The sequence below is a fragment of the Protomyctophum bolini genome (assembly GCF_963924005.1).
Source record: "Protomyctophum bolini genome assembly, chromosome: 19".
Taxonomy (NCBI): Eukaryota; Metazoa; Chordata; class Actinopteri; order Myctophiformes; family Myctophidae; genus Protomyctophum; species Protomyctophum bolini.
The window spans coordinates 7,945,357-8,010,272 of NC_137880.1; the positions used below are offsets into that span (position 1 = coordinate 7,945,357).

A 64,916-nucleotide genomic window follows, 5' to 3' on the forward strand; every position below is an offset into this window, starting at 1 on the left:
TTGTTCTGACGAACAGCTTCATGCAGCGCTGTATATCCATAGATACATGGAGTGTTGACTGCTGCACCCCAGCTTAACAAAATGTCCACCAGCTCCGTATTGTTCCTCTCACATGCTGGGGAGAACAGACATCGTCTGGTAAAGATACAATAGCTTCTGTTGAAATAGGAAGTGATTTGATTGCTGAACTACTTGCAGAGGCTAATGTTTTCACAGTATGTAGAATGGGTACATTTCAAACGAAAATACAAATCAAAACTGCTACTTTGTGGACGAAACCATAATAAAGCATTAAGACTTGTTTACAACAGTGCAGAGAGGGTATAGGTACCCTCACAAAAACATGCAGTAATCCTGGTCTCTAAACTGCCTCCCCCTGGCCGGCCGGGGCGCCTGATGGAGGGGAAAGGAACTGGTTGGAATAACGTGTTCCTTCCACGCGTTACGTCCAACCAGGGAAACTCCCCCCTGTCAGGTGTAAAGGAGCAACTTGGACACTCAAGCATGAAGGAAGCATGAGTTAAGTCCGTTGCTCTCTTCAGGTTGGCGGAGGGTGTGTAGAGCCCAGGATCACAGTAGATGACTGACACAGGGGTGAAAAATGGGTTACAAAATCGTGGGATAAAAAATCAGTGCAGAGACGAAATGTCATGGGGGCCCGTACCTTACGTACTGGCAGGTGAAAACAAGCACCCAGATTAGCATTTCAATGCCCGATCTGCATGTGTACAAGGGGACACTAAATGAAAGTAAACAACAGCTTCCCTTGTTGATGGAAACTAAAGTAAACAACAGCTTCCCTTGTTGATGGAAACTAAACTAAACAACAGCCTCCCTTGTTGATGGAAACTAAAGTAAACAACAGCTTCCCTTGTTGATGGAAACTAAAGTAAACAACAGCTTCCCTTGTTGATGGAAACTAAACTAAACAACAGCTTCCCTTGTTGATGGAAACTAAAGTAAACAACAGCTTCCCTTGTTGATGGAAACTAAACTAAATTAAAGTAAACAACAGCTTCCCTTGTTGATGGAAACTAAACTAAATGAAAGTAAACAACAGCTTCCCTTGTTGATGGAAACTAAACTAAATTAAACTAAACAACAGCTTCCCTTGTTGATGGAAACTAAACTAAACAACAGCTTCCCTTGTTGATGGAAACTAAAGTAAACAACAGCTTCCCTTGTTGATGGAAACTAACCTAAATTTAAGTAAACAACAGCTTCCCTTGTTGATGGAAACTAAACTAAATGAAAGTAAACAACAGCTTCCCTTGTTGATGGAAACTAAACTAAATTAAACTAAACAACAGCTTCCCTTGTTGATGGAAACTAAAGTAAACAACAGCTTCCCTTGTTGATGGAAACTAAAGTAAACAACAGCTTCCCTTGTTGATGGAAACTAAAGTAAACAACAGCTTCCCTTGTTGATGGAAACTAAAGTAAACAACAGCTTCCCTTGTTGTTGGAAACTTAACTAAATTCAACTAAACAGCTTCCCTTGTTGATAGAAACTAAACTAAATTAAACTAAACAACAGCTCCCTTGTTGATGGAAACTAAACTAAACTATAACTGCACTCTGTCGAGTGCATACTTGCTTGTTGCACTAGTTGGCAAGCAGAGCGCGCAAGTACTTTCGACCGCTCCAAACTGTCAAATCTCAGTAATGACTACTTGTGCCTCATACGGCAGTGGTGCCAGAATGAAACAATGGTAATTGTTTTTATACACTTCAGAAACATAATGTTGTAATGAATACGTAAGTGACGACTTTGGATCGTGACGTATATGTCAATCAGTGCCTCCCAAGACTAAAACATATCGTCATTACGTCACCATCGGAAACCAATTACACTCTGGCATTGGGTCCTTTAATCCACATATTTCTTACGTCATCATTGAGAGCTATACATATATACTAGGTATATATGTATACATATATACTAGGTATATATGTATATGTAATTTGTAAATTGATTAGTGGTATACTGTGGTTACTTTGCGCCGTACGCACCGTCCCAGCTAACCTGCCACTTTTGATGCGTATGCACCGCCACAGCAAATTGTGCCTGATACGGCAGTGGTGCCAGATTACATACATGTATACACAGGAGCATTACCTTTAATCCTCCCAACACTAAAACATATCGTCATTACGTCACCATCGAAAACCAATTACACTCTGGCATTGGGTCCTTTAATCCACATATTTCTTACGTCATCATTGAGAGCTAGTTATACATATACACACCATGTAATCTGGTCCCAGCAAATCAGGCACAATTTGCTGGGACGGTGCATACGCATCAAAAGTGGCGGGTTGGCTGGGACGGTGCATACGAGTCCCGGGCGAAACTATTACTTGCGCACTCTGCATGCACAAGTAACAACAGCTTCCCTTGTTGATGGAAACTAAACTAAATGAAAGTAAACAACAGCTTCCCTTGTTGATGGAAACTAAAGTAAACAACAGCTTCCCTTGTTGATGGAAACTAAACTAAATGAAAGTAAACAACAGCTTCCCTTGTTGATAGAAACTAAACTAAACAACAGCTTCCCTTGTTGATGGATACTAAAGTAAACAACAGTATATGTTGTTTAGTTTAGTTTCCATCAACAAGGGAAGCTGTTGTTTAGTTTAGTTTCCATCAACAAGGGAAGCTGTTGTTTACTTTAGTTTCCATCAACAAGGGAAGCTGTTGTTTACTTTAGTTTCCATCAACAAGGGAAGCTGTTGTTTACTTTAGTTTCCATCAACAAGGGAAGCTGTTGTTTACTTTAGTTTCCATCAACAAGGGAAGCTGTTGTTTAGTTTAATTTAGTTTAGTTTCCATCAACAAGGGAAGCTGTTGTTTAGTTTAATTTAGTTTAGTTTCCATCAACAAGGGAAGCTGTTGTTTACTTTAATTTAGTTTAGTTTCCATCAACAAGGGAAGCTGTTGTTTACTTTAGTTTCCATCAACAAGGGAAGCTGTTGTTTAGTTTAGTTTCCATCAACAAGGGAAGCTGTTGTTTAGTTTAGTTTCCATCAACAAGGGAAGCTGTTGTTTACTTTAGTTTCCACCAACAAGGGAAGCTGTTGTTTAGTTTAGTTTCCATCAACAAGGGAAGCTGTTGTTTACTTTCATTTAGTTTAGTTTCCATCAACAAGGGAAGCTGTTGTTTACTTTAGTTTCCATCAACAAGGGAAGCTGTTGTTTACTTTCATTTAGTTTAGTTTCCATCAACAAGGGAAGCTGTTGTTACTTGTGCATGCAGAGCGCGCAAGTAATAGTTTCGCCCAGGACTCGTATGCACCGTCCCAGCCAACCCGCCACTTTTGATGCGTATGCACCGTCCCAGCAAATTGTGCCTGATTTGCTGGGACCAGATTACATGGTGTGTATATAACTAGCTCTCAATGATTACGTAAGAAATATGTGGATTAAAGGACCCAATGCCAGAGTGTAATTGGTTTTCGATGGTGACGTAATGACGATATGTTTTCGTTTTTGGAGGATTAAAGGTAATGCTCCTGTGTATACATGTATGTAATCTGGCACCACTGCCGTATCAGGCACAATTTGCTGGGACGGTGCATACGCATCAAAAGTGGCGGGTTGGCTGGGATGGTGCGTACGGCGCAAATTAACCACAGTATACCGCTAATCAACTTACAAATGACATAGTATATACAACTAGCTCTCAATGATGACGTAATAAAGATGTGGATTAAAGGACCCAATGCCAGAGTAATTGGTTTTCGATGGTGACGTAATGACGATATGTTTTAGTGTTGGGAGGATTAAAGGTAATGCTCTTATGTATACATGTATGTAATCATATATGTAATCTCATCTGGCACCACTGCCATATCAGGCACAAGTAGTCATTACGTAACATGCATAAAGTAGGTATAGGTAGCAAATAGTTAAACCTAATAATTCAACATTTCAAACGTTCCTTCACAGAGAAACTGAGATTCGACAGTTTGTAGCGGTCGAAAGTACTTGCACGCTCTGCTCTACAAGCAAGTATGCACTCGACAGAGTGCAGTTCTAGTTGTAATATGGCTAATTGGCAGTATAGAGGTCTCGGAAGGAGAGACAACCGGGTTCAATAAAGAACAGAATTGCGAACCACTGAATAGACATATAACACTGCTAATTTTATTATCAATGATTAACTGCAGCACAAACTGCAGTGTTTGTACCTTTATTGAGAGGAGTATCTTTATTTGTATTCACAATGTCAGTCTCAGCTCCTCTCTCCAGCAGCAGACGGACACAGCTTGCATGCTCCTTATTGACTGCTATCATCAACGCTGTCTGTTCTTTCTCTGTTTTCTTGTTCAACATGCCAGGCTGGGCTGGAAGAAACAAGACATGATTGTAGAACAGAGATAAGATAATAATAGTAACCCCCCAAATGATCAACCATGTCATTAGTCAAAGTGTTATTTATAGCAGGACAATAAGGAAACAAGTGTTTGTGTTATCACCTGTCAGCAGCACTCTGAGGCAGGCCTCCTGGCCATAGGCGGCTGCCTGGTGGATTGACAGCCAGCCAGGCTTACTGGACACCAGGTTGCATCCTGGGACGTTAACCAGCTTTCTGACTCTGCCGGCGTCACCAGTCTTTATCGCTTCCAACAGAGGATCTTTCACCCTAGAAAAACAATGTTAATGGCTTCTCAACTCACTCGATAAAGCTGTACCAAACCCCATCTTTGGTTAGGCTAGGTTAGGTCAATATGAACAAAATTAAGCCATATTCATTTGTCTGTCAGGCACCTACCGGTCAGCACGCTTTGTGGTCGGAGGATTTGGCGAACTGTAGTGAGCGGTGATTCTGTGAGTTAGTAGTAGGTTGGGCCTAGAGCTGGTGCTTTGATCGTGTGGCGTGCCTGGTTGAGCGCTGGGGCTCTGGAGGTATTGGCTGCTGCAGCTGCACTGAGAGACTTCTGGATTGGGCGGACATGGATTGTGTCTGGTATCGGTGGATGGAGTTGTATTGTGGTCTTCACTGAAGAGGCTGCGTTCGATGGCTATCTGGATCAGCTCCTCATCAGACAGGTTGGTGTAGACAGAATAGTCCTCAAACCCCAACGATGGACCAGAGGCTCCTGGCACAGAAAGGCCAGCCATCGCCATGCTGATGAGGGAGAATAACATTAACAAGACAACACAGAAATAAGGTGTGTTAAGCCCAACCACAAGGCCACGCCGAGGTACTTAACTCCAGAGTTAAAACATTTTCTATACATGAGTTATTTTGTTAAGAAAACGATGGGAAATCTAGTTGGCACAACAAGGACTCCAGGGACAAAATATTGTGATTGTGCGACCTACGGCTCAAGAGTAATAGGTCAAACTGTAGCCTACTGCATGCATGCGTTTTGCAATGACTCAAATCACAAAGGACATGCATAATTTCCTTTACATTTGGATAAAATCTTCTACCACACCATCCACGGCCAAGTTTGTAAATTGTTACAGCATCTTTATTCAACCAAGGCTCAAACAGAGGCCAGAGAACATCAGAATGCCTTTGAAGGAAAAGCATATAGCCTTCGGACGTCCGGCCTGGCGGAAACAATATTGTGGAGAAAGAAACAAGAAGTGGGGGGGAAGAATGCCCCAGTAGCCTGCCACAGTGCCACACAAGCCTCTGAGGACAGTCAACTGTCCTAAGCATGCATTACAACGAGCACTCACTCCTGTAGGTTTAGACATTACATTACAACATCGGAAAGATCAGATGCTTCCTCGCCTGAATAATTCATAATTAGAGTAAACATACTAACCAACCACAATATTGATTGTCTTTGGAATCATTGTAATATTCATAATTAACCACAGTGATAATGTTTAGTAACCATACTATTCACACAACTAACCACAGTATTAATGTTAGACGTTCTTACATTTTACGATGAAGGTTGTGGTTAATCGCTCTTCGCTGTCAGACTCGCAGACTCTCTCCCTTTCTCTTGCACTTTATACTTAGACCGTCACATGATTTCATATCACTTTATCCAATCCCATCGGACTCTATTCAAAACATCCCGACACTACATTTCAAAACATCCCATCGTAGGGATGCCAATGCCAAGCAACAACTGGTCCGGGCGGTCAGCTGCAGTGACCTTGGGGGGACATCAATTTTAAGAACACAAGTAAGTCAGTATGTATGCTGTCACTAAACTAAAAGTAGAGAGCATGTTATGTAGACAGATGCCAGGTCATTATTGACCTGGAGTCCTGTAGTGTTTCAATGCACGTGAGGGACTCGAGAAGTGAAGGGAGAATTGGGCGCTATACAGAAAGGAGGGCGTAGTTCAATGACCCTTCAAAAGACCTGGCCGTAACTTGCTCCTCGGCGTTATTGCCTGCCGTTCTGCCAAGCTGGAGATCGGCCGGGTTCGATCAGCTGGGTGTGCTAAATGGTACTATACTGTATATAGTAACAGTTAGCACATACTGTATAGTCAAGGTAAAGTCAACGCATGTCTAAAACCTTCAACCTTGACTTTAGTGTAAATGCCTAGCAGAAAGAAGGCAGGTTTTATGATTAGCTACCCGTATTTAAAAGTGCTGTCCATTTCTACTGTCATTACAATCCAGGCCACCCCAGGCTTTGATATCAGAGGAGTAGCATATATTACATTTATTTTCAGAGGCAGGTATACTGTATCTGTCGATCGTTGATCCTCACACAAAACATGTCTGAAACCAGGACAGTACATTCAGGGAGGCCATGAAATGCTTTTAACTGCCTGAGCTGATTTCACCATTCACACAGTTTTTATAAACACTTTTGTGTCACATTTTGTTGAGATGTAGAGTTGGTAACCCTTATAGATCTTTAACTCTTGAGAGCGTAAAATGAAACCAAATTAGACCCGTACATCTATTTGGTTAAATTTTACAATCACAAGTGTTAAATAATCAACGTTTGCCTGTTATCTCTCCTATCGTACCAAGTTACCAACATCAATACAGCATGGAATTGTGGACAAGATCTTATCCAATGACAACAAAATATTCTTTAGTTTTGGGTCTGAGTGGCTAAATCTCATCAAATGGTGGTCCGTGTCTCAAATGCCCAATAAATAATGGGCCTTGATACAAAAAGGGTTGAAAACCACTGTTATAGTGTTTTTTTAACATCAAGTGCAATGCTGTGACAGTAGCATAATAAGGTAGGTTGGATTCGGAATATTTTGTATGGTGGAACACTGGTTACTGGAAAGTTACGATGAAAGTTTGACAGAAATCATCATTTAGTATAAGGGAGACTTTATGTGAAAACATTACACAATGGTACATGTAGCTAAACATACATTCCATACAGAATGTCAGACATGTCAGAACCTATTTGTAATGAGAGGAAGACAAATAAATAAAAAGTACACTTTGGCCCAAATGGCAGGAATCAGTCAAAAGTAGATTCATTACAGCTCAGAATCAGTGCAAAATGTGGCATACTGTACAATATGTATTACAATTCCACAATATTTTATGTCTCATCATGTCTCATGAGTATACTAGACTCCCCCCCCCCCCACACACACACACATGTAATAATAATAATTATTATTATTATTATGAATTAATAACAACACTTACATTGATTCTCTTTTACAGGGTGTTAAATAACTAATTTACAATATGCCACCATGGATGTGTAAATAAATCCACATAAAACGACAGAGAATCAGAATCCTGCTTGAATTCACTGTAAACCACTGGTCATCCCATCGTCGAGATGCTCTCGTAATATAATGCTGATTTTCTACACTAGGACCTCTAATGCTGTATAAAACCAGCATAAAGGGCCTGTTAGGATAGAAAGTCAGCAGTACTAGAGGTCCTGGTAGGATATAAAACCAGCAGAACTTTAAAAATCTAAATTTCCGTACAGTAGGAGCTAGAACAGTGGTGAGAACAGCTACTGACAAACCGATGCCCCATATTTCCAAACCAATATGAAGCCCTAGTTCTGCAATTACAATTATATATATGTTTTAATCTCTGAATTGTTTCCACTTCCACGTTTTATCCCATACATTTCATTTTGATTTCCCAAGACGTTCCAGTGGGGCAGAGTTAGACAGTGGTTTAATCCATTGGTCTGTTTAAGTGTCCAGGTCCAGTGAACAGTCCACTTCATAGCAGAGGAACTTGACGAGTCTGGAAGGAAGATCTAAATCCCTGAGGAGCTTTAACCTGTCGGCACCAACCAGATGTCTGATCCTCAGTCTGCACAGCTGCATGAGAGGATGAGGAGGCACTGTAACACGCACACGCACGCACGCGCGAGCACACACACACACACACACACACACACACACACACACACAGTAGATTTGTAACTAGTTCGCGAAAAAGGCCAAGACCATCTCCAGCATCACATGGACCTATGTCTCTCTCAACTGTCCTACAGTATGTCTCTCCGACTCCAAGAAACTGTTTCATTGGAGACCAGATAATGAACGTATACCTGCTTGGATCTTGATTTCGGTCCAGAGTGGAGACGAGACCAGATGTTCCATCAGTCTGGAACACAGCCTGACGTGGCTGACGTAGTTTAACAGCAGAGAAATGAGAGGTCCCACCAAGTGACTGATGGACGGCTTGGACACAGCCTCGCAGAACTATACACAGGATAGAAAACAAACAACTAGACAGGATAGCAAACGCAGTGTAAGGCTAACAAGTCGATCTGTACTTGGCCCCTCCCTTTTTTCGTTCTACACCGAATCTCTTGGCTCTGTCATTTCTGCTCACAGCCTCTATGGTCACTATTATGGTGAGGATACTGTAGTTTCTTCCCATCTGCGAATCGGGTGTGCAAGCTGCAGGATGTCACTTCCATTGACAACTCCCCGATGGATTCTGTTCCAACTGGTGTCCTGGACAGTCGGCTGTCCTCCAGAAAAGCATTGCAGCTATAACTTGGTTTAATACTTAATAACATCTGAAGGTTCAGACCCTTCCTCACCCAAGAGTTTTCCCAGATCCTCCTGATTGGCCTCCTGGCTGCATGCTCACTGAAGCCCCTCTAAATGATCCGTAATGCCACAGCATGCCTGGCATTTCCCCCCCTTCCCTTTTCACGCCCGCAAGATATAGCAAGTTGACAAATGATAGGTTCATTGCTTACCTGGTGTGCTTGCTTCTTTGAGGCACCAGATTGTTCCCTCAGTACTTAACTATTTACCCTGTTGTGTGTTTTTCGTGCTTAGTTGCTTCTGCTAAATGCTTACATTGTAGTAAGTAATAGTTTGGTGGATTATCACTTTTGTCGTGACTATATATAAACGTAAGAGTGGTTTCACCTGGACATCACATTTCCAGTTCCTCCGCTCTTCACTGTGTGTCTGTGGGGGATGAGGCTTGCTGCCGTAAACGCAGGTGAAACAGGAGTGAGCGTTACAGCCGTGGTCCAGCAGCAGTTTGAGCATGGGGAGGTTGTGCATGCTAAGGAGCACCGCAGATGGACACGCAGAGGGCTGGGTGAAGATGGAGGCGTTCACGTCAGCTCCGTGCTTCAGGAGGAGGGACGCCATCTCTGAAGATTCTCTCCTGACGGCGACCAGCAGGGGGTTGAACAGGTCCAGGTTGGGGTTGGCTCCGGCCTCCAGCAGCATCTCAGCGGCCTCCAGGTTGCTGTTGTAGACGGAGAAGTAGAGCGCCGTGCTGCGTTTGTCCTCGTATATCTGGCGTCGCTCTTCAGAAAGCTTGCAGTCGGGGTCGAATCCCGCCTCCAGGAGAAGTTCCATGATGTCATTTCGGTTGCGCTCTGCGGCGATGTGCAGCGGACTAACGCCGCTTTTCATGATTCTGTTCCGGCTGGTGACGGGAATCAGCAGGGACACGATGCTGAAGGAACGACAAGTAGGCGTTAAAACACAGAGAGACTGGTGTTTTACATTACTGTAAAGCCACCTTTGTTGTAGAAGGTAAGGTTGATTGTAAACAGAGAAGTGGTTCTGACCGTGAGTGAGAATTCTGCACAGCCACATGGATGGGCAGAAGACCAGACTTGGAGCATATGTTGACATTTGCTTTGAGAGACAGGAGCACCTCCACGGTGGACACATGACCATTCTTACACACTTCATAGAGCGGCGTTGCACCGTCAGCTGCAGCGCCGTTAATATCAGCACCTGGACAGTGGACACACAATAGTCTGTCTATCTGCCTGTCTGTCCAACCTATGATATAACCTCTTGTACTGCTAGAAAACCAGTAGTAGGTCTACTACGGATCCTATATGTATATGATATCAAACCAGCAGTACTAGGGTGTCATGTACCTACCGTGTTTGAGAAGGAAGCGTAGTGTTTCTAATTTCCCACTCTGAGCAGCAGTGGACAGAGGAGTCATGCCGTATTTGCTGGTTGCGCCGATTTTGGCTCCGGCTTTGACCAACATCTCGCAGATCTCCACATTGTTCTGAGAAACGGCTGCGTGCAGCGGTGTAAAGCCCTGGATACATGGAGTGTTCACTGCTGCACCCCAGCTTAACAAAATGTCCACCAGCTCCATATTGTTCCTCTCACATGCTGCGGGGAACAGACATCGTCTGGTAAAAATACAATAGCTTCTGTTGAATTAGGACGTGATTTGATTGCTGAACTACTTGCAGAGGCTATAATGTTTTGAAAATACTGCCTTTCTTCAGAGACAAACATTTACTCAGAACTAAGTCAATATACTATAGTTTATCGTGTATTCCTTCAATAATGATACTTGTACTCAATGGTACACATATGGTTCTTGTTCTCATTCTACTTCACTCACACCTAAGACACACTTGTGTCCTGTGTCTTCTGTGACTGTGACTCCCATTGGAAATGCATTGAGGCGACCATGACACACAGAACACACAGGACACAAGTGTGTCTTGCGTGTGTCTAAGAACCTATATGTGTACCATTGACTTGTTGGCTGTATTGAGCACACAAACATTTACTAGGGGACATGGTAAGAAATCCAGCAGTGGACTATTAGGGGTCATGGCAGGAAAGAAAACCAGCAGGGTTCAATCAAGAACAGCATTGGGAACCACTGAATAGACATAACACTGGTAATTCCTGCATTGTGACAAACTGCAGCAAAAACTGCAGTGTTTGTACCTTTATTGAGAGGAGTATCTCGATTCTTATTCACAATTCCAAGATCGGCTCCTCTCTCCAGCAGCAGACGGACACAGCTTGCATGCTCCTTATTGACCGCTATCATCAACGCTGTCTGTTCCTTCTCTGTTTTCTTGTTCAACATGCCAGGCTGGGCTGGAAGAAACAAGACAAGATTGTCGAACAGAGAGAAGATCACCGCCAGAAGAACCATGTCTTCTCTCAAAGTGTTCTTTAGCAGGACAATAAGGAAACGTGTTTGTGTGTTACCTTACCTGTCAGCAGCACTCTGAGGCAGGCCTCCTGGCCATAGGCGGCTGCCTGGTGGATTGACAGCCAGCCAGGCTTACTGGACAACAGGTTGCATCCTGGAACGTTAACTAGCTTTCTGACTCTGACAGCATCACCAGTCTTTATCGCTTCCAACAGAGGATCCTCCACCCTAGAAAACAATGTCTCTGGTGTTTCAACTCACTCTGTGAGCAACAGTTATAATGTTTCCATTGCCACTGCAATACACCACATGTGACTGCCACTTGAAGATAAAGCTGTAAGCCTACCAAACCCCATCTTAGGTCAATAAAAACAAAATGACGTCATATTAATTTGTCTGTCAGGCACCTACCGGTCAGCACGCTTTGTGGTCGGAGGATTGGGCGAACTGTAGTGAGCGGTGATTCTGTGAGTTAGTAGGAGGTTTGGCCTAGAGCTGGTGGAGCTTTTGGCCCTAGAGCTGGTGCTGTGATTATGTTGGGCGCCTAGTTGAGTGCAGGTGCTCTGAAGGTATTGGCTGCTGCACTGAGAGACATCTGGATTGGGTGGACATGGAGTTTGTCTGGTGTCTGTGGATGGAGTTTTATTGTGGACTTCACTGCAGAGGCTGCGGTCGATGGCTATCTGGATCAGCTCCTCATCAGACAGGTTGGTGTAGACAGAATAGTCCTCCAACGATGGACCAGAGGTTCCTGGCACAGAAGGGCGAGCCATCGCCATGCTGATAAGGGAGAATAACATTAACAAGACAACACAGAAATAACCTGGGGTGTAACTTAAACCCAACCACGAGGCCATGACGAGGTACTTAAAACATTTGTCCATATATTAGTTTTTTTTGTTAAGAAATGGTGGAAAAATCTAGTTGGCACAACAGATAATTGTGCAGCCTACGGCTCAAGAATTATACAGTAGGTCAAAATGTTGCCTACTACATATATCCATCTGCAATGACTCAAATAAAATATCGCATAATCGCATAATTCCCTTTACAATCTGAGGGCAGTCAACTGTCCTAAGGCATGCATCAATTCTGTATAGGTTTAGACGTTACATTATAACATCCGAAAGATCAGATGCTTCCTCACCTAAATAATTCATAATAATTAGAGTAACCATACTACTTAACCACAATATTGATGTTATTGGAATCATTGTAATATAATTCATAACTAATCTCAGTATTAATAATATTAGACGTTCTTACATGTATGATGAAGGTTATAATCTCTCTCCTCTCTCTTTGTCAGACTCTGCAGACTGTCTCTCTTTCTTTTATAGTTTATTCTTAGACCGTCACATGATTTCATATCACTTTATATCCAATCCAATCCAATCCAAATCCTCTATTCAAAGCATCCCATCAAAACATCCCATCATAGGGTACCTATGCCAAGCAACAACTGGTCTGGTCAGCTGCATGCTAGTGACCTTGACATCAATTTTAAGAACACAATAAGTGTATGATGCCACTAAACTAAAAGTAGATATATAGCATGTTATGTATGACAGCTATGCCAGGTCATTATTGACATGGAATCAAGGGACTCGAGAAGTGGAGGGGGGGGGTATGTGTGTATATACTGTATATCCATTAGTATTGGGAATTATGATCATGAATTGAAAATTGATAACTGATTTAAGTGGTTAGTGGCTGATGATCTTAATTTCCCCTCAATGTCTGACATAACAATTTACATTTCGCTGATAAGAAAGAATATACAAAAGGCATATTATATTCCTTAATGAAGTATTTATTTGACCATTTGAGATACATGGGGCCAGGCAATGGCATCTTTGTATGAGGAATACATTGAAATGAAAAGTGCCTGTCACATCACATGCAAAAGCAGAGACGTTGCTGTGGCTATCAAGGTGGGGGGGGGTAGTTTAGGGGAGGTAGTTTAGGGGAGGTAGTTTAGAGACCAGGATTTCTGCATGTTTTTTGTGAGGGTACCTACCTAGGGGACACGGGGAGAACATGCAAACTCCACACAGAAAGGCCCTTTTGCCAACCCCACCTCGGGTATGGGCACTGATGACACGGAGGAGAGAACACGCCCCCAGCGCCCACAACGGGAATCGAAACCAGGACCTTCTAGCTGTGAGGCGACAGCACTACCGACTGTGCCACCATGGCCCTAATTTACATTACTAACCTTACTAACCCTAACTCTAACCCTAACCTAAACATAACCACAAGCACGGGAGAAGAGCATGTTCGCCAACCTTAATGCATGTTCGTTGTTCGCCAACCTTAATGCATGTTCGCCAACCTTAATGCATGTTCACCAACCTTAATACATGTTCACCAACCTTAATGCATGTTCGTTGTTCGCCAACCTTAATGCATGTTCGCCAACCTTAATGCATGTTCACCAACCTTAATACATGTTCACCAACCTTAATGCATGTTCGTTGTTCGCCAACCGTAATGCATGTTAGCCAACCTTAATGCATGTTCGTTGTTCGCCAACCGTAATGCATGTTAGCCAACCTTAATGCATGTTCGTTGTTCGCCAACCTTAATGCATGTTTGCCAACCTTAATGCATGTTCACCAACCTTAGTGCATGTTCGCCAAACTTAATGCATGTTCACCAACCTTAATGCATGTTCGCCAACTACCTTAATGCATGTTCACCAACCTTAATGCATGTTCACCAACCTTAATGCATGTTCGCCAACCTTAATGCATGTTCGCCAACCTTAATGCATGCTGAATTTGATTAATTTTTAACTGTTACGTTTATTTGAAGGTTTTATTTTTTACTACTAGGGGGAGATTTCCTGTTAAAATATGTGTTCCTGTTAAAATACGTGCAGCAGCATTTTGTACCAGCTGTAGGTGTGAATGTGAGTTCTGACTAATACCAACATGAAGGGCATATACTGGCCTAGCAGAAAGAAGGCACATTGTTATGCTTTATGTGCTGTCCATTATGACACCAAGGTTGTGTCCCAAATCTCATTTTTACTCATTAACATCCAGGCCATCCAGAATTTGATATCAGAGGCGTAGCATATTAATTTTATTTCAGAGGCAGATCGTTGATCCTCAAACCTTATGTACATTTTTTTTCTTATTAGCAGATTTATTCCATTGACCTGTACTTTCGTTGAACTGTACCCATTCTACAAACTGTTAATACAATTTCCAATCAATCAAACATGTCTGAGACCAGGGCAGTATTTTCATGGAGGCCATGAAATGCCCAAACTGCCCGCGCTGACTTCACCATTTTCTCCTCTGCCTCTTTCTTGACAATATAGATTTTATAAACACTTTGTGTCACGGTGACAAAAGGTGACCCTGTCACCTTCCATCCATCCATCCATCTTCAACCGCTTATCCGTAGTCGGGTCGCGGGGGCAACAGCTCCACCAGAGTGCTCCAGAGCAACATTAGCGACTTCCTCCTGGGGGATTCCGAGACGTTCCGAGGCCAGTGAGTCGATGTGTTTCCTCCAACTGCGCCTTGGTCTGCCCCGGGGTCTCCTCCCAGTGGGACGTGCGTCGAGGACCTCCCTAGGGAGGCGCCCGAGAGGCATCCTAACCAGATGCCCGAACAACCTCAGCTGGCTCCTTTCCTAGGCGCAGGAGCAGCGGTTCTACTCTGAGTCTCTTTCGTGTGACTGAACTTCTTACCCTATCTCTAAGGGAGATGCCAGCCACCTCTCTCGGCCACTTGTATTCGTGACTTTATTCTTTCGGTCATGCACACCACACTTCATGACCATAGGTGAGAGTAGGAACGAAGATTGCTCGGTAGACGGAGAGCTTTGCCTTCTGGCTCAACTCTCTTTCTGTCACCTTTTGAATGCTTATAGGTCAGTGGCTTTCAACCAGTGGTCTGGGGACCACCAGTGCTCCTTGAGGGGGTTCCAGGTGGTCCCCAGCTAAATGATTTAGAGTTGGTAACCAAATGGACCCTTATAGATCTTTAACTCTTGAGAGCGTGAAATGAAACCGAATGGACCCGTCAAGAGTTAAATTATTGTTAAACATCTGCATTACTGAATGTACAAGAATTAGAGAATGTTAGAATAATTGTTATTTTGATCAAGGTTTGCCTGTTATCTCTCCTTGTGGACAAAATGTTATCTACCGACAACAAAATGTGTACATTTTTGGGTCTAAGAGGCTAAGAGGCTGAGGGCTGTATTTTGCGTGTCTTAAGTACCAGGTCTTATTACCTAACTTGAGTAAACTAAAGACCTGGAGGCGTGATCAATGCCATTTGGCTATTCTGAGTGGCCAAAGAGCATTGGTCACGCCTCCAGGTCTTTAGTTTACTCAAGTTAGGTAATAAGACCTGGTACTTAAGACATGCATGAATCTCATCAAATGGTGGTGGTCAGTGGAACAAATACCATACTTGATACAGAAAGGGTTGAAAACCACTGTTATAGGTCAACATCAAGTACAATTCTGTGACATAATTAGCATAAGGAATATTTTGTATGGAACAGGAGACTTTGGAAATAATCTTTATGTGGAAAAAGCTGCAATGCTGTAGATTGGCACCCTTAAACAGAAGTAAACATTACACATAGTACATGTAGCTAAACACACATGCCATACAGAACCTCAGAACCTATTGTAATGAGAGGAAGACAAATAAATAAAGTACACTTTGGCCCCAATGTCAGAAATCAGTCAAAACCAGTCCAAACAAATAATGGCAACCATGTACAATACTACAGTAGATTCATTACAGCTCATTATAAGTGCAAAATGTGGCGTACTGTACAACATTTATTACAATTCCACAATGTTTTGGTTGTAAGGAGTTCGTATAGGAGATAAAACCAGCAGTACTAGAGGTCCTCGTAAGAGGTAAAACCAGCAGTGATAAAACCAGCACTAGAGGTCCTGGTAGGGCAGAAAACCAGCAGCATTCCCGTTAACCTAAATAAATAAAAAATGTATTTCGTTTGGTATTTTTCAGCTGTCGGCACCACCATGTGGCACCTTGACGTGACGTCAATTGTTTACAATCTGATAACCGAAAGTATACAAATAAAAAACTTAAACTAAGACTAACTAAAAAATTTATGAAAACGAACTAAAACTACTAGCAAAAAAACTAATGAAAACTAGCAAATCCACTCCAGAAACTAATGAAAACTTTGTTTTTATGTCAAAACGAACTAAAACTAAAATGGAAATCCCAAAACTATTACAACCTTGCTGCTTTGAAGACAGATCATATCACTGACACTACTACCACCCTAAAGTCTTTTCACTTGTTCTGCAATTAACCTTTGTTTAGTTTTTTTCCCCCTGACGTTCCAGTGGGCAGAGATCTTTGAGTGACCAGGGGTTTAATCCGTTGGTCTGTTTAAGTGTCCAGGTCCAGTGAACAGTCCACTTCATAGCAGAGAAACTTGATGAGTCTGGAAGGAAGATCTAAATCCCTGAGGAGCTTTAACCTGCCAGCACCAACCAGATGTCTGATCCTCAGTCTGCACAGCTGCATGAGAGGATGAGGAGGCACTGCAAACACAAGCACGCAGTTATTGGAGAAAATAATATACTCTCCAGCACCACACCTGATCTACAATCAGATCTGATTGTCTGTCTGTCTCTGCAACTGTCTGTCTCTGTTACACTGTCTGTTTCAATGGATAATAAATGTACCTGCTTTGATCTTGATTTCGGTGCAGAGTGGAGAAGAGACCAGATGTTCCATCAGTCTGGAACACAGCCTGACGTGGCTGACGTAGTTTAACAGCAGAGAAATGAGAGGTCCCACCAAGTGACTGATGGACGGCTTGGACACAGCCTCGCAGAACTACACACAGGATAGAAAACACACAACTAGACAGGATAGCAAACACACAACTAGACAGGGTAGAAAACACACAACTTAGACAGGGTAGAAAACACACAACTATAGACCGCCTGGAAACTATGCTGCTGCTGTCCCACTAAGCCCTCTGTTACCTCCCTACAGATCTCAGATTACAACTTCACAACCTTTTATTAAACATAGTCAATGCGGCTCTGCCTTCAATGACCTCAATACCCTCATACCTGGCTACCTCATCAAAGTGAGTGACACCCACAGCCACAACGTTACACCAGAGGGTAAATTGGGTAAACAGGTCTGATGGTTTGATCGGTATAGGTTTGATCGGAAGGTCCTTCTCACATTGAACCGTGCACGCACAGAATCAATATAACGATTCGTGTCGAGTCTCCGTGTACCACCGATGCACTGCGGGAACGGGCCAGCGCTGCTAGCAGCACTGTACAGCCAGCAGCAGCAAGAGGCAACGGCGTGTGCCTTGCAGAATATGCCATGCTGCCCCATGCCCACTAATACCTATCCAGTCCTGCTGATCCTTATCAGCACAGTTATTTGATATACTGAACCGCCAGCTTTTTCCTGGACACCGGCCCTTTTCCGACTGTGGCATCCCTGGGATGGCACTAAAAGTATTTCTCCCCATGCAGGCACTGGGCCAGAGCACTGTTTAAACAGCTCTGGCAAATCAGATCTGGTGGGTGGATTATGTGGGCCATAAATTGGCCGGACCAATTTTGATATATTGTTCACACTCAACCGTTGTTCTCACAATGGAAACAAACATTTGTTTTTGTCTTATATGAAGAGTGAGCTATAATAGAAATATAAGTCTCACCTGTAGACGGTGCCAGCTCTGCTCTTCACTATGTGTTTGTGTGGGATGAGGCTTGCTGCCGTAAACGCAGGTGAAACAGGAGCGAGCGTTACAGCCGTGGTCCAGCAGCAGTTTGAGCATGCGGAGGTGGTCCATGCTAAGGAGCACCGCAGAGGGAAACGCAGAGGGCTGGGTGGAGATGGAGGCGTTCACGTCAGCTCCGTGCTTCAGGAGGAGGGACGCCATCTCCATATAACCTCTCCTGATGGCAACCTGCAGGGGGTTGAACAGGTCCAGGTTGGGGTTGGCTCCGGCCTCCAGCAGCATCTCAGCGGCCTCCAGGTTGCTGTTGTAGACGGAGAAGTAGAGCGCCGTGCTGCGCTTGTCTTCGTACTTGTTATGTCGCTCTTCAGAAAGCTGGAAGTCGGGGTCGAATCCCGCCTCCAGGAGAAGTCCCATGATGTCATTGCAGTTGCGCTCTGCGGCGATGTGCAGCGGACTGATGCCGCTTTTCATGATTTTGTTCCAGCTGGTGACGGGAATCAGCAGGGACACGATGCTGAAGGAACGAAAAGTAGACGTTAAAACACAGGAACACAGAGCCTGGTGTCTTTCATTACTGTAAAGCAACTTCACTGTAGAAGGTTATTAGTGATTGATTGTAACCAGAGAAGTGTTCTGACCGGGAGTGAGAATTCTGCACAGCCACGTGGATGGGCAGAAGACCAGACTTGTGGGATCTGCTGACGACTGCTTTGAGAGACAGGAGCGCCTCCACGGTGGACACGTGACCATTCTTACACGCTTCATAGAGCGGCGTTGCACCGTCAGCCGCAGCGCCGTTAATATCAGCACCTGGACACACAATAGAGCACAATCTGTCCGTCTATCTGCGCCCGCCTGCCTGTCTGTCCCTCTGTCCAACAACCTATGATAAAACCTCAATCTAGTACTGCTATAGAAAACCATCAGTAGGCCTACTATGGGTCCTAGTAAAATATAAACCCAGCAACAGGCACAATGGCGCAGTCAGTAGCGCTGACAGCTATGTCCCCGGTTCCTGCCGGGTATGATGTGGACGCTGGGTGCGTGTTCCATTAGCACTAGGGTATCATGTGCCGAATACTGGACAATTCACCCCAGTGCTTGTCCGTTCTTTTCGTATTTTCCCCAGTGAGGGGGATAACTTGTAATATGCTATTGGCTGTTTGTATTCTTTTTGGAAAATATAAATTTATATTCCTATATGGAAAGGCTTTATCATTTTACTTATTATTGACCCTATAAACAATGTAGTATATGTAAGGTTTTGCCCACTCAAATGGTACCTCGTCAGATAATCCCCACCGCCTACAACAACTTCTGGGAACCGACTTCACTGCAGTAGCCTTTTCATAAATACTCAGGCCGTCTGCTGTCGTGAAAGTTTATAGTTAGAGATATTTAAAGTCCAGCTGCCGTCCAGCCTCTCCCACCCCTCACTGGGGGAAATTCCGGGAGGAAAAACAGAAAAGGGGTGAGTTGTCCTGTTACCCATGTGCCTACCGTGTTTGAGAAGGAAGCGTAGTGTTTCTAACGCTCCACTCTGAGCAGCAGTGGACAGAGGAGTCATTCCATAGTTGCTGGTTGCACTGATTTTGGCTCCGGCTTTAACCAACATCTCGCAGATCTCCACATTGTTCTGAGAAACAGCTGCATGCAGCGCTGTATACCCATGGATACATGGAGTGTTGACTGCTGCGCCGTACCTTAACAAAAGGGCCACCAGCTCTGCATTGTTCCTCGCACATGCTGGGGATAACATAGACATTGTTTTGGTAAACATATATATACAATTCTGTTGAGTTAGGATGTACAGTTTGTCTGGGATTTGGTGTTTCTACACTACTACTGTGTTTACTATTTTCTTAATATGCAGAGGTTAATGTTTTGAAAATACTTTTTTGCTCTTTTCTTTTTTAATGAGCAGCAGGTAGCATAAAAGGAGTATTCACTAGCAGCCCATTTCTTAACCCTGGTCCTCAAGTATACCCAACTGATTTATATATAGCCTACCAGCCACCAATGAATGGTTATAGAGGCACTATAGTGACTAGTGGCTCAGGAAGTAGAGGCTGCTACTTGGGAATTGGAAAGTTCCCAGTTCAAATACCTCCCTAGCTGCTTAGGCCAGTCAATCTAAACAAATAAAAGGGGTGTGGCCCAAAAGATGGTAATCGTAAAAGTAAAAGGTTTTTTATGATCCCCAGGGTCATCCAAATAACATATTAAAAATTGTGAATTACACATGCTACTATATCAATGACTAACTGCAGCACAAACTGTGGTGTTTTGTACCTTTATTGAGAGGAGTATCTTGATCCTCATTCACAATTTCAGGATCAGCTCCTCTCTCCAGCAGCAGAGAGACACAGCTTGCACTCTGATCGTTGACCGCTAACATCAACGCTGTCTGTTTCTTCGCTGTTTTCTCGTTCAACATCCCAGGCTGGGCTGGAAGAAACAAGACCCACTGAACTAAACAGAGAGAAGATAATAATAATAATAATTATTATTATTATTATTATTGTAATAATAATTATAATAATAATAATAATCATCCCCAACCATGTCTGCTGGCAAAGTGTTCTTCAGAAGGACAATAACAGGTAAATGAGCATTTGCGCCTGTCGTAGACATGCGCAGAGCAAGTTCAGTCAGGGAACCTCAGTCAGCGCGCCGGCCGTTAATTGGGCCACTGCAGCATCAGGCTCTCATCCACATGATTCACCCAGCCAATCACACGCTCACCCAATCTCATACCGGCTACTTTAACCGAAGGTTTGCATTCATCCTCCTGCTTGCTTGCTTGCTTGCTGCTGCTTTATTGTATACTATGCGCTGCTGTATACAAAGTGCTCACCCACCTCCACCCCAGCTACCACCTGTCGTTTTGGATCTACTGTTTTAGGTACGGGGGATTCGGAGTCCCTATGGTCGGGACTGATGCGCTTGACACGAGTACCTAAAAAGCAGATCCAATACATCGCCAAACCATAATAAATATATTGCATTGATTATCTTATATTCAATAAATATATATATTACATCCTCCTTGAGTTGTCTGACTGAACTGTGTGTTACCTGTCAGCAGCACTCTGAGACAGGCCTCCTGGCCATAGGCGGCTGCCTGGTGGATTGACAGCCAGCCAGGCTTACTGGACACCAGGTTGCATCCTGGGACGTTAACCAGCTTTCTGACTCTGTCGGCGTCACCAGTCTTTATCGCTTCCATCAGAGGATCTTTCACCCTAGAAAACAATACACCACATACACTGAAACACCCCATACTGTATCATTCTGCATAGGCGAGTGTTGGGTGTTGGCCATATTGTTTTGCGACGTAGCCTGAACCAATGAAATAACCATTAAATAGTAGCGTGTAGATCTCAACCAATAAAGGTCTTTGGGGACGCAAAACCTCACTCAAACAGAGACTGCGAGCGAATATAGGAGGGGTGGACGACGTCGCTGCACGACGCGTCACACTGACTCTTAAATGACTCGAGCATGGAATCTCTTGCTCTGGAGAATGGAGATCTTATGATTCTCAAATAGTTTTTTCTCTTCCTTTTTTGTATATTCTAATACAAATATTGATATTGTTACTTTGGATGGGTTAAATGCCGGGGACACATTTATGTTATTTATTTGGTCTGTGTTACTGGTGTTTCAACTCACTCTGTTTCTGGGGCAACATGTGTAATGTTTCCATTGGCACTGCAATATGCCACATGTGACTGTCGTGTTCACTTGAAGATACTCATACCAAACCCCTTCTTCGTTAAATTGTTAGGCTATAGGTTTTGTCAATAAGAACAAATTGACGTCATATTAATTTGTCTTGTCAGGCACCTACCGGTCAGCACGCTTTGTGGTCGGAGCCGGAGGATTGGGAGAACTGTACTGAGCGGTGATTCTGTGAGTCAGTAGGGGGTTGGGCCTAGAGCTGGGGCAGCTTTTGGGCATCGAGCATGTTGGGTGCTGGGCTGAGTGCTGGTGCTCTGAAGGTATTGGGTGGTATTGGGTGGTGTGCTGAGAGACCTCTGCATTGGGTGGACACGGAGTTTGTCCGATATCTGTGGATGGAGTTGTGTTGCCCTCGAACGCAGCACTGAAGCTGCGTTCGATGGCTATCTGGATCAGCTCCTCATCGGACAGGTTGGTGTAGAAAGAAAAGTTCTCAAACGCCAACGATGGACCGGAGGCTCCTGCCACAGAATGGCTGGCTGTCTCCATGACGATGCTGATAAGGGAAAATATAACAAGACGATACATAAATAATCACACCCGTGTGAAGTGAGGGGCACTCTTATCATTATAATCATCATACATCATCTCATGAGCAACTGAATTTATATGATTGGTTAGCCGATTTTCTCGTCTACATATGACATTTTCCCTTCATTGTCAATGGCATTTAATGTTTGTGTTGCCACAAATGTACGTCATAATGAGGGACATTACGACCAAATTTCTCCTTTCAATTCTCAATGGCAAATATGAGACGTGTGGGGACAAAAGCTGTATATAGGAGGGGCTCAAAAAATCTGAGATTCCTGAGCCATTCCAAACAAATGACGTCCATGCTCAGCTGTCGACCCGGTCCAACCATGTGTACCATGTTTAGTTGATCATGTGACGCTCAGCTTATCTGACCGAGTGGCAGTGCAGCTCTGTCAACCCCCACCACAAGGCCATGATGAGGTCCTTAATACGAGACACTAAACCAGGGGCAACTTTGATGATGGAGAGGGCCACTATATTTCCACACTCGGAGATATAAGCGCAAACTTATTTTTTTCTTATTTTTTTCCCGTAAATGAATGTCCTACTTTGTGATTCTGCTGAGGGAATCTTGAAAAAACAAGAACGTGGCCACACACGCCATATAGCCAATAGCCAGAGAGGCGGTTACTTAACCCTTATCCCTTAGGAATGATTCCCTGATGAAGGCTTAACCGCCGAAACCGTCCATTTGTCTCTTAACCTGCTGCGTCCTAATACAGTGTTGGCACTCGACTGCATCTGTTCTATTTCCAGCTAAATGTTAATGTGGAAACTGGAAAACCAAGAACAGATCAGTGTAAAATAAATCAACTCAACTGAGAATCCTGGTCTGAGGTGCTTCACAACACAAGGTCACATCTGTTACACCTTGCGGCCAGTACAAAGCACTAGTACAGTCCACTCATAATTCAGACATTATTCATATACCGTTAGGTTAGTGTGTCGGGCCAATGTGGTTTAAGAATATATTGGGCCATCGGAAATAATGACATTGGTGATGTCCTACAAGGCAATTGAGGGCACGGCACCGCACCCCTGCACCTTCGGAACATGATCTGTTCGAATAACTGTACAGTAACCACAGTATTAATGTAAAGTAGCAATAATCAAAACTAACCACAGTATTAATGTTAAATAATTGATACTCAGAGTATAACCCTACTAACCACAATGTTGGTGTTACGAAACCATTGTATTCATAATGACAGAGATAATGCTTATAGTAACCATACTATTCATAACTAACCACAGAATTCATGTTAGATGTCCTTACATTTATAATGCAGATTGTGGTCCTCTCCTGTTGTCCTCCTCTTCTCTGTCAGACTCGCGGACTGTCTCTCTTTCTCTTACTTTATTCTTAGACTGTCACATGATTTCAGATACTTTATCCAACAATATTCATGAAGCACATTTCACTCGCTCCAAAGATTGCAGGTTTACAAATGGGAAGGCTACTGTAAGTGTGTGTCACCCCCCCTCCCTCCCCCTCCCTCCTGTCCCATTGTAGGGATGCCATGCAACAACTGGTCAGCTGTTATTGTTTACATCTCAGCGACCTTGACCTTGACTGGGTCAAAAACACAGCCCTGACATTATTGACATATTTTCAGAGGCAGATAGGCTGTAACTGTTAATCAGTGGTCATCCCACATGTCTGAAACCAGATATGTCTTCACATATCTGAAAGGGCAGTGTTTAATTTAGCCATCCAGGCTTTGCTATCAAATGCGTAGCATAGGCCTAATGTCTCTTGAGAGGCAGGTCATTCTTCATCGCACATATCTGAAGCATGATAAGGCATCACATGTCCGAAACCAGGGCAGTGATTTGGCCATTCAGGCTTTGATATCAAAGGCGTAGCATAGTATATTTTCAGAGGCAGATATTGTGTCACCTATTTTGTTGAGATTCTGAATTCTCATCAAGTGAAACGCTCTGCACGTCGGTTGGATTTTGAGTATTTGTATATGGAACACTGGCTGTGGGTAAAGTTACGATGAAACTTTGACACAAATCAAATTTAGTTCCATGCAGCCAACCAGGAGACTTTCTAATGTATACAGTAACTCTAAGTGTAAATTAAATAAGGAAGATCTCTTGTTGTCATTCACAGCTTGAGAGACTTCTAGCCAATCTGCAGTCAGCCAAATCAGGGCGATTCATGCACTGCATGCCTCTGACACTTGTCATTGTCTTTTCAGAATGCAACAAGCAGCCCACATCCATCTGCATTTTGGCGATGAACGTAAACGTAAAGTCTCGCCAAAATGTTATCTTGTATTCAATAAAACATTTTGTTTGCGACGTCATCTCTCACTTTATTGAAATGTTTACGTGAAAAGGCTACGAAGCCGTAGTATGACTGGAACCCTTAAAAACCAAAACATTACATAATACATTTAGCAAAACACACATGCAATACATGTCAGAACCTAGACTATGTATGTAATGAGAACAATATAAATCACACCCGTGTGAAGTGAGGGGCACTCTTATCATCGTACATCATCATGACGTAAATATAGACATGCCTATTTGCTCAGACACTATACGACGTAAAATTCTCCATTCATTGTCAAATGTTTGTTTAAGACGAGGTTTGTGGTCGGTAAACAAACGCTGGATGTACAGTAGGAGGGGCTTGCGCCTTTCAAAAAATAAATATAGCTGCAAGCAGCCGTATGACAGGGCCAAGCTATAAAAGCATGGACTGGATACTGGAGATGATGTCACTTGTTTTGTTTCGCTAACACTGTACTCCCACAGCCAACCATTATAGCAGGGTCCAGACTTCAGCACAAACATTAACCAGGCTACGAAAGTCCCAGGAGTGGATCATATAACAATAGGGGCCTTTGTTTCCTTTGGCTTGGTCCCTAAATAGAACACTTTGGCTCCAACGGCAGAAATCAGTCAACATATTTCTGCCCAAACTACTTTATTTCCCCAGGCGTTTCAGTGGGCAGAGATCGTTGAGTGACCGCCAGTGGTTTAATCCATTTGTCTGTTTAAGTGTCCAGGTCCAGTGAACAGTCCACTTCATAGCAGAGAAACTTGACGAGTCTGGAAGGAAGATCTAAATCCCTGAGGAGCTTTAACCTGCCGACACCAACCCGATGTCTGATCCTCAGTCTGCACAGCTGCATGAGAGGATGAGGAGGCACTGTAACACACGCACGCACGCACACACACACACACACACACACACACACACACACACACACACACACACACACACACACACACACACGTACGTTATGTCATATGACTCATATCACTGTAACTAGTTCTTGAAAAAGCCTCTCTCAGCTGTCTATGAACTTACCTGCTTTTAACTTGACTTCTGTGCAGAGTGGAGAAGAGACCAGATGTTCCATCAGTCTGGAACACAGCCTGACGTGGCTGACGTAGTTTAACAGAAGAGAAATGAGAGGTCCCACCAAGTGACTGATGGACGGCTTGGACACAGCCTCGCAGAACTACACAGGATAGAAAACATACAAATGAGCATTTGCGCCTGTCGTAGACATGCGCAGAGCAAGTTCAGTCAGGGAACCTCAGTCAGTGCGCCGGCCGTTAATTGGGCCACCGCAGCATCATCCGCATGATTCACTCAGCCAATCACAGCTCACCCCATCTCTCATACCGGCTACTTGAACCAGAGGTTTGCATTCCTCTGCCTTCTTGCTTGCCCACTGCTGTTGTATCAGCGTGCTGCTGTCATACATCCTTTGCCTTCTTGCTGGCCCACTGCCGTTGTATCAGCATGCTGCTGTCATACAACCTGCGCTCAATTCTGCTTGCTTGCTGCTGCTTTCTATTGTATACTCTACGCTGCGGTATACAAAGTGCTCACCCACCTCCACCCCAGCTACCACCTGTCGTTTTGGATCTACTGTTTTAGGTACGGGGGGATTCAGAGTCCCTATGGTCGGGACTGATGCGCTTGATCCTGAGTACCTAAAAAGCAGATCCAATACATCGCCAAACCATAATAAATATATTGCATTGATTATCTTATATTCAATAAATATATATATTACATCCTCCTTGAGTTGTCTGACTGAACTATAGATCGGATATAGAAAAAACATGCAACTAGACAGCTAGGAAACTATGCTGCTGCCGTCCCACTATAACCTCTCTGTTACCCCCTACAGATCTCAGATTACATGCATTCTCTCTCTCTCTCTCTCTCTCTCTCTCTCTCTCCTAAACTCATTCACCCTCAAACAATCACTACATGTAACCTGGCCTGGGCTGGCATTATTAGTGGTCCAGGCACCTTGGCTGGGAATCCAGCATGTACAGTGTGTCGCCGGTTCGAGGCCCCATCCCGACCCGATGCACTTTATACTGTGTGTCCCCCCCCCCCCCCCCCCCCCCCATCTCTCTCCCCATTTCCCTTCTACCTACTGCTACTCTTCTAAGGCAACAATGCCCAAAAATATCTTTAAAAAGAAAAAGCGTAACCTGACCCCTCCTCCTCTCTCTCCACTCCACTCTCCCCTGATTCCTCCCCTGATGAATCTGCAACCTCCTCCTTTCTTTCCACTATTTAACCTGTGTTTGACTGTCAGTGTCCTAGATGATCTCTTCCAAGCCAGCATGGCTCATTATGCTAGTTTACTATGCCGATATAACGTGGTGTTGGTTAATTATTCTTGTGATATTTGGACAAATGCTATAGTTTGTTGACCCAGTGCCCTATCGTTTCTTTGTGGCACTTCATTGTGCTCAATGCACACTTTATGTGACTATTTTTACCCTTTTATTTGCTATCCATGCTCGGCATTTCTCGCTATCTGCTTACTACGATCCATGACCATGACAACAATCGAAGAAAACAAAAGGTCATAATATATGAAGAGTGAGCTTGAATAGAAACATAACAGTGGTCTCACCTGGACACAGCTCCGTGGAGCATCGCGGTTCCAGTTCCTCCGCTCTTCACTGTGTGTCTGCGGGGGATGCGGCTTGCTGCCGTAAACGCAGGTGAAACAGGAGCGAGCGTTGCAGCCGTGGTCCAGCAGCAGTTTGAGCATGGGGAGGTGGTCCATGCTAAGGAGCACCGCGGAGGGAAACGCAGAGGGCTTGGCGGAGATGGAGGCGTTCGCGTCGGCTCCGTACTTCAGGAGGAGGGACGCCACCCCCAAAGAGCCTTTCTTGACGGCAACGAGAAGGGGCTTGGACAGGTCCAGGTTGGGGTTGGCTCCGGCCTCCAGCAGCATCTCAGCGGCCTCCAGGTTGCTGTTGTAGACGGAGAAGTAGAGCGCCGTGCTGCGCTTGTCCTCGTACTTCTTGCGTCGCTCTTCAGAAAGCTGGCCGTCGGGGTCGAATCCCGCCTCCAGGAGAAGTCCCATGATGTCATTGCAGTTGTGCTCTGCGGCGATGTGCAGCGGACTGATGCCGCTTATCGTGATTCTGTTCCGGCACGTGACGGGAATCAGCAGGGACACGATGCTGAAGGAACGTTAAGTAGACGTTAAAACACAGCAACACAGAGAGCCTGGTGTTTTTCATTACTGTAAAGCACCTTCATTGTAGTGATTGATTGTAACCAGAGAAGTGTTCTGACCATGCGTAAGCTTTCTGCACAGCCACATGGATGGGCAGAAGACCAGACTTGGTGGATCTGTTGACGTCTGCTTTGAGAGACAGGAGCACCTCCACGATGGACACACGGCCATTCTTACACGCTTCATAGAGCGGCGTTGCACCGTCAGCTGCAGCACCGTTAATATCAGCACCTGCAGACACACAATATAGAACTCCGTCTGTATGTCTACTAGCAGTACAGGCTACTAAAGGTCCTGGTAGGATAGGATACCAGCAGTAAGGGATGCATGATGCCACCTACCATGTTTGAGAAGGAAGCACAGCGCTTCTAACTTTCCACCCTGAGCGGCAATGGACAGAGGAGTCAGAGGAGTCATGCCATGGAGTTTGGCTCCGGCGTCGACCAACATCTCACAGATGTCCACGTTGTTCTGGCGAGCAGCTTCGTGCAGCGCCGTGTGTCCATGGATACATGGGGTGTTGACTGCTGCACGATGGTTCAACAAGATGGCCACCAGTTCCGCATTGTTCCTCTCACATGCTGGGGAGAACACACATAAACTTTACACCCTTTATCATGTAAAGCTTTTGAATCTGCATGGTACGAAGTCCATCGAAGTCCCTCTGGCAGAATATATGCGTACATGGACAACATTTAGAAACCTTTATACCTTCATATTTGGGTAACACATTTATTTACAATCCTCTTGAAAGTCTGAATACATTTTTACTGTGATATATAATCTCTCGAGCCACTAAATAAAATAGTATAGGCAGATAAAATAGTTATAGCGAGAAGACATGTTCTGCGATGTTCAAGGGTCAACCTATGTTGAAAGCTTCTTTTTAAGGATGTTAGGGAGTCCTGGTATTTTATAGTAAAATCTGTAGTAGCCTACTGGGGGCAGTCAATATATAGAATAATAGATAATAATAGAATAGAATAGATACCATCAATACTAGTGTCCTGGTATAGAATAGAATAGAAACCCAGTGTGATTGGTAGCCTAATTACATTTTCCTTTCTGTAAGAGAAGAGCTGTATATTTGTGATCCATCCATCCATCCATCCATCCAACCAGCTGTAGGGGTCTCTAAGGAACAGCATTGGGAACCACTGAATAGACATACGTAACACTGCTAATTCCTGCATCATCAATGTCATCACTGGCACCTTTGTAGAGCGGAGTCTCTCGATCTTCGTTCACAATTTCAGGATTAGCTCCATTCTCCAGCAGCAGACGGACACAGCCCGTGTGCTGTTTTTCCACCGCTAGCATCAGCGCTGTCTGTTCCTTCGCCGTTTTCTTGTTCACCATGCCAGGCTGGGCTGGAAGAAACAAGACACGATGAACTAAACAGAGAGAAGGTCAAATAATACCCCAAAGAGCTCCTGTCAAAATATCAGTATTACATTACACCAGTTTTAGCTTCACTATATTGGCTCCGGGTTTGTTTTTAGGATTGTTTTAAAATTCTTTACTTGTTTATAAAGCATCGCAACTGTCATCAGAATCACGATCGAGACAACGATCAATGTAGGAAAATGCATTTCAACCTATGAAAAGTAATAATTAACACATTGATTGCCAGGTATTAAATACCTTTCATTGGTTGAAAAGCATTTTCTGAAATGGATTGGATAGTTCCAGATCTTGATTCTGATGACATCACTGTAAATTTGCACCTTTTTAGGCTAATTATTCAGAAAAATCCAGACCACAGAAAATCTACAATACTGAAGTTCAGGTTTCTTGGGTGTAATTGAGGTCAGAAAATATAATAATAATAATAATAATAATAATAATAATAATAATAATAATAATAAATGTAATATTAATAATCTGATCCATATATATATATATATATATAGAGAGAGAGAGAGAGAGAGAGAGAGAGAGAGACCAGACCTTTAATACAACAATGCACCCATATAATGACTCTGAGCGCAGCAGCAGTGGGTGGAGGGTGCAGAGTGGGTGGAGGGTGGGTGGGGAGTGGATAATTGGTGGAGTGTGGATGGAGAGTGGAGAGTGGGTGGGTGGGGAGTGGGTTGGTCCTGGTTATGAAAGCACTGTTCTGTCCAGTGTTGATGTGGGGGAGGTTAGACAGGAAGCGGAGCAGAGGATTGAGTGAAGTCAACACCAGATGTCTGCTACTAAAGTCACATCCCAGACGGTAAAAGCGGGCCTCAAACTATTCAGGTTTTTTTTAAAGAGAGATGTCGTCCAACAGCTTTTCAGTTGCCGCGTCAGAGAAGGATCAGATCTACCAGGCAGCCATGCTGAAGCAGCCTGTGATAAAGTTACACAGAATAGAGAAGGACCAGATCTACCAGGCAGCCATGCTGAAGCAGCCTGTGATAAAGTTACACAGAATAGAGAAGGACCAGATCTACCAGGCAGCCATGCTGAAGCAGCCTGTGATAAAGTTACACCGAATAGGTAGGCCTATGCATGTTTTTATGTCACTGTGAACTTTTCTTTCATCTTCAACAGAAAAGCAGAAAAGTACTGGTAGACTAACGGGAGTATAATAGTATACTGCATGAGTGTGTGTGTGTGTGTGTGTGTGTGTGTGTGTGCGTGTGTGTGTGTGTGTGTGTGTGTGTGTGCGTGTGTGTGTGTGTGTGTGTGTGTGTGTGTGTGTGTGTGTGTGTGTGTGTGTGTGTGTGTGTGTGTGTGTGTGCGCGTGCGTGCGTCCGTGCGTGCGTGCGTGCATCGTGCCTGCATGCCAGAGAGAGAAAGAGAGAGAGAGAGAGAGAGATGCAGTCATAAGACAGGCCAGGAATGTTCCAACGGCCAACCTCTGCCTATAGCAGTTGCTGCAGTCATACAATACAACACAGCCTGCATGTTGTTTTAAAACATTTTATTAATGTTTTGTTCCCCTCTCTCCTCAGTCTCCATCACAGATGTCTTTCCTGATCAACTCAAACATAGCAGAAATATTCATCAAAAGAATATCCAGATAATTCATACAGGCTTGAAGCCATACCACTGTGACCAGTGTGGGTCCAGGTTCAGCATGAAATGTCATCTGAAACAACACCAGAGAATTCATACAGGAGAGAAACCCTACACCTGTGGCCAATGTGGGAGTAGGTTCAGCCAGAGCGCTCATCTCAAACAGCACCAGCTAATCCATACAGGACAAAAGCCCTACGCCTGTAGCCAGTGTGGTATGAATTTTAGGCAAAGCAGTAATCTCAAAAAGCACCAGAAGACAATTCATACAGGAGACAAACCCTACAGCTGTGACCAGTGTGGGGCTAGCTTCAACAGAATCAGTACTCTCAAACTTCACCAGAGAATTCATACAGGACAGAAGCCCTACGCCTGTGACCAATGTGGGACTAGGTTCAGCACAAACGGTCATCTGAAACGACACCAGATAATTCATACAGGAGAGAAGCCCTACCACTGTGACCAATGTGGGACCAGGTTCAGTTTGAAAAGTATTCTGAAACAGCACCAGAGAATTCATACAGGAGAAAAACCCTACTCATGTGACCAGTGTGGGGCTAGCTTCAACGGAATCAGTACTCTCAAACTTCACCAGAGAATTCATACAGGACAGAAGCCCTACGCCTGTGACCAATGTGGGACTAGGTTCAGCACAAACGGTTATCTCAAACAACATCAGATAATTCATGCAGGACAGAAGCCCTACCACTGTGACCAGTGTGGGAAAATGTTCAGGCGGAGAGGTGCTCTCAAAACACACGAGAGAATTCATACAGGAGAGAAGCCCTACGCCTGTGACCAGTGTGGGAAACGATTCAGCGAGAACTATATTCTCAAACTTCACCAGATGATTCATACAGGACATAAGCCATACCACTGTGACCAGTGTGGGAAAATGTTCAGCCAGAGAAATGCTCTCAAAAGTCATGAGATAATTCATACAGGGGAGAAACCCTACCACTGTGACCAGTGTGGGAAAATGTTCACCCAGAGAGGTGCTCTCAAAAGTCATGAGATAATTCATACAGGGGAGAAACCCTACCACTGTGATCAGTGTGGGAAACGGTTCTTCCAGAGAAGTAGTCTCGTACGTCATGAGAGAACTCATAGAGGACAGAAGACACCGCTGGCAGTTGGACATTTTGAGTAAAAATCTTCTCCCAATGATGTGTATTCGTGACACGGTCGTGGATGTCTGTCACGTGTCGAGTCTGTCGACTTCATAGGTCCCCCCACCCCGCGCGGGGGAGGAGACCTCTCTCAGACAACTTTACATGCACCACAATTAGGACGGTTCAACGGACTGAATCTGGGGGTGGGGGGAGATACTGTAGCCCTAAAATAACCCATTTAGACCTACATCTACAAATGCCTTCAAAATCCTGACAGTTTTCTGAAAAACCCATGTTTCTATGTCAGTCATTCTCAAACATTCTCATGTCAAGGACCCCCAGAATTATATGTAATTGGCTGCCGACTCCCATCTGAAAATATGTTGCTCCAGGGATCCCCCCAGAAGCAAAGATTTGAGTTAAACATTTTGGCTCTGAAAGAATATATATTCAAACTAGACTTTCACTACATTTTCACGATTAAAAAAAAATAGCAGAGCTACAAGCTCGTACTTTCTCTAATAACAACCTAAAAAATGAACCTTGGTTGAAAAAAATTAAAGTTGTCCCTTAAGTTCTAAGTTGTTATTATCCTGCGTATAGGCCTATACTATTTCCCTGACAGTTTATGTAGGCTATTCCCAAACCTTTAGCCATTTCCTTTGGCACTCTCTCTGATGGAGATATAAACTCTATAGCTTTGGCCTTCCTTAGGAAGTGATCGATTGAATAGGTTTAATTTCAGGCCTGGGAGAATGTCTGTCTGCCTGTTGTTAGGCCAGACTTAAGTGCCTGTTTATTAGTAAACCTCTGTTTTTCATTAAACCTCTGCATTCCTTATATATCCATGGATGAGTAATGATTTTGCCCTTTCCTCTGGCTCCCTCTTCTGGTAAAAGATTCCATCACCTTGACTATTTCTGACATAATACTGCAATACTGCACCCCCTCTCAACATCATCACACAATGTACTCAAAGCTATGTTGCAGATACTTTGGGATAGTTTTGATTGTTCTGGTTGGGGCTGAGCTGCTGTACTGAGACAATGTTTTGAGAGTTTTCTGGAGAAGATCAGAAGAATAAATATATAATATCGTGGTCCGAGAGTCCTAAGAAATCATATGTTTTAGTGATTCTTTCTACTTTATTTGAAAACGGTAAATCTGTCTTGGTTGCTGAGTGGCTGGTGATTCTTGTGGGCTTAATTGATTTTGTCACGTTCCGTGACATGTTTTGTACTTATATGTGTTTCTTGGTTTTTAGTTATTTAATAGTGTTTTACTTTTCTGTTTTCCTGTGATTTTGTAGTTTTGTGTTCCATGTTTCTTATTTCCAGTTATAGAGTTGATTTGCACTGTGTATACCTTTATTTTGTAGTATGGTTTTGTGCTTTCCTGTCTTGCAATTGTGTCCGTTTAGTCTTAGCCTATCCCTGTGTTGATTGTCAGTTAGTTTCACCTGTGTCCTGTTACTCCCTGTGTCTATATATACTCCCCTGTTTGTGCAGTTCCTTGTCGGATTATTAGTTATAGTCACAGTTTTCTTGTCGCTCCTCTATTTGTAGTTTTCGCCCAGTGTCCTTGTTTCCTAGTGTTTGTTATTTTCCCAGTGCTTCTTATGTTCCTTGTTTTTTGGTGTTAATAAACACCTTGAAAGTTTCCTGACTGTCGTCCTGCATTTGGGTCCTATACCCTCTCTGGTCTCGAACCGTGACAGATTTAGATTGTAGTGGTCTGTTACCTTTTTCTTTGCTTTTTATCACTCACACTTACATTTATGCCGCCATGGATCACTTCATGGTTAAAATCACAGACTGTGAGACTTTAGCTGGTCACAGACTTCTTCTTTAGCTGACAGCTGGCGGTATAAGCAAATCAGAGTGAACTTCATCTCTGTGGATATAGTGTAATTTCTACACCTATACACATACTGCCTGGATCTCGGTAGACCATATGATTTGTTTACACTGTAAGGTGTTGTTGACATAAAGCAACTGTTGCCACATTGTATTTGTTTTCTCTGTCTTTTATTCTGCAAACAATATGGTGCTATATCTGCACTATAGGCTATGTCACTTCACTTGGTCTTCATTTTCCTCGATCCACAATCCTACTATGCAGTACTAGTCCAATATAGCAAATATACTTTATTCCACTAAGCATATGCTACACTTTACTGAGTTGGGTTTTATGCCTACTTATAATGTGTTTAGAGTTAATGTCAAACAGATCTGGGTACCTATATCATACTTTTGGGAATGTAAGTGGATATCCAGGTTCTGGGGTCAAGTGGCACGTGAGTTAAGCGACATTTTTAAGGTGAAAATAAAGAAGGATCCGGGAGCTTTCCTACTGGGACTCCCGGGGTGCATACTTAGTTTAGACTAGTCATTGGTTAGACATGGGTTAAGGTTAGGCTTAGGTGTGCTGCCCCGTGGGAGGTTAGGTTTAGTGTGAGGGTTTGAGATAACGTAGCGCGCCACTCGGTGGCGCGCTACGTTATGAGCTATGAGCTTGTAGGTCTGCTATTTTTGAAAATTCGAAGAACGACTGACATTTTTTTTATCTGATCTCAGGTCAGAATGGGTTAATCAGACCAGTGTGTGTCCAGTGGAAACCTCGTATGAATCTGATCTCAGGTCAGAATGGGCTAATACCACTGCAATTTGCATTGCAAAGGCACATGAAGGCTGGCTGCGGGCCCACCGTGGGGGAGGAGGGGGAGGCCGTGCCCAGAGGCCCCCGCAGAGGCCCGGCCCAGAGGGTGACCCCAACGGAGACCACAGGCAGCAGTGTTTTTCTCTCTGACGCCATTGGCCCGGGGAGACACCCACATAGGCCAGCCAGCCTCCACTGTCCCTGGACGACCCACCGTCCTGGAGCAATCGCCAAACGTTGAAAAAAAACTTGCCGGGAAGGGTGGTCTTCCCTCCCAGGCAGGCCCTCTGAACAGTGATCATCAGACCATCAGATTTACGTCAACTCTCAAAACCTGACGGAGTTGACAAAATGTAATAATGTTTTCATCTTAACCCTCTGTAGTACACTGGAGCCATTTAGTTTTTTCATCGGCCCTAACCCTAAACTAAAACGCTAAACTTCATATTGCAATTCTTCATCAACAAAGATCATAATATGGTCCTGACGGAGTTGACATGTAAAGGATGTGACCACATTCAACATTGTTTGTTTAAAATAGCAAACAATGTTATGCTTATCAGACCGAGTGCTCCACTTTTGCAACAAACATAAACAAGCTAATAGCTGTCAACAGTAGGCTATTTCCTGTTTAATTATAAACTTAAAACAAAAAGCCCTGACGAAGTTGACAGAGACGTATAGGACACACATTTGATATTATATATTTAGTGTAAAATATTATTTAGAATGAACTGTGTATATTGTTTGCTATGTTGTTGACAAAATCTTGTATGTATGTTCAAGTGATTGTAACAATATTAGACACTTTTTTTTCAAGAATATGCAATGGAATTACATTGAACTTTGTAAGCACTTTAATTTTGTATTAATTTACTTATTTGCAACACAAATAAGATTCTATGTAGGACATGTTTTAATTGCCCCGTTTTGTCCCTTAACTCAAGAATGTGAGCGCTGCTGCAGTAGTGGGTGGAGAGTGTGGGGAGTGGGTTGGTCCAAGTTATGTAAGCATTAGCACTGTTCTTTCCAGAGTTTATCTGGGAGAGGCTAGTCAGGAAGCGGAGCAGAGGACTGAGTCCAGTCAACAACAGGAAATAGAGGGAATATCTGCTACTAAAGTCGGATCCCAGACGGTAAAAGCGGGCCTCAAATGTGGACCATCAGAGCGGACCGAAGGAGATGAACTATTTGGGGTTTTCAAACGAGAGATGTCGTCCAACAGCTTTTCAGTTGCCGCGTCAGAGAAGGATCAGATCTACCAGGCAGCCATGCTGAAGCAGCCTGTGATAAAGTTACACAGAATAGAGAAGGAACAGATCTACCAGGCAGCCATGCTGAAGCAGCCTGTGATAAAGTTACACAGAGTGGAGAAGGAACAGACCTACCAGGCAGCCATGCTGAAGCAGCCTGTGATAAAGTTACACAGAATAGGTATGTGCATGTTTTTATGTTACTGTGAACTTTTCTTTCATCTTCGTGCGTGCGTGCATGCGTGCATTTGCGTTTGCGTTTGCGTGTGTGTGTGTGTGTGTGTGTGTGTGTGTGTGTGTGTGTGTGTGTGTGTGTGTGTGTGTGTGTGTGTGTGGTTGTGTGTGTGTGTGTGTCGCATGTCAGAGAGAGAGAGAAAACAGAGAGCTGTGGTCATCAAGCAGGCCAAGAATGTTCCAAAAGATGTCCCAATGTTCCACACACACACACACACACACACACACACACACACACACACACACACACAAACAAAGTGCTTATCTACAGTTTAGTTCTAGGGTGAAGCATTACTCCGATACTCTGAGTACTGTGTGTGTGTGTGTGTGTGTGTGTGTGTGTGTGTGTGTGTGTGTGTGTGTGTGTGTGTGTGTGTGTGTGTGTGCGTGCGTGTGCGTGTGTGCGTGCGTGCATGTCTGCATGCGAGAGAGAGAGAGAGAGAGAGAGAGAGAGAGAGAGAGAGAGAGAGAGAGAGAGATGCAGTCATCAGACAGGCCAGGAATGTTCCAACGGCCAATCTCTGCCTAGCAGTTGCTGCAGTCATACAATACAACACAGCCTGCATTCATTAATGTTATTTTTTTCCCTCTCTCCTCATCCCAGAAGTTTTTCCTGATCAACCCAAACATATCTACAGCAGAAATAGACATCTCAAACGTCACCAGATAATTCATACAGGAGAGAAACCCCACGCCTGTGACCAGTGTGGGACTAGGTTCAGCAGGAGCAGTGGTCTCAAAGAACACCAGATAATTCATACAGGAGTGAAACCCTACCCCTGTGACCAATGTGGGACTAGGTTCAGCACAAACGGTCATCTGAAACAGCACCAGATAATTCATACAGGAGAAAAACCCTACTCATGTGACCAGTGTGGGTCCAGGTTCAGCATGAAATGTCATCTGAAACAACACCAGAGAATTCATACAGGAGAGAAACCCTACACCTGTGGCCAATGTGGGAGTAGGTTCAGCCAGAGCGCTCATCTCAAACGGCACCAGCTAATCCATACAGGAGACAAACCCTACACCTGTGAGCAGTGTGGGGCTAGCTTCAACAGGATCAGTACTCTCAAACTTCACCAGAGAATTCATACAGGAGAGAAACCCTACAGCTGTGACCAATGTTGGACTAGGTTCAGCACAAACAGTAATCTGAAACGACACCAGATAATTCATACAGGACAGAAGCCCTACGCCTGTGACCAGTGTGGGATAAGCTTCCGCCAGGGCAATCATCTCAAACAGCACCAGAGAATTCATACAGGAGAGAAACCCTACGCCTGTGACCAGTGTGGGGAACGGTTTAGCCAAAACAGTCAACTCAAATTTCACCAGATAACTCATACAGGACAGAAGCCCTACCACTGTGACCAGTGTGGTAAACGGTTCAGCAGGAACTCTGATCTCAAACAACACCAGATAACTCATACAGGACAGAAGCCCTATGCCTGTGACCAATGTGGGGCCAGGTTCAGCACAAACAGTTATCTGAAACAACACCAGAGAATTCATACAGGACAGAAGCCCTACCACTGTGACCAGTGTGGGAAACGGTTCAGCAGGAGCGGTGATCTCAAAGAACACCAGAGAATGCATACAGGAGAGAAACCCTACCCCTGTGACCAATGTGGGAACCGGTTCAGCAGAATCACAACTCTGAAACGACACCAGAGAATTCATACAGGAGAGAAGCCCTACACCTGTGACCAATGTGGGAGCAGGTTCCGCATATTCAGTCATCTGTACCGACACCAGAGAATTCATACAGGAGAGAAGCCCTACGCATGTGACCAATGTGGGACTAGGTTCAGCACAAACAGTCATCTCAAAGAACACCAGATCATTCATACAGGACAGAAGCCCTACCACTGTGACCAGTGTGAGAAACAGTTCGGAAGGAATGGTGATCTCAAAAAACACCAGATAACTCATACAGGACATAAGCCATACGACTGTGACCAGTGTGGGAAAATGTTCAACAAGAGAAGTAATCTCAAAATTCATAAGAGAATTCATAATGGAGAGAAGCCCTACCGCTGTGACCAGTGTGGGAAACGATTCAGCGAGAACAGTAGTCTCAAAGTTCACGAGATAACTCATACAGGACTTAAGCCATACCACTGTGACCAGTGTGGGAAAATGTTCAACCAGAAAGCTAATCTCACACGTCATAAGATAACTCATACATGACATAAGCCATACCACTGTGACCAGTGTGGGAACATGTTCAGCCAGAGAAGTAGTCTCAAAACTCACCAGAGAACTCATACATGAGAGAAGCCCTACGCCTGTGACCAGTGTGGTAAACGATTCAGCGAAATCAGTGGTATCAGACATCACCAGATTTGGAGTAAAAATGTTCTCTGTAAAGTCTCACTTTAAACAACATCACATTGTAAGAGTCTTTGGGCAAAGTAGTGGTGCACACTTACCGATACAACACGCACGCACGCACACATGTGCTTTAATACTTAATACTTCAATACCTAATTATACTGTATTAAAGTATTACTTTTACTCCATTAGTAATTATTGTACTTATATAAAATTCATAAAATTGTTGCTTTAGATATTTTCATTAACATACATCACAGAACATACATTAACCACTTCAGCCCTATATGTACCTTTAGGCTATTTGAAAATTGCTGATCTATAAGTAACGTGTATTGTATAGCATATTACAGTTTAATTTAGTTTCTGTTTTCTTGGCGTCCAAAGTTAGTGGGAGGGGCCTAATCTGAATCACAATTTGAGGGTCCGCTACTCAGTGCAGACCCAAACGCATGTTAATTATTTATTAACTTTAACAATAGTTTTAATTTAACTATTGATTACGTTATCAATAGATTTCCACCCAATTAATGGCATGTGATGTCTCACCTGATTAATGTACGGTACTCACGTTTATGTTTATGTTCAAACCACCTTCAAAATGAAATTAAGAAAACCTTATATTTTGAAAACAAAGCAATACAGCCTCATCAATGTTGGTGTTGTGACTTTATATATTGTCATTTACTTGCATGAGAGGGGGAGATGTGGTGGAGTTAGTTGCTTTAGCAGACAGTTTGAGGGCCCAATGGAGTTAAGAGGTTTTGTCTGAAGCGTTTTTGCTACTACTTTCCATGCATTCATTCAATATTTTGGAAACAACACACAGACGTAAAGGGTGTTCAATATAGCAATGATTTATGGGGGGGGGGGAAGCCTTAAAATGGAGTTAGAAGGTTTAATCCAGCAACAATATATTTTATATAGCTGTTTTTTTAATGGCGTCATGCAGAAAGGATTGTCCTGAGGGCATTCTGACAGAAGGTGTGGCCCTCTCTTTCTTGAAAGCTTGGATTACTTAAAAACACTCAAAATATTCCATGTGGGGCCCATGGAGATTGCTTGTCCCAGGGCCCAGAATTTGGTGCTAAACCCCTGGTTCTTTTGTGAGGTTAAGGACATAATTAGGTATAGGTCTTGTGAAGTAAAGGTTAGGGTTATAGTTAGGGGTTCGGCATAGTTGAAAAAGCTCAATGAAGTGTGCACGCCACACAAGAAAGCAATGACCCCTTGTGTCTGCGTCATACCACTGCATTTATATCTGACCTGCTTGTATAGACCTATATGAATTAAGGCTGCACAATATATTGTTATTGTATTATTATTATCGAGGTATGAACATGCACAATATCAGTATCTCAAAAAGGCAACGGTATTGCGATATATCGTCCAGTATTGTCCACTTCTAAAGCCAGCGCCACCCCACTGTTTCGCCTGTGCATCTCGGAAAATAAACCACCCCTCTGTTTCTCCCTCTTTTATGCTCCTGTGTGTGTGTGTGTGTGTGTGGGAGGGGAGGGGGACTGTACTACAGTACTGTACGTCGCGTTGTTGTTAGCCCTCGTCCAGTGCGTTCGCAAACTCAAGAACACACTTTTTTGAATAGTTTTCAATGTTGAATATGACATTTTAACGGTAATAAAATGTAATTAATTTGGCATTAATACAGGGATATGAATTTTTTTCCATATCGTGCATTACATATTCATGTCATGATCAGTCTTAAAACACATTGACTGCCAGAATTGTTTCAGTCTGTGTCCAGTCCCTGCCATGGTCCTTTCAGTGATCTTTTCAGTGAGATTTCTCACAAATTTAGTCTCCCATGTTTCTATGACTTATTGTGCATATTGTTCTTGTTGCTTTCCTGCTTGGCCGCACTGTTATCGCTTTTTGCAGCTATATTTTTTGTATTGGTTTATGCTTTTTTTTCCTAGCACTTTTTTTTTTTTCTAGCAGCTGCATTTCATATCATGAAAGGTGCTCAAATATAATGCATTATAATTAGGGATGTACCAATGGGACATTTTGGCCGATATCAATATCCAATATCGCCCATATTGCTGATATGGCCAATATAACCGATGTCGACATGATCTCATTCTGTATTAAAAAATATATAATAATTTCATCCATTCTGAAAAAAATGCTTATAAATACTGAATTTGAAAAAAAAGCAATGCCTCTTTATTCCAAAACTATAGGGATGCACCGTTATTGAAATGTTGGCCCATATCCCAACATAAACAGCTTGAATGTAGTATTCTTTGTTAAATGGTAAGACCATAATGATCCTTCCCCGTCCATCCTTCCTCTTCGATGTCTCCCTTTTGACTCATACCTGTCCATTCAAAAGCTAGACGGGCCTGCCCCGAAGTTATTTGTGCAGCTGCGCCCGGCAGTCGGCTAAAACTATAGAGTTCTCAACAGGCCCGAAAATTAAGATCTTACCCCCCCATGCCAAAGCGCCAGCGCTCGCCCAGCGAGCACTATGGGTCATAGTGCTATGGGTCTGAGCACTATGTGTGTGGCTGGCTGGCTGGGTCTGAGCACTATGTGTGTGGCTTGCTGGCTGACTGGCTCGGTCTGAGCATAGATAGAGATAGATAGATAGATATTATAGCAGTGACTGACTAGACATCGAGCGTGCGTCCGCAACTGGTTGTGGCCCCCATCAAGTGACCTTTTGACCAATGCGGCCCTCGCCCCAAGTTGAGTTCGACACCCCTGGCCTATGCTGTCACCCAGGCCGATGCATGCACCCTCAGGCGTCTTACTGGTTATTATTATTATTATTAAAATGTTACTCAGCAGGACAAGAAGAAAGGGCCTGTTACCTGTGTTTCCTGTCAGCAACACTCTGAGACAGGTTTCCTGGCCATGGAAGGCAGCCTGGTGGATGGACAGCCAGTCGGGCTTGCTGGACAACACGTGGAGTTTGAGCAGCGTCCTTATCGCCCTTATCTTCGCAAACTGAGGATCCTCCTCCCTAGAAAGCAATGCACAAGCGCATACTGTAATGTAAAGTAAACATCATCCACAGCTTGTGTTATGCGATGCCGAGCCATAGTTCAGGAGCTCTTTTCCCATTTTTTTTTTCTTCAAAGTTTTATAATTACGATCCCTGAGCACTGGACCAATGTGGCGCCTCGCTCTGACAATAGCTAATATACAAGCTCACAGATTGTTGATTGTTGTAATAGCTTGTAGATCTGCTATTTTTGCTGAATTTTGAATTGGAATCCTGCAAAGTAACATGTTTATTTAAATTCAAATGCATTTAGTTACTTCTTATGTTAACTTTATGAACTTAAATGCAAATATAGGCTACATTGGACATAAAAAGACAATAACATTCTATAGAAGTAATTAAAGCAGGTCATGTTTGGAATTGTAGAACAGCTGAAATAAATAATATATCAATATTAAGGTGTGTGTGTGTGTGTGTGGGGGGGGGGGGGGTGCATGTGGCCCTCAGGTCGCCATGCAGTTGCCAATTTAAGGCCTATAGAGACCCCTTAGTGTGGATAACACCTGCTGCTAAAATCTCACGAGCTATCAAATATCTTCCCCTCTAAGTACACACCGATACTGTGATACAGCATATTTATTAGGCCTATACTATAGCAAATCTGTTTTGATTAAAGTTATTATTATCTTTCCCCTCCTGTCCGAGGGGGGGCTGTGCCTGGGGGGAGGGGGTGCTCCATTGATTTTCTCCATAGGCTTTCCAAAAAGTATTTATTTAAGAAAACCTTATATTTTGAAAACAAAGCAATACTGCCTCATCAACGCCGCGGACAAAGCCAACTCGGATCGTGACAAATCATGACAACAAACACAATATTTTGTGCCGATCAAATAATTTGAAAGAAGAAAATAAAGGCAGGATACAACACTATTTGTTTTGTTTTTCTTCTTACTAATTATTTGATCGGCCCAATTTTTTTAAATTATTGTCATGATTTGTCACGATCCGAGTTGGCTTTGTCCATAACCGTCTTTATATAAATACTTCTTGAAAAGCCTATGGAGAAAATGAACGGAGAATCATTTCCTGGGCCACTCGTCGTTCTGAAAGGGGGCGGGACTGCGACGCTCTATTGATGCGTGGATGTTATTATTGACGTGCTACTGATGTGTTATTGACTTGCTCTGTACAATGTTTCCATTAGTGTTGCGACATCGACATGAAATCACTCATCGTGCTGTCAAACATCTCAGGGATTTTGTCAGCATTTGACTATTTAGTCTGCCCTCTCTTCTGCACATTTTTGAGAGGTGCAGCAACCACTCCAAGGAACAGCAATGTCCCTATGTCCATCCCTATGTCTGTATGTCCCTGTGTTTAGGCTACCATGAACAGGCGGCGCTGTTACACCACTCACTTCAGACAGGATTGAGTTTTCAATTATACTTCCACTAACTATAGGTTACCTATACTATAGACTACTAGAGCATAGCAGTGGGCATGGTTTTCTGGAGATTTAGAAATATATCAATTATTTTAAAGCCTAGAATCCATGCAGATATCCAGGATCCTGGTGAATCATGACCATATAACACCTTTGATTCTGTGAAGAAAGAAAAATGTAAACCGCTATACAAAGGGTATTTATTAAATGTAGTAGGCCATATAATTAATTATTTCTTTCCTCCACAAAATGTTATATGGTGCATGATTCACCAGTATCTATAGCCTAACGTCTAAACTGAAATGAACCAGGTGTGTTCATGCACTCGTCCGACAGGCACCTACACGTCTGGCGGCTTTGCAGTCGGAGGATTCTGGGAACTGTAGTTAAAGCTGGTGCTGTGAAGGTGCGGGGTCACTGGGGTGCCTGGCTGAGCGCTGCAGCTTCTGTGAAGGTGTGGGGTGCCTGGCTGAGCGCCGGTTCTGTGAAGGTGTCGGGTGCTGCTGGGCTGTCTGACTTCTGCATTGGGCGGACATGGAGTTGGTCCGGTGTCCGTGGATGGAGTTCTATTGTGGTCTTCACTAAGGCTGCGTTCGATGGCTATCTGGATCAGCTGCTCCTCATCAGACAGGTTGTAGACAGAATAGTCCAACGACGGACCAGAGGCTCCAGAAGGTCCGGCTGTCTCCATGGTGATGCTGATAAGGGAGAATAACAAGACATCAGTCAATCCCTGATTGGCCGAGCAACGGCACCAATGACATAATGTGGACGACGTAACCAATTTGAGTTTCAAACTTATATAGGACATTTAGAACCCATCGATTTATATAGACATGACTCTGATGTCTCAATAACTTGATTGGAGCCTGTTTATGACAAATTAAATTGATTTGACATAACTTAAGAAGTCCATGGGATGCTGATATACTTTCTATTCGACCATCTGTCAAAGAAGCTTGCAATTTACAATGGGAAAGAGAATATACATATGCATGACATCCTCACACGTTGGGTGGTCTAGAATAGACCAGAGGTGTCAAACTGGTGGCAGAAGGGGGGGGGACGGGGGGACGGGACGGTAAGTTGTGTGCAAAGCGCAAGATGGCAGCTCGACAGAGTGCATTTCTAGTTTTAACTTAAGTCTATAGAATCCAGCCATCCAGGATCCCGGTGAACAGCGACTGCTCCAGAAAATTGTGAGGTTGTTGTTTTATCATGACGATAAAACATTTGATTCATTGGGCCTAAAGGTGTATAAACCCTTTTGGAATAAGTGTTTGACTGTACTCTGCTGCTGTTTTTGAGGGGCACTATAGCCCCTCTTATATTCAGCTATATTAGTGTACATTTTCATCTATACACAAACATTATATTCCCCTTGACAATTAATGGAGAAATTACGTCATTATGTGTCTGAGCAAATCTGTATTTTTTGTACTACAAATTCCCATTGACAATGAATGGAGAAGAGCAAATAGGCATACAGTAGAGTAGTGTCTATTTTACTTCATGATGATGTACGATGATAAGAGCATATTATTCATATGTCTAATAAACTATTCAATCAATCAATTATGGCACACCCGTGAGGGGCGATCTTATCGTTGTACATCATCATACATCATCTCATTCCGGGCCAATCAGAATCTGCGTCCTCACCTTTATGTTTTACGCAATGTTTGTGTTTTTTACACGAACACTCAGAATTGTCCGTTCATTGTCAATGGGTTTAATGTTCGTGTAGTAGGACAACGTTTGTGGTATAGCACTATACACTACAAGCTGGACATAGGAGGGGATATCATATCACATGCGTAATTAAAATCAAACATTAGATCCGTGCCGGTCCGCTGGGAGGTAATAACCAAGCTAATATCTTTGTACTTCAAAGTACAAAAGTCGCGTTCATTTCCCAAAGAAACAATTATTAACCACATTATCATATTATAATGACTTCACTTGATTTTTATAATAACAAAAACTGTGTCTTCTTTGCAGTGGTGTAAAGTAGCTATACGTACATTTTGTATGCAAGTATACACTTTTGAGATATTTGTACTTTACTTGAGTAATGTAATTTTCCAATACTTCTACTCACTTCTATACTGCACTATACATCTCAGATCCAAATATTGTACTTTTACTCCACTACATTTATTTGAAAACTTTTTGTTATTAGTTTCTTTGTAGATTTGTAGTATTATTACAAACCATATAGATTTACCACTTCAGCCCTACTGTATATATAGCCCACATTTCGGACATATTTCGAAAATAGCCGATCCACGAGCTCACAATGATCTGACGAAAGTCTGACTAACCACAGTAGTAATGCATTGTTAAGTATGTTAAAGTAACCATAGTGTAATGTAATGTTAAGTAACCATAGTAGTAATGTTAAGTAATGTTAATATTTGCAGTAGATGTTCTTACTTTTATACCAAAGGTTGTGGTTAATCTCTCTCCTCTTCTCTTCACGTGTCAGACTTGCAAACAGTCTCTGTTTGTGACTATTCTTAGACTGACTGACCAGATACATGATCTTTGTATCTCTCTCTCTCTCTCTCTCTCTCTCTCTCTCTCTCTCTCTCTTTCTCTCACACACACACACACACACACACACACACACACACACACACACACACACACACACACACACACACACACACACACACACACACACACACACACACACACACACACACGCACAGGCAGTATAGGACAGCTGAGAGAGTGAGAGAGAGACAGACAGTATAAGACAGCTGAGTGACAAACAGTGTACGAGAGACAGACAGTATAGTGACAGCTGAGAGAGAGAGCGAGAGAGAGAGAGAGAGAGAGAGAGAGAGAGAGAGAGAGAGAGAGAGAGAGAGAGAGAGCGGGGGGGGGGTACATTTTGTGATGGTCTTTGCCCTTTTCAAGAGCTAGTTCAAATGATATGACATTGTGAGTCTCAGGGCCTGGTCCATCGCCACAATAAGCAGGAAGAGGGCCATATGGTATCTCAAACTTGTATTGTTTCACCATCATGGGCCTTGGCTCAATTTCTGACTATATATATTGTTGCCACTATCACCTGCATGACTCCAAAATGTTCATTTTTCAGGAAATGAAAATATAATGCTTTCATTTAAATGAATACAACCTTATGTTTTATATATATATATTATTGTTATTTTAACAATAACTGCAGTCAATGTTGGTATATTGTGACTTTATATATTGCCAAGAGTTTGAGGGTCAATGCATTTAATTGGTTTAATATGATTTAACCAACACACAGACGTAAAAGGTGTTCAATAGTATTGATACATAACAATTTACAATTTACAATTTAGGCATTTAGCAGATCGACGCTCTTAATCCAGAGCGATTTACATTAAGCAAGAACAAAAAAGCATGGGAAAACATCACATAAAAAGCATTTATCATGAAACATGCGTAAGCTAAGAAAGTAACATAAAACATAAACATAAAATGAGTTAGGTACGTGGTTTCCTCCCGACAGCGACGATATACAATAGGCTATAACTAAACACAAATCTCACTTGAATTGGATTGCAAATACTTCTTTCATCATTGAAAAGCCCAGTACAGCTAGCTAGACCGCAGCCTTGGCCCAGTGTTACAGTGAATCCAGCCCTGATTGCATGTGGCATTAACTGTGTTTTGGTGGGTATATATATACGCTGTGAGTAAATTGTTGTACATGGGCCAGAGTGTGTCCGCATTGCGATATGTGTACTGTACGTCTGGCTCCAGCATTCGAATACTTTTACATCTCTCATACGTTAGTCTGTTGTTGTCTCTGTCTCATTATTGTGTCCTTATATTTTCTGAGTGCTCCAATACAGCTATAGCCTTGACAAGGTTCTGCAAAAAGACTGAAGATAAAAGAAGAGGCTGTACAACTCGTAGCCACGATGCGATGTACATTTATTCACCAACCTTTAGTTTGGACCACTAAGGCAGTGGTTTTCAACCAGTGGTCCGGGGACCACCAGTGGTAAGGGTCCATTTGGGTTTCAGTTTACACTCTCAAGAGTTAAATTATTGTTAAACATCTGCATTACTTGATTTACAAGAGGTCTACACAATTAGAGAATGTAGAAGGATTGTTATTTTGATCAACATTTGCCTGTTATCTATCTTTCCAATGGTAACACATCCATACAGCATGCCAATTGCGGACGTATACACGAGATCCAACGATAACAAAATATTCAAAATAATAGTGTTGGGTCCAATGGTGGTCATCAAATATATGGTGGCCTGCTGTGGCTCTGGACCTTGATATGAAAAGGGTTGAAAAACCACTGCACTGAGGTATTCAGGGTTTAATTGGCATGAAACAGAAGGAAATTAAGCACACCTGCAGGTGACTGAGGTGAGTGTGTCCTAAATCATCCTATAAATTAAGTGGGCTGGTACAAAGTGTGATGACCCATCCTGTGGGGTTGGTTTGGTTGGATACTAATTGTTGTTCTCTGTCCCTGTGTAGGAGGAGAGTGACAGCCTGCTGAGGTGTGTCTTGGGGATTGACACACCTGGTCCCAATTATCCCCATGGGTATAAAAGCAGGCTGAGGCCATATTCTCCCTCTCTCCCTTGCACAGGTCACACTGCTTGTTTGCTTATGTTATTTTAAGTAGTTTCAGTTCAGTTGTACAAAGAAACCATATTATACAAAAGTGTTTGAAATACACTCTAGCCAAATAAACACAATTTAAATGGCCTATATGACTATACAAAAGCACAGTAAGGGCCGAGGCATGAGATAACCCTGTATCTTTCTATCTTTAGCAGCAGCGACACATGTGCAAATAAGCAGAAGAAATAAGGCACACATAATATGTACAGTATACATCATAAAGAAGCTAGTCTTTCTAAGACTTAAAGAGCCTGTTGACATCCAAAAAAGGGAGTAATCGGGTTAGCTAATATTTTGATGACGTCACAGCGCACCTGGGGACTATTTTATATTGCATTTACAATTATTATATACTGCGCTCTAATCTAAAGTATATGCATGGGCTCCTCCTGCATGCGTCACTGAGATAAGCATTTCCCTCTCCCTGCCTGTATATGTCTCTCCTCGCTCGCTGCCTCGCACCACTGAATCAATAAAACCAAACAAATGATCTACGTATTTACACGTAGTACCTGGTCGGGTCACAATTAGTGTGAGATTCCTATACGTCTGGGTGAGACGTGCATGAACTTTGACACAATGTGTGTTGTCCTTTAATGCAATCAGATATAGGGCTTTTCTGTTTGGATGTATAGACTGTCAAGGGCAGAAAGTCGGGCCTTTTTGCCAGGCGTTCCCCGGATAATTGATTGATGATGTCATGCGTTTTATTTTATTCGTGATATAGCTAGCTAGCGCCGCTTTAATAAAACAGACCTGAGTTGGCTCTGTACTTTGGACCACTTTTCCACCCCCTGCACCAAATCTCTTCGCCAAAAGTATAGCCGATCTACAAGCCCACAACGTGTGGAGTTGTGACGAGTTGCGAGCTTGTACGCGTCAAGTGTCCAGGTCCAGTGAACAACTTTCATCTTCATAGCAGAGGAACTTGATGAGTCTGGAAGGAAGATCTAAATCCCTGAGGAGCTTTAACCTGCCGACACGAACCCGATGTCTGATCCTCAGTCTGCACAGCTGCATGAGAGGATGAGGAGGCACTGTAACACACACACACACACACACACACACACACACACACACACACACACACACACACACACACACACACACACACACACACACACACACACACACACACACACACACACACACACACACACACACACACACACACATATGACATAATTTTAACTAGGGCCAAGATCAGCAAAAAATGCTGATCTAGAATCACTTCTACTGTGTCTCTTCGGCTGTTCTACTATCTGTCTCTCCTACACTGTCTCTCTCTCAGCTGTCCTGTCTGTCTCTCCTACACTGTCTCTCTCTCTCAGCTGTCCTGTCTGTCTCTCCTACACTGTCTCTCTCTATCAGCTGTCCTGTCTGTCTCTCCTACACTGTCTCTCTCTCTCAGCTGTCCTGTCTGTCTCTCCTACACTGTCTTTCTCTATCAGCTGTCCTGTCTGTCTCTCCTACACTGTCTCTCTCTATCAGCTGTCCTGTCTGTCTCTCCTACACTGTCTCTCTCTCTCTCAGCTGTCCTCCTGTCTGTCTCTCCCTTTCAGCTGTGTCAGAATCATTGTTATTGTCGCATCACAGGTTAACAGGTGTAAAACAGTGGGTGAATTGTTGTTGTTTTCATGACAACTGACTTAGGCTACTCGTGTGATATTAAGGCACAGCAGCACTATCAGCGTGTGTGTCAACTACCTCCAGGTGAACAACAGGACACTTCCACTGGTGGTAGGCTTTGAAGCACATGCAGGCCCACGACCAGCCTGATGACAGGCGTTGCCTGGCATACCTTGTGCAACAGTATGTCTCTCTCTGATCTATCCTATTGTATGTCTCTCCTAAACTGTCTCTCTCATTGGAGACCGCAGATGATAAACGCATACCTGCTTTGATCTTGATTTCGGTCCAGAGTGGAGACGAGACCAGGTGTTCCATCAGTCTGGAACACAGCCTGACGTGGCTGACGTAGTTCAACAGCAGAGAAATGAGAGGTCCCACGAGACCCCAAGAGCTGATGGACGGCTTGGACACCGCGTCACAGAACTACACACGGGACAGACAGGGTGGAAAACGCAGTGTATATAAGCCTGAAGGCGCGCTCCCTGCACTGAACGATTTAGTATTTGTTTGAGTGGCGTGACTTACTCACAATTTGTAACCCATTTTATTCACCCAATGTCAATTGTCTAATGTAATCCTGGGCACTACACACTCTCTCTGCCAACCTGGGGAGAGCAATGGACTGACCTCATGCTTCCGTCTATGCATGAGGAGTCCAAGCCACTTCTTTTCACCTGACAGGGGGGAGTATAGTGGACACGGTGAGAACACTTTTGTCACGGGGAAGCCCGTGCGCTAGACAATATCAAGGACGTTGCACACAGACCACACAGCTAAGTCAACTTGATCATTGACAAACCAGCTGGATTGGAAGTGACGGTTCATAAATTGTACAGTGACATTTTTAGTAATTGACACAATGATTGAAAGAGTTTTAAATATGTTTATACTTGTATTTATTGACACTGAAGTTGAATTATGTTTGTCACCTGTCTCCCCTCTGCAGTGCTGGCCTGGCACTCCTCTCTAGATTGGAGGGTGCCAAGTGCTGTAAAGGAGGAGGGGTGTTTGTTCATGTTTGTATTATGTTTGGTCTTATTTATGTTAGGTTCTCTAAATGAATTGGGTGACATTTAGTGTTCATGTTCATATATTTAATATTCCTCTAATGTATAGTAGTGTGGAAGATTACTCGTAGGCTTTAGTTAGCCGTCAGGTGAGTTAATTATCACTTACTGATTAGAGGGTGGTTTGCCCCACCTGTTTAAGAGCAGGTTTGCTGCAGGTGGAGGCAGTTCAGTCTCACTTGAGTTCAGGGGAGAACTGCAAGCGCAGGGACAAGCCTGTAACAGTTCCTGCTTGTCTCTTGAGTGTACATGCAGTTTTCAAGTGTTGTTTTATTGGAACATTGTTTTGGCCAGTATTAGTTAGTTTTTGTACTTTGTCGCCGACTTGCACTGCACTTTTCAAGGTGAATAAAAAGCCTAAAATGTACTTGTGGACCTGTTTACATCTCCTCCGACCAACGGCTGGCATTATCACAACTTTTGTCAGGGATAATAATTTATTGCAATGTTCAGTGCGTTCAGTAACAGTTTGGCTGTGACTCTGCTCTGTGATACTATAGAGATTTATCTGTGCAACCATGACACAGAATATCACACAAGCATATTCTGTCACCCGTGGACGAAACGGCAATACGATTAAAAAACCTTTGTGGATACACCTAAAAACATCTCTGTGTGAACAGAGCCTAAATGCCACAGGGGGATTACTTATACGTATCTCTGGATAAGAACGTCTGCTATAAATCCTAGATGACAATCAAAACGATGTGTTTTCCGTTTTCTTTTTCACATAATTGAGCTTGAATAGAAAACACACCGCTGCATGGTCTCACCTGCAGACGTCTCTGCGGAGCAGCATGACTCGTGGTCCTCTGCTCTTCACTCGGCGTCTGTGTGGGACGCGGGGTCTCGCTGTCGTGGACGCACGCGAAACAGGAGCGAGCGTCGCAGCCGTGGTCCAGCAGCAGTTTGAGCATGGGGAGGTGGTCCATGCTGAGGAGCACCGCAGAGGGAAACGCAGAGGGCTGGGCGGAGATGGAGGCGTTCACGTCGGCTCCGTGCTTCAGGAGGAGGGACGCCATCTCCATGGAACCTCTCCTGACGGCGACCAGCAGGGGGTTGAACGGGTCCAGGTTGGGGTCGGCTCCGGCCTCCAGCAGGACCTCGGCGGCCTCCAGGTTGCTGTTGTAGACGGAGAAGTAGAGCGCCGTGCTGCGCTTGTCCTCGTAGACGCACCGCTCTTTAGACAGCTGGCAGTTGGCGTCGAATCCCGCCTCCAGGAGAACTTCCATTATGTCGTCGCAGTTGAGGTCCGCGGCGATGTGCAGCGGGCTGATGCCACTGCCGGCGATCATGCTCCGGCTGGTGACGGGAATCAGCAGGGACACGACGCTGAGGGGAAAGAAAAGCATAGGCACGAAAACCACAGGGAAACAGAAAGTGTGATTTATCTCCTGTACACAAAAGATCTGAATCAAACTCAGTTTATTTAAACGTTATTGTCACATCAAGAAGGCGGGTGAAATTGTGTTTTTTGTGCGAGCTCCTCAACGTCATTTCATAGGGAAGACATGAAGTGCATGGAAACCACGTCAAGAACCCCCAAGGGTGTCCCTGGATCGCGCTTTGAGGACCATTGTGTGTATAGGAAAGTATAACCAGAAAAGAGAAGTGTTCTGACCGCGTGTGAGCTTTCTGCACAGCCACGTGGATGGGCAGGAGACCAGACTTGGTGGATCTGTTGACGTCTGCTTTGAGAGACAGGAGCGCCTCCACGGTGGACACGTGACCATTCTTGCACGCTTCATAGAGCGGCGTTGCGCCGTCAGCTGCAGCGCCGTTAATATCAGCACCTGGACACACAATTTATAGAACACATTGAACCGTGACAACAGGGACATGGACTGACAGATATATACAGAGATTTCCATAATGTGAGCACACATCAGCATGCTCATCTTGGAGAGTTTGGGACGCTCCTCCTCCACGCATTCCCAAACTCTGCTTCCTCCTGGCAGCTCCCAAACGGTAGACTTACATTATTTTAATCTCTAGAAAGACGGGGCTTCCATGGCATGTGAACTTTCCCTGGGCCCTGGAAGTTGTTTTTTCCCCCGCTTCCGCCAAAATTCCAGCACTTCCGTTTTTTTAGACTATGAACAGCATATATAGTATTTCCCAGCAGCTTCAGACCCCCACTTCACCCTCTATAGCATTCACCTCTTCACACTGGAAATTAAGCCCATTTAGATACCCATAGAGATACCCTTTTTTGTTTGCGGTTTTTGATTTTATTTTGATGAAGTATATACAAATAAAAGTACATCCTCAACAACAATAACAAATCACAACAATGTTTTGTTCAAGAATTGGGACAGAGAGAGAAGCAATTGTCCGGTCATTTTCATTTTCAATAATTATAATTATTATTGCTAAAATAAAATAAAATAAAATAAAATAAAATAAAATAAAATAAAATAAAATAAAATAAAATAAAATAAAATAAAATAAAATAAAATAAAATAAAATAAAATAAAATAAAATAAAATAAAATAAAATAAAATAAAATAAAATAAAATAAAATAAAATAAAATAAAATAAAATAAAATAAAATAAAATAAAATAAAATAAAATAAAATAAAATAAAATAAAATACAAAAAATATATATAATTATTTTTGCACAACAAACCTTTTTCCGCGAGGAAGCGGACGACCCTGGCGTAGCCGTGCTGCGCGGCGGTGAACAGCGGCCGTATCCCGTAGTCGTTGGCGGCGTGCACGCGGGCGCCGGCGGCCAGCAGCCGGCCGCAGATGTCCATGGCGTCCTGCCGCGCCGCCTCGTGCAGCGGAGTGTTGCCCTGGACGCACGCCGCGTTCACGCACGCGCCCGCGCGCAGCAGCAGCTCCACCGCGTGGATGTTAGGATTCTCACACGCTGCAGAGACACAAAGAAAGAGAGTCGTCATGGGAAAAAAGTATGCTCAATTGTTTTACTAAAAAAAGGACCACTTCTTCTTCAATCTATCTTCATGTAGTTGAACGTCACTAGTGTTCATGATAAAAATAACTATTCTGTATACTCGATCCGTGTCTCATATAGGAGGGCTGTGGGCAGTTCAGAAACTACTGTGACTGTATCGTTAGGCAGAACGATGCCTGAAAAGTCACAATTCTATAATGAAAGTCATGGTTCTTGCAATAATACAAATATAAATATATAAATATTTTTGTGTCTTCAAATTTTTCAAATGCATATAGGGTTGAAGTGTGAAAGTGAATGTTTTGTTATTAAGTAGGCTATCAAAGTAACAAGTAACTAAAGTTTTCAAATAAACGTACAGTAGTGAAGTATAAAAGTACAACATTTGCATCTGACATGTATAGTGAAGTAGAAGCAAAAGTAATCGGAAATACTCAAGTAGTTTGCTTGATGTTTCGTGTAAAGCACGTGCGGAATTGCCTTCTTGTTGAAATTTGCCATATGATATATAGGCCTGGCTGTATAAAAAGATGTGCCTTAATGGCTTGCCTTGCCTTTAATGCCTGTAGGCCTATACCTGTGAACAGGGGCGTCTCCCGGTCCGTGTTGGTGATGTTGGGGTCGGCTCCTCGCTCCAGCAGTAACTCCACACACGCCACGCGCTCATAGGCCGTGGCCAAGGCCAGCGGGGTCTGGCCCCGGATGGTGCGTTTGTTGACCAGGCTGGGGTAAGCTGCAGGGTGCGGGGAGGAAACAACGTGGATGGATGAATGAATGAATGAATGAATTCATCCATCATCCATTTCATGGTCAAAAATGCAGGACAACAGTGGCATATACATTACAAAAACAACATCTATAGCGAGACATGGTATCATTTATAGTGCCTTAATGGCATTAGGAATTTTTAAAGATGTTATACGGTTAGCTTTTGGAACTTTGTATACCGTCTACCACGAGGGAAGTGGTTTGAACTCCGTGCAGAGTGGATGAGAGGATCGAGGTCATTGCTTTTTTCCTCGTAGATACAACTTAATTATTTCATTTCATTTCATTTCATATTTATTTATTTCATTTCAGTTTGGTTTTTACATATTCATTTTACATATTTTTCTTTTTTTACATATTCCAAAACTGAAAAGAAAAGGAGCAGGAAGAAGATAAATCTTATTTATACCTGCCCCTATCAAAATAAAAAAAATAAAACAACTAACAACTAACCCTAACCCTCACCCTCACCCTAAAAAGAGAATTATGAATGAATGAATGATATAGACCAGTGGGGTTTTATTTTTTTTAACCCTGTTCATATCAAGGTCCATTATTTATTCAGTATTTGAGCCACGGACAACCATACCCTATATAAAACAAAAGAATATGTTGTTGTCCTTGGATAAAGACATCAATCATTCAGGAGAATTGCATTTTCAGTCTCCTGAACATGAACACAGTATTTTGGCGTTGAACAAATTTGTTTAGAAATCCACATCGCACATAGCAGATCTGCTTTTTCAGTATCTGCACATAGTATCTATACCTGTAGTGAGTTTGTTCATACAGGGCAGAGCCCCATAGTATCATAGTATCTATACCTGTAGTGAGTATGTTCAGACAGGGCAGAGCCCCATAGTATCCATACCTGTAGTGAGCATGTTCATACAGGGCAGAGCCCCATAGTATCCATACCTGTAGTGAGCATGTTCATACAGGGCAGAGCCCCATAGTATCCATACCTGTAGTGAGCATGTTCATACAGGGCAGAGCCCCATAGTATCCATACCTGTAGTGAGCATGTTCAGACAGGGCAGAGCCCCATAGTATCCATACCTGTAGTGACCATGTTCATACAGGGCAGAGCCCCATAGTATCCATACCTGTAGTGAGTATGTTCAGACAGGGCAGAGCCCCATCTAATTTAACAATTGTGGAGTTGGTCACGTGGCTTTTGGTTGACAGAAACTGGTCGACATGTTCTGTTGCCCCAACAGCGGCAGAAACAAGCCCTTTTAACCAGGCTACTTGCACACACTACAACTCGCTTACAATTCGCAAACCTGGCAACACTGCTCCGTGTTCTCATAGGCCCTCCAGGCCCGCCCCCACAGCTACTTTTCAGTCTCACAATCGGCCATCTTGCTTTTTACTTCGATGCGCGAGTGGACATTTAATGCAAATACATTAATTATAGCTCCAGCAAGCAAACACAAACACCTCAACTCCATCTCATTGTGAATAAGAATTCCGAGGGGAAAAATAATTTTTGGAACGCCACTTTCACCCAGTATGAAGCTAAATGTGGAAGCCGTGTGTGTCACACCAACACTGGTGACCCAGAGAATCCTGTGCCGATTCTCAGGCATCTGGCCTGAGGCACTGCCTGCGAGTTGGCTCTGCGTGCGCTTTTTCCAACTCTCACTGATTTATCTAGCTCACACGTCAATCACAGTCAGCAGCTCTCAGCCTGCACACACACGCACGTCTGTCTTGCGCACACGCGCACACACACACACATACACACACACACACACACACACACACACACAGAGACACACAGGAATAGGCATGCAGGCTAAGGCGAGTGGCAATTTAATGCAAATAAATTATTTATAGGTCCAGCAAGCAAATCATGATGGTCTGTAGGTCACAATCACATTCCGATTTGAGGGGTTGTGTTTTGTATGACATTTTGGCCAGTAGTTTTATATCTATCTCAGCTTTTGCCTGATAGCACACATGCTAACAGTGCTGACCACAACGTTAGCAGCATTTGATGACAGCTTGCCATAGCAACGTACAGTGTGCGCAGACCTAACGTGAGCTTCTGGGACAGAAACTTGCGTTTTCATGACAGCAGCAGCTGCTGCACCCTGTGATAGATACTGTGCTAAAGATGCTAAAGCAACACAAAACAACATCCACACGCAAACCAAACCAAAACAAACCAGGGACCAGGGTTGCCACATATCGTGGATGTGAGAGTGAAACAAGCAACCAGGTCTATAAAAATGTTAATAGGCCAGTTCAAAGTAGGTAAATCAGAAATGGTCCGGAAATTAGTCTTAAAATAATCAATTATAGTGTTGACTGTCACACTTTGTTGTCTAATGTTGTTTCAGAGCAGTGGAACTCAAACATTTCCATGTCAAGGACTACCAATAGATAAACAAGTCCAAAGTAGCTTATAATGATCAGACTTGGCAACACTGTCTCTGGTTGAACGTTCTACTTTACAAGCTCACACATATGAAATATGTTTTTTTGAATCTTCAAACTGAGACATATTTGATGATAATACTGTTAGCACAGTCATCATACTCCAAGAGCATACAAATGGAACCAAATGGACCCTGATTTTCCCAGAGAGCAAATGGTATCAAATGGGGGTCTGTGGCCTAATGCATTTCAAACTGGGGCTTCTTGGTATTATATTCTCTGCATATCTTATCAACTTGGGGTGAATATTTCACCACAATACTTTACTGAATATTTCACAAGAATATAACACAAGAGTCAAATGTACGGTCAAATGTAATCACAATATAGGCTACAGATGTAAATATTTATGACACAGTAAAATGTTGAAAATTAGTGCTATCCCCCCCCCCCCCACACACACACACACACACACACACACACGACAGGCAAGGCTGTTGTTTGCATCGTTAGCAGGCAGCAGCTACCTTGGCACTGCTCTCTGTGACTGTAGTTGTTTCACCATGTTTGTGTATTTATGAGAAATAAAAAACACTTTCTGTTATTATAATAATTCTGTCAACTCCCGCTATTTCCTTCTTCCCATATTGCGCTGCAATGTAACTAGGATTCGCCGGCCGGAGGCCGGCGAAATTCTAGTAGTATCCATACCTGTAGTGAGTATGTTCAGACAGGGCAGAGCCCCATAGTATCCATACCTGTAGTGAGTATGTTCATACAGGGCAGAGGCCCATAGTATCCATACCTGTAGTGAGCATGTTCAGACAGGGCAGAGCCCCATAGTATCCATACCTGTAGTGAGTATGTTCAGACAGGGCAGAGCCCCATAGTATCCATACCTGTAGTGAGCATGTTCAGACAGGGCAGAGCCCCATAGTATCCATACCTGTAGTGAGTATGTTCATACAGGGCAGAGCCCCATAGTATCCATCCATACCTGTAGTGAGTATGTTCATACAGGGCAGAGCCCCATAGTATCCATCCATACCTGTAGTGAGCATGTTCAGACAGGGCAGAGCCCCATAGTATCCATACCTGTAGTGAGCATGTTCACACAGGGCAGAGCCCCATAGTATCCATACCTGTAGTGAGTATGTTCATACAGGGCAGAGCCCCATAGTATCCATACCTGTAGTGAGTATGTTCATACAGGGCAGAGCCCCATAGTATCCATACCTGTAGTGAGTATGTTCATACAGGGCAGAGCCCCATAGTATCCATACCTGTAGTGAGTATGTTCATACAGGGCAGAGCTCCGTAGAAGGCCGCTTCGTGCAGAGAGATCCAGCCCTCGTCGTTGGGCTCCGTCAGAGAGCTGCAGTTCCTCGTCACCAGGCACGCCAACGCCTCGGCGTCGCCACTCCTCAGGATGCCCTGCAGGTGGGTGAGCTCTCTGACGCACGCACGCACATGCGCACGCACGCACACGCACAAACGCACACGCACTTTCAGTGGTATACAAGTAACATCGTCTTTGCCACATTTGGTCATACGATGACAATGACGCCGCTTGCTTTCCCCGGTGTCGATTGCTATAAAGTCAGGTCAAAACGAATTGGGTCACACACAATGAAAGGTCATGACGTCCAAATGATTACAATGTGTCTCGGAATTAAGACCTTCACGGGGGGGGAGAAGACAAAGTTAATTCCGTTACCGCGGACGGAGAGATGTGCAAATTGACCCTTCCTTGTTTACGTCGACAATCCAGTAAGTAAGACAGTAAGTTCGCCCACAAAATAACTTATTTTATATATCAGTTACACACCCCTTGCTTTAAAGAAAATGGAAAAATCTGTGTGTAATTTATAGAAAAAAATCACACCCGTGTTGAACCGAGTGGTGCAACTCCCCTCTCTCTCTCCCCCCCCCCCCCTCCTCTCTCTCTCTCTCTCTCTCTCTCATTAGCAGGCAACTGCAGCACTCTCTCTGTTTCTGGCACAACAGCGCCCCTACTGCTACTCATTCTCGTGCTCATTGTCACAGGTGCACTATAGGTGAACAACACATAGGTATAGGCACACGGACATTGCTGGTTGTAGGAGTGGTTGCACCACTCAAAAATATGGGGGGTGAACTCCTGTAAAATACATTTACTGATTGATTGATTGATTGATTGATTAATCGATCAATCGACCGATGGACCAATCGACTGGGTATAACCTACTTTTTGAGTTTCTTGAAGACAAAGTGCGGCGAGGTCGAGGTGAGGGAGTGGTGGCCGCCACCGCCACCATCGTCGTCGTCGTGTGTGCCAGCAGGTCCGCCGGGGCTCGGAGGATTCCTCCTCTCTGTGCTGCCGCCGCGGAGCGTTTGATTGGTCGACGTCGACCGCCCAGGGGGCGGGGCCCGGCGCTTGTCGACGAGGCTGCGCTCTATGGCCAGCTGCAGCAGCTCGTCATCAGACAGGTGGCTGTACAGGCTGTAGTCGTCTGGGTCCATGACGCTGCCGACACAGCTGGACCAAAGAAAACATAATTATGTACAGTGGTGGAAATTTAGTTTTTGCTCAATGTTTTTTTACTTCCTGACATCGAAACATGTCTATGTTCTTGTTCTAGTTGTTTTGGTTCTATGTTCAACATGTCTTCCCCATGTGTTTCTCATGTGTAATCAGCCCTCCTGTGTATATTAGTCTTGAGTCTATGTACAGTGGTGGAAATTTTGTTTGCTCAATGTTTTTTTACTTCCTGACATTTTTTTCCTGACAAATTAAAAAAAATGAAGTCTTCTAAATGCTTGACAGTTTTCTGAAATACCTATGTTTCTGTATCAGTGGTGCTCAATATTTCATGTCAAGGACCCCAAAAATTATATTTTGGGGCTTGGACTCCTCATGCATAGAAGGAAGCATGAGGTCAGTCCGCTGCGCCCCCCCCCCACCCCCCCCCCCCACCCCCCAGGTTGGCAGAGGAAGTGTAGCGCCCAGGATTACATTAGATAATTGACAGTGGGTGAAAACATGGGTTGCAAAATCACGGGATAAAAATTATTAAAAAAACATTATCAGTCACCAGAAGCACGAGGGACGCCGGTTTTCCACAGGTCTAACATGGTTGAAGTCGGCTCTGAGTTGAATGGGTTTTTAAAGGAGGGTACGTGAGTTTTATTATATACACTGAATATCAAATATTCTAAATAATTGAATCGAGCAATAAAGCAAAAGTGTTGCGGGGTGGAATAAAGTGGGACGGACAGATAAACGGATTCAATAACCGGGAGGAATCCTCTATTTATACCAGGCCAGCATGGCTCAGTCAGTGTTTATGTGGATACATGCTCAGTAAGATGACACCTGGATGAATGCACGCCAACTGGGTCGCACGGCACGGCACGCCAGGCCTGAGCTGAGCTGAACCCAGTCCAACGTCACTGCATAGCCGGTTCTCCACATTTACTATTTCATATATTTTTTTACTTGACCAATATACTCTGCGAAAGTCCAGTATTCAAACTTCACTTGAGTAAAGTATACAAATCAAGGTATTGCCATCAAAATATACTTTAGGGTTAGGGTTAGTTCGCAGAGTCTTGCACTCTTAAGGACATTCCACACCGAGCACTTTATCTCATTGATAAATATAACAGTATCGTTCACCGCCGATTGAGTTCAAATGATGTTTTAAAGCTATATTTTATAGTTCGGCCCTTACACTTTTCAACATCACAGTTCACATTTCAAGTTCATCGTTTTGTATTGATAATACTCGGGCTGCATGTGTTTACTTTTAACACTGTGTTGATGTTAAAACCTAGTTTTTCTGTGTCTCATATAGAGGGCTGCAGTGGGCATACGTTGAAAATTGGTGAAGTGGCCCTTTACAGTAAGCATGGGAACGAGCAGTTGAGGCGAATATCAGTCTAAAGTCCGTCATTTATTTTGACCCCTCCCCAAAAAGGCCTAGCTTTCCCGACCCCTTCCATACCCATCATTTATACATTATGGATAATTAGGGCTGTGTTTTGCGTGTCTTAAGTACCAGGTCTTATTACTTAACTTAAGACCTGGAGGCGTGATCAATGCCATTTGGCTATTTTGAGTGGCCAAAGAGCCCACGCCTCCAGGTCTTATTATTACTAATAAGAATTAGTAATAAGACCTAGTACTTAAGACACGCAAAATACAGCCCTTCGTGTGGAATTCGTCTCAGCTGCTCAATTATAAATATGTCATTTTCGTTTAACACCACAACTACGACAACTACATTCGTAGACTATAACGTATCACTTTCAGTGCGGTTTCATGAACGCTAGAAGCATTGCCAATGCCAATCCAAATCCATCGAGCATCTGGGATGTAATCTGTCGTTCGCCACGCAGCTGGACTGCGCAGTGCAGCACTAGTACTGCATGTTTACAGTGAGAATAGCAGATCTACAAGCTCACAACTGAGCTTGTAGATCTGCTATTTCCAGTACTTTGGTGTGACACTCTTGTATGATGAAGTAGGGCATTCCTTTCACTGTCACTGAGCAAACATTTGATAGCGATTATACTATCAGAACTTTAACACAAATAAAACAACAAAACAGTTTCATTTTCACTTACACAAGCACCTTTAAGTAAAGAAGATATCGACATCTCTGTCACGTGGGAAAAACCTCACACCAAAACAAGTTACTTCATTTTCAGCATTCAAATTCAAGTAGCAAAAGTGGCCAAATCCACATAACGGAGCTTGTGGATCATCTCCTATGCTTTTGTGTGACAGCCAGACACTGTAGTGGAAGTGTGATCAAGCAAGTTGTTCAGAGGTTTCTGCCCAACAGCAATGACATACGAGTACCATTTCCCCAGTGGTTTTCAACCAGTGGTCCGGGGACCACCAGTGATCCTTGAGGGGGTCCCCCTGCTAAATGATGGAGAGTTGGTAGCCAAATGGACCCTTATAGATTTAACTCAATCTTGAGGGTGTAAAATGAAACCAAAGTGACCCTTACTTGTCCATTTGATACAATTTGGCTACAATGCCAAATAAAGAATGGACCTTGGATGGATATGAAAAGGGTCCCACTGCCTTTCGCCGCCGCTGCTGAATGAAACAAAGCAACAGCATGCTTTAGTAGTATATAATGTGCTCCCAGTGTGATGAACCTACCTTTAGTGTTTGGTGTAGATGCAGCAGTGTAGCAGTCTGCTCTCCATCCACACAGAGCTGCTGTATACATTCTGATGACTGTGATGTGATGTGTTTCCCATGGAGTCAGGGGAGGTATACTTTACTACTGGAATCTGCTGGGATCGCCACTTCATCCACGCGCACTGTTGCACTGTGCGCACACACACACACACACACACACACACACACACGCACGCACACACCTCTGCCAGCACTCGGCTAACTTTAGTACATGTCCTGTTTCACAATACTGTTTCAATACACTACAATTTGAAAACTGAAGTTACTTAATGAAGTTAGTTATTGGAGTTAGATTATTATTACAAAACATATACCAAACAATTTAAGCCCTATACTTATATTTTGTATATATACAAAATATATACAGTATAGCCTACTGTAACTATCATGCGGATACCTTTGTATTTTTACTCGAGCAAAAAAATGTTGCTTCCTTGAATAATGCAGGCCTTTTATTTGAATATTTCCACATTGTGGTATTCCGTCTCTGTTGGGTGGAATACTTCATGTCCAAACCTGTCACTCTGCAGGATTCAAATCAAACAGATAGCAAAAGTAACAGATCTACAAGCTCAAATTGTGCCACTTCCTGACGCGTTTGTTTGACGCTGTAGAATGATCAAGGCGTTATATTATATATTTTTTTAACCCATTTAGACGTGAGGATGATTCTAAAAAATGTCTTCTAAATCCTGACAGTTTTCAGAAAAACCCATGCCATTCGTTCTGAAACATTTTCATGTCAAGGACCCCCAAAAATATATGTATTTGGCCGCCGACCCCCATCTGAAAACATGTTGTTCCAGGGACCCCCAACAGAAGCAAAGATTTGAGTTAAAAATGTTCGCTCTGAAAGAATATATTCAAAACTTTGGGCCACATTTTCATGATTTTTCTAAATTAGCAGACCTACAAGCTCATGTGGCGCGCTACGAGCTTGTAGGTCTGCTATTTTTGAAAAATCGAAGAGCGACTGACATAGAAGACATTTTTTAGAATCTGATCTCAGGTCAGAATGGAAAACTGTCAGGATGTGGAAGACATTTTTAGAATCTGATCTCAGGTCAGAATGACTCACGTGCACGCTGGCAGCCAGCAGTTCACACAGATGGCGATCGAGGACAAGGTCTGGCCCCCCCAATGCGAAAAAGATCCTCAGAGGTAAGCTGGGGTCATCACACGCACGCACGCACGCACGCACGCACGCACGCACGCACGCACACACACACACACACACACACACACACACACACACACACACACACACACACACACACACACACACACAGACACTCTCTCTGTAATCTGCTCCAGACATCAGAGGCCTAGTGTAAGTGATTTTGTTTTGGTTGAAACTAAAATGTCTATGTCCTGACATTATTAATTTCCATGGAGTGTTTGTTCAGTAACACGGGTCTCCCTCTGTCTCTCCAGGTAATTCATAAACAGAATAAACATGCCAATGTCATCCAATTAGGAGAGAAAAGTAAACCCAGTTTTCAAGTTCCAAATGTGTCTGCTGCTCGTGTCTCTGTATTTTTATTTATTTGTATCCTGTATGTACTATGTCTGCTGTGAGAGTTCTCTCTCCTGATTGGATGATATTGGTATCCTGAAGGTTCCTAAAGACTAAAGAGCAGGATAGACATAGCCAGAGAAGACCTTGTTGTTACTGAACCAACACTGGGCATCAGTGTTGTTTTTGTCAGCTAATTTTAATTTTAGTTTTAGTCATATAGTCTCTTCAATAGTTTTCATTTAGTCACCTGGAATGTTTTAGTGTTAGTCTAGTTTTAGTCGACTAAATATCATAAGATTTTTTGTCGACTAAATCTAGTTGATTTAGTCGAATCAAATGTATTTTGGCGGGCCTTGATGCTGTCGTAATGACCGTTTTTTTTTTCACTTGCTGAAAATAGTCGACCTACAAGCCCACAACGCGTCGCAGCGCGACACGTTGTGAGCTTGTAGATCGGCTATTTACACCATTCAACTAATTGTAAAATGACTTATACTGGATCTCTTGTCCACTAGTGCCTTCCTAACATTTTAGTCTAGTTTTTATTTGTTGACGAAATTGTCAGTATATTTAGCTTAGTTTTTATTTAGTTTCCATTGAGTTTTCGTCAGTGAAAAAAGGTAGTCGACGAACATTTTTCGTCTTAGTTTTAGTCGACGAAATCACACTGCTGGCGTAATAGACCAACATTCAGTAAGAATAGTCAAACATTTGGCAAAACACAGGGGAACATTCAAGCATGAATAACTCCACACCGACACGACATGTTTTCTTAGCAGTGTTTATTGACTGCATGTGATAACAACATGAACTGTAATAACATGCCGTTTTACGTCTTCAAATGTGTGTGTGTGTGTGTGTGTGTGTGTGTGTGTGTGTGTGTGCGTGCGTGCATGTGTGTGTTGGTCCGGCAGTGTCTTAATAAAGAACACATTATATTTATGTCACACAGCTGAGTTTAATTATAGTTATAGGACTATTTACATATTCTGGGATAGCATTCAAGCCTCCCACATTGCACACAGGGTTGACAGTGGTTAGACGTAGCCTAGTAACATGGCTATAAGGATGGCTATCGTAGCGTAAACAAGCAAATTGGTAGATGTAAACTAATGTTACATCAGTATTTTGTAAACTTTTAAGAAATCTAACGAATGTTTATTCCATGACAACACAAAGTAAAGCAAGTAAGTAGCAGTTAACGTTTATTGTACGCTTTATCCATAGTAAAACACTGGAACCTTCCGGTTTAGGATTTTATTCTCGATACCCCAATTCTAGTACGGTGGTTTTCAAACTTTCAAGGACTCCTCATAATGCTGAGAGCATGCAAATGGCACCAAACGGACCCGTAACCAATGGGTCTCTGTTTGGTTCCATTTGCACGCTCAGAGTTACACACCTGGAAACCAGAGGCTCCCCACTTTGAGAACCACTGACCCCTTAGTACTTCATAAACCTCTACAAGGCCTTCGTCAGGTTTCAGGGTGGATTAGCTTACATTTACATAGTAATAGAGTTGGTCATTTACATTCACTTAGATGAGGCGTGGAACGTCATTGCAGGCTCTTTTCTTTATCCCGTGTTTTTTTTTTGTAACGCATTTTGTTTCACCCAGTGTGAAAGAAAATGTAATCCTGGGCACCATGCACACTCCCCTCCGCCAACCTGGGGAGAGCAACGGACTGAACTCATGTTTCTTTCAATGCATGAGGAGTCCAAGCTGCTTCTTTTCAGCTGACAGGGGGGGGGGGGGGTTTCCCCGGTTGGACGTAAGCGAATGGAAGGAACACGTTATTCCAACCAGTTCCTTTCCCCTCCATCAGGCAGTTTAGAGACCAGGATTGCTGCATGTTTTTTGTGAGGGTATACCGGTACC

At 43.4% G+C, this 64,916-nt stretch overlaps 7 protein-coding genes across 10 annotated transcripts in view; 2 read left to right on the forward strand and 5 right to left on the reverse strand.

The window, feature by feature from the left end:
• Positions 1-5,938, reverse strand: part of LOC308334323 (ankyrin repeat and SOCS box protein 2-like) — a 25,497-nt gene extending 19,559 nt beyond the window's left edge. For both annotated transcript variants that reach the window (XM_080791023.1, XM_080791022.1), the window contains exons 1-5: positions 5,905-5,938; positions 4,776-5,132; positions 4,480-4,646; positions 4,192-4,347; positions 1-115 (exon numbers count right to left, since the gene is read on the reverse strand). The exon at positions 1-115 is cut by the window's left edge and continues 131 nt beyond it. In XM_080791023.1, the coding sequence (XP_080647149.1) occupies positions 1-115; positions 4,192-4,347; positions 4,480-4,646; positions 4,776-5,131 (794 nt within the window). In that variant the 5' untranslated portion in view covers position 5,132; positions 5,905-5,938. The remainder of the gene's footprint in view (positions 116-4,191; positions 4,348-4,479; positions 4,647-4,775; positions 5,133-5,904) is intronic.
• Positions 5,939-8,118: 2,180 nt separating this feature from the next.
• Positions 8,119-12,112, reverse strand: LOC308334539 (ankyrin repeat and SOCS box protein 2-like; the record flags this gene model as incomplete). The annotated part of the gene is made up of 8 exons (XM_080791337.1): positions 11,750-12,112; positions 11,400-11,566; positions 11,125-11,280; positions 10,306-10,551; positions 9,981-10,152; positions 9,322-9,865; positions 8,484-8,637; positions 8,119-8,273 (listed from the first exon to the last, which is right to left on the reverse strand). The coding sequence occupies exons 1-8, from the start codon at positions 12,109-12,111 to the stop codon at positions 8,119-8,121; spliced, it is 1,956 nt and encodes a 651-aa protein (XP_080647463.1). The 5' UTR covers position 12,112.
• Positions 12,113-15,860: 3,748 nt separating this feature from the next.
• On the reverse strand, positions 15,861-45,467 carry LOC308334327 (ankyrin repeat and SOCS box protein 2-like). Of its 2 annotated transcripts, none has more exons than XM_080791030.1 (9): positions 45,328-45,467; positions 43,236-43,589; positions 41,314-41,465; positions 29,091-29,246; positions 28,218-28,457; positions 27,936-28,107; positions 27,262-27,820; positions 17,040-17,193; positions 15,861-16,895 (listed from the first exon to the last, which is right to left on the reverse strand). In XM_080791030.1, exons 2-9 carry the CDS (start codon positions 43,580-43,582, stop codon positions 16,741-16,743), a joined length of 1,935 nt encoding a protein of 644 aa, XP_080647156.1. In that variant the 5' UTR covers positions 43,583-43,589; positions 45,328-45,467; the 3' UTR covers positions 15,861-16,740. The 2 variants fall into 2 exon arrangements, with proteins under 2 accessions (XP_080647156.1, XP_080647155.1); XM_080791029.1 differs by lacking the exons at positions 27,262-27,820; positions 27,936-28,107; positions 28,218-28,457; ... (2 more) ...; positions 43,236-43,589; positions 45,328-45,467 and adding exons at positions 18,047-18,584; positions 18,709-18,880; positions 19,571-19,816; ... (2 more) ...; positions 21,924-22,310; positions 23,628-23,678.
• On the forward strand, positions 30,178-32,896 carry LOC308334331 (uncharacterized protein). The gene is made up of 2 exons (XM_080791035.1): positions 30,178-30,360; positions 30,819-32,896. Exons 1-2 carry the CDS (start codon positions 30,198-30,200, stop codon positions 32,030-32,032), a joined length of 1,377 nt encoding a protein of 458 aa, XP_080647161.1. The 5' UTR covers positions 30,178-30,197; the 3' UTR covers positions 32,033-32,896.
• Positions 35,719-39,318, forward strand: LOC308334329 (uncharacterized protein). Of its 2 annotated transcripts, none has more exons than XM_080791032.1 (2): positions 35,719-36,086; positions 36,744-39,318. In XM_080791032.1, the coding sequence occupies exons 1-2, from the start codon at positions 35,864-35,866 to the stop codon at positions 38,330-38,332; spliced, it is 1,812 nt and encodes a 603-aa protein (XP_080647158.1). In that variant the 5' UTR covers positions 35,719-35,863; the 3' UTR covers positions 38,333-39,318. The 2 variants fall into 2 exon arrangements, with proteins under 2 accessions (XP_080647158.1, XP_080647159.1); XM_080791033.1 differs by having other exon boundaries at positions 36,747-39,318.
• Positions 45,468-47,478: 2,011 nt separating the features above from the next.
• Positions 47,479-58,820, reverse strand: LOC308334540 (ankyrin repeat and SOCS box protein 2-like; the record flags this gene model as incomplete). The annotated part of the gene is made up of 8 exons (XM_080791338.1): positions 47,479-48,582; positions 49,441-49,600; positions 51,018-51,576; positions 51,866-52,037; positions 52,875-53,120; positions 53,743-53,898; positions 57,602-57,771; positions 58,546-58,820. 8 exons carry the CDS (start codon positions 58,818-58,820, stop codon positions 48,425-48,427), a joined length of 1,896 nt encoding a protein of 631 aa, XP_080647464.1. The 3' UTR covers positions 47,479-48,424.
• A 4,982-nt stretch (positions 58,821-63,802) lies between these two features.
• Positions 63,803-64,916, reverse strand: part of LOC308334332 (protein Z-dependent protease inhibitor-like) — a 10,496-nt gene continuing 9,382 nt past the window's right edge. Inside the window, exon 7 of the mRNA XM_080791036.1 lies at positions 63,803-64,916. This exon is cut by the window's right edge and continues 952 nt beyond it. The gene's annotated coding sequence lies outside the window, so the exon portion shown is untranslated.

What these genes read in the sequence shown, in the direction of transcription:
- LOC308334327 (XM_080791029.1), bottom strand. Translation starts at nt 22,303, where the DNA reads ATGGAGACAGCCAGCCATTCTGTGGCAGGAGCCTCCGGTCCATCGTTG. An exon ending in ACGCTTCCTTCTCAAACACG is followed by an intron (nt 18,881 to 19,570) that starts GTAGGCACATGG and finishes TTGTGTGTCCAG; the next exon opens with GTGCTGATATTAACGGCGCT. An exon ending in AGAGCTGGCACCGTCTACAG is followed by an intron (nt 17,194 to 18,046) that starts GTGAGACTTATA and finishes TCCTGTGTGTAG; the next exon opens with TTCTGCGAGGCTGTGTCCAA.
- LOC308334331 (XM_080791035.1), top strand. Translation starts at nt 30,198, where the DNA reads ATGCTGAAGCAGCCTGTGATAAAGTTACACAGAATAGAGAAGGACCAG. An exon ending in GATAAAGTTACACCGAATAG is followed by an intron (nt 30,361 to 30,818) that starts GTAGGCCTATGC and finishes CTCTCTCCTCAG; the next exon opens with TCTCCATCACAGATGTCTTT.
- LOC308334329 (XM_080791032.1), top strand. Translation starts at nt 35,864, where the DNA reads ATGTCGTCCAACAGCTTTTCAGTTGCCGCGTCAGAGAAGGATCAGATC. An exon ending in GATAAAGTTACACAGAATAG is followed by an intron (nt 36,087 to 36,743) that starts GTATGTGCATGT and finishes TCCTCATCCCAG; the next exon opens with AAGTTTTTCCTGATCAACCC.